General features: G+C 39.4%; 1 protein-coding gene across 1 annotated transcript; it reads right to left on the reverse strand.

Annotated features, from left to right (window-relative positions):
- Positions 1-259: 259 nt before the first annotated feature.
- LOC127429753 (out at first protein homolog) lies at positions 260-29529 on the reverse strand. Its single transcript, XM_051678899.1, has 4 exons — positions 28886-29529; positions 5054-5188; positions 1183-1363; positions 260-770 (listed from the first exon to the last, which is right to left on the reverse strand). Exons 1-4 carry the CDS (start codon positions 29114-29116, stop codon positions 502-504), a joined length of 816 nt encoding a protein of 271 aa, XP_051534859.1. The 5' UTR covers positions 29117-29529; the 3' UTR covers positions 260-501.
- Positions 29530-65421: the final 35892 nt, after the last annotated feature.

Raw genomic sequence — 65421 nt, forward strand, 5'->3', positions numbered from 1 at the left:
ATACTAAACTCACTTGGGTCTGCTTTTCAAGAATTACTTTCTTTTTGTACTTGTTCCACTGTGTTGGTAAGAACAAGAATAGCTTTAAACACTACCGACCAGCTTAGATGCCGAGCCGATCATAAGACGTACTGCCGGACTGACAGTTTCCAATAGTCAAAATACCTGGTCAACTGTTCAATATATATATATATATATATATATATATATATATATATATATATATATATATATATATATATATATATATATATAAAAATAGAGCATTGTGCTGCTCTAATGCTGTAATGACATCTCCACCATTAATCACGGTTCTGTCCATCCTCTTTCCACCCATCCATTTGGAAAAGCCAAACATAATTTCAGTGTCACGCTCCTCTGTGTAGAAACTCCACTAGTCTGAAGGCTTGGAGGTGAACAAACTAAGTAACTAACGTGTAAAGGTCACATTAAATACATGTTTCTAGAAGTGTAGTCTTAAAAAGAACCAGGCATGTTGCTCTAGGTCTCTTCCTCCCATAGGCACAGTTGTTTGTGGGGTACATAGTACGTAAACTGGTAGCCCTTGCTGCAGCTTTTAATGCCACATTTATAGGGGCTTCCCCGACCAGAGACGTCCCTGTTGCGACAGTATTTTAGCAGGCAGGGGTACCACTCCAGTCTGAGGTTGTAGCTACAGGAGCAAGCCTGCCACAGGTCCTTCACAGTCCCACAGCTCTGCAGGCCTGGCACCTCCACTGGTTGGGGCTCAAACATGGAGCTCTCCATGCCTGCACAGAGAAGAATCATAAAAAATATATACTGTAGTTAACGATCATTATGCTTAAAGCTATGTTGGTCAGTCAAGCATTACAAATGCATATGAGTTCCATTTGCAACACTAATGCAACATCTGTACAAGGTTGGACCACATTCAATAAGATTTCCAGATGGAGAGACAGATGGAATGGATATTACTCCCCAAATTTCCACATTCGATGTGTAAAAGGGTTACAGAAGTCGTTTAGATCAAACAATTAGGTTTTATTATAGCCATACCTCTAATGATAGTTAAAGATGATATTTCAGGTAAAGAGATGATCAAGCTAACTATTCTTAAGATGAGAAGTACTATGTCAGTGATATATTTAAGCCTGTCGGGTTTGGTAGGATGTAATTAAGGGACGCAGTAAGCATGCTTGCCTCTGTCCAGCCAGTGTTTGACATCAGCCTCGCGCGTGTAGACGGCCTCGCGGGCGACGTTGCACATGTTATGGATGTGGGCGCTGAGCTGCCACGTCCGTGTCAAGTTGACCGCTACATTCATGCTCAGCATCTCTGTGCTTTTTTTCTCTTCTGCTGTGCGGATGGCTTGGGGATTTTTCTGCAAGGTGAGTAGAATAAAAAAAAGGAAGCTTTTAGTTTTAGTAGCAGCATCGTTCTTTGAAGCAGGATGTTTTCAGTCTTTTGTCACACCTTTCATTCATATTCACACTTTCACCCTACGCAACACTTACCCAGAAACGGCGTTAACCCATGATTTCGACTCCTACCAACATCTACACCCCTCCTCGACACTGTCACACCCAGCAATTGCTAACTTTTCTGCTTGCCGTTCCGTCTCGCGCGCAGTCAAGTGCTCAGACATTCAAATTATACTCTTTTGACTGCAAGCCCAAACGAATGCTTTCAATGCATGTGCACCATGATTGCTTTGTATACTCGTTAATACAGTCAATGGCAGGCCCATGTGTGAACGACGCACAAAGACGCAGACTTTATGCGTGTCTAGAACTAAGCTGCACACAGACGGTCTGTGCGTACTGTGCTGATGGTATGTGCACTTTGTGCATGTGGAAAACCAAAGTATATTTTGGCCTTCACTCACAACCTTTCCACACTTATGAGTAGTACAAGACGGAATCTGCGTGCACAAAAATCCAAAGAAATCTCTGCAGATTTCCACAGAATTGCGAAATGTTATTCATAAAATTTCAACATATACCCAACCCTTTGCATGTTTGTTTATTCAGTATTTTGGCAAATTTGATGATGCCTTTAGCTACCAATAAGAGTATAGTACTCTCAGCTCCATTTAACCAAAGTTCCCTTTCAAGGCAAGTCAGTCCAATCGGTGGCCATCTTGGGAATGCTCCCGGCCAGCTATTTTCTATGGATACAAGCGACATACATGTACAGCTCCTATCAACTTCAGTGGGGAAAGATCCCCAAAATGGTTGGTCATGATTACGATAAAATACAAATTTTCAAATCAGCAGTAAAATCTGACAACAATGGTCTAATTAATTGTGCTTCTTTAGCTCAGAATACTGAAAAAAAAAAAAAATTTCCAGGCTGGTCCAGCAAATGCGCACTCACATTTTTTATTTAACTAACATAGGGTTGAAACGATTAGTCGACGTTATCCACAAATTTCTAACATTTTGTTGTTGTTGAATAGTCGTTTGATCTCATTTAACATAACATGGCATCATATGAGACACTAATGATGGCACGCAAGAGGAGCACTGCAGCTCGCTCCTGATAGAGAAGAGGAAGAAGACTCAGCTCGCAATCCAGATGCACTCCAAACTTTCCAAACAGCTTCAGGTGATGTAGATCACAAAGTATGAGGGAATTATAAATACAAAATAAGTAAATACCAAGGCATTGTCGTCGTGAAATAAAGCAGAGATGGAGCTCGAGTTCCGCTAAAGCAAAACTTGCATGACAGAGCGTCTAAATAGGAAACACCCCGGTGTTATTTCTTTAATGCATCATTTATTAAAGTTCAAATAATAACAAAGTGGGTCATGTAAATAAGCACAAACTCTAAAACTGGCATTTCTCTGTGTGGTCAGTGCCGCTTCTATGAGTTGCATGAAAGAGACTCAGTCTAAGGGGGAGAGATTGAAACTGCACCCACACTCTGGTGTGGGGATGCTCGTCTCACGTGTGAGGGTTTGCTGTACCTAGATTATAACATGATGGCTCGCGACGTATTGAATCATAATGTGTCACAGTGTGTTTCTTATCGTAAAGAAAATCAGCAATACGCAGCTCTATGTTTGCTTGTTTTTTGTGAATTAAAGATGGATCGAAGTGAAATAAAAGATGAGAGGATATTCTTAGCCCATTATACACTGCAACAAAATACATTTTTGATGTGTTTTTTGTCTTGTTTTCCAATATAAATATCTAAAACTCCTTTAAAACAACTTACATTTGCTTTAACAGGTATACTGCAGAGGAAAAAATTGTTCTCTGAGAATGCTGAATATAATATTACAAATTCAAATATTTTAAAATAACTAAAAATCCTTTAAAAAAAGATGCATTCACCTGAGAAGCAACAAATAAGATATTTAGACTTGCTTTCAGTGAACATATCTTGAATAAAAGTATATTTTGTCTTTACTGCACTGGCAGAACAAGTGAAAAAAATATACTTATATACAAAATACTGTTCTATTCAAAATATAGTCTCTGAAAGCAAGTCTAAATATCTTATACATTGTTTCTTAGGTAAATGTATCTTGTTTTAAGGATTTTTAGAACATTTTAAAATGGAAAACAAGACAAAAACACTTGATAACACTTGATTTTTCTTCCTGTTATTCAGTGAATGTCATTTAGAGGTATTTAAAAGATGATTTTGTCCTTGTGACGCAGAGGAGGGCGGGGCCGGGCCATGTCTATGCACTCCCGGCCCCCAATTGGGCTAATCAGCCGAGGAGAGGCATAAGTGCAGCAGAATGCGGCAGTTCAGGAGAGAGAGAGAGCGACATGCAGCTGCCATGTGTGCGTTTATGTTTTTGTGTCTTTGTGTTTAAGTTCCTATTAAAATATTACTTTGATTGTTCAGCCGGTTCCCGCTGCCTCCTTTCCCATTTTAACCTTGTTACACTGGTGCCGAAGCCTGGGAAGGAGGAGGGATGCGCTGTCGTGGAGTCCTCACCACTACCAGCTAACCGAGGAGCAGCCGCGGCCGTCCGCCTGGGGACGGAGACGTCACTGCTGGCCGCCGAGGATCTGAGGCATGCTGCTGTTTCCCCCCATAAAAAAAAAAGAATAGAGAAAAAAAAGAAAAGAGAGAAAAGAGGGGGAGGAGCGTGACTGTCTGCCCAGGGCCAGAGGACCCACTACCGTCCACCAGAAGAGGAGCGAGCTGTCGTCTGCCAGAGGTTGGGGAGTGGCTAAGGGCCGGGCGACAGCGTATCTGGGCACCGGCGAACCAGGTTATTTCTCTCTCTCTCTCTCTCTCGCGCTCGCTCCACTCTCACTTTGCCCTTTCCCTCTCCTCTTTACCCCCCCCCCCCCCCTTCCCCTCTTCCCCCTCCTCAGCCCTAGAGAGGCGGGAAAAAGCCTGCCAGCAGGCAGGGCCAGAAGAGTAAGGGGGATGTTCGTCATGCCGGGGGGTTCCCCGACCTGAGGCAAAGGAGGGAGGAGTGACCACGCACTCCCGGCCCCCAATCAGGCTAATCAGCCGAGGAGAGGGATAAGTGCAGCGGAATGCAGCAGTTCAGGAGAGAGAGAGCCACATGCAGCTGCAGTGTGTGCGTTTGTGTTCTGTGTCCTTTTAAGTTTTCATTAAACCATTATTTTGACAGTTCAGTCGGCTCCCGCCTCCTCCTTTCCCATGAAGCTAGTAACCTTGTTACAGTCCTCTTTATTGTTAGTTAGCATGTTTAATACAACCTTTTAACTCAAGGCACAAGCTGAATAGTCGGTTAAGAGCTAATGATTAATCGTTGCAATAATCACCCCAAAAAGTAGAATAATCATTCTAATAATCATTAGATTAGTCGACTGTCAAAATAATCTTTTACCCATCCGGCTGGACTTCCTTTTCTACACCTGCCACATTGGGCATTCCAATTTCTCTAATTCATTTTCATACAAGTGGTCCATCTCAGCTAAACTGTCTCTGATTTAACTCATTTTACTATGTTTAAATCCCTTTCACAGAATTCCGCAGATCTTCCCACAAACTCTGCAGATTCCGTCTGGGCCTGAATGACTTCTCCCGGTCTTGTCAGTAGCCTCTGAGGGGACCTGAGTGAAACAGACTGACCTGTCGGAGTCTGGCCATGGACTCGCTGGGGATGATCTCATTGTGGTTGAGGCGTGTGATGAAGCAGAGCGCTTGGTACTGGCTCTGCCCTCTCTCCAGCTCTCCCAGGATCAGCGCCCGAAAGATCTTCACATCCTGTGAAAAAAAACATGTACATTTATGCATTTGACAAACACTTTTATCCAAAATAATTTAAAGTACATTAAAGGTATACATTTTATCATTATGCCTTTGTACGTTAACTGGGACTAAAACCCATGACCTTGGGGCTGCTAGCCTCATGCTCAACCAGTTAAGCTACAGAAATGCCATCCTAATTATACCACACCTTCATTATTTAATTTACTTATAACTACAAATACTAATGTCTCCACATTGGCTATGTGTGTGGCTTCAACTACCTCTGCATTTTATTCTTTTTACTACTTAAACTCTTGTTTTTTTTAGCTATTCTAATTTAGCCCCTGACCTCATGCTTACAGTCAGATCCTCATCAGAAGATTTTTATAGCATCTCATCCCAGAACAACAGAAAGACACCGTATATTTCAACACATCATTGGGTTGATGTTAGCAACCAAACCAGAGCTCTGGCAGCACCTCTGTGACTATAAAGACTTCCATGTAAAGGCATTTTGGAAAACCCACAAGAGAAGAGCAAGGCCACAGACATGTCAGCCCATTTATCAGCAACTCCTTGCTCTGGCATCCCTATGGCTCTGCCAGACGAACGAACGAACACACACACTCACACACACTCACACCTCGCCAAAAGAAGGGTACAAGCATTCAGGGTTGCGCTCGCAGAGTAGGAGGTCTTCTCGGACTATCAAAACCAACAATCCCAAGCTGTCTTTGTTTGCTCTGGAGCTCTCATCTCATTCTAGAAACTTCCATCTGATTTAAAAAATTGGTCAACCTCCCAACTCATGGAGTTGTAGTCTCATTGAGCCCATGGCAGATAAGACAGCCAGGAATTGCTCACCTTCTCTGATATTCAATTTGAATGACACTAAAGAGCTTAGGGGTGGGTGATTTAAGTCAAAATCAATATTGCAGTATTCCTAGTTTTTCTTGGATTTGTTTGGTTGAAAAGTTCCTTTTTAATATAAAGATCAAAAGTCACATCAAATGTAATAAAACAACTTTATTAATAGAAAAAAATTATATATATATTTTAATTAGTCATCTATTTTATCTACTCTGCATGTTTTTTTTGTTTAGTTTTTTTAACCCAAGCAAAAATGGAGGTTTGTATAGGCTTTAGCTTTAATTCTGAAGCAAACCTTTAAATATTGTTTTGGATTTTGTCTTATGTACTAGAATCCTTTTAGGTGACCCTTGTGCAAATAACGGTAGATACTATTTGAACCACAATTTAAATACTAACATTAAATGTAGGGCATCACTGCAGCAGATTTGTTGTGTTTTAATGTGTGTGTGTGTTTATTTTATTTGGAATTCCACAAAAGCCCTACACCAACCCCTACACCTAAATCTAACCTACAAAAATAAACCTAGGATACCACAGTCATGGTTACTACAATTTTACTATAGTAAAACTATGATTAATTGTATCAAAACCACAGTTTCCGCAAAAAAAAAAAAAAAAAAAAAAAAAAAAAAAAAAAGCATGCTTGCTACAGTCATGGTTACTACATTACTACTATAGTAAAACCATGGTTAATTTCTGTAAGGGCTTCACCCTAACCCTAATCAAAGGAGCGATGCAATCTAGAAATGACCGATGCAGAGCCGTGGAAAAAGCCATCATCCCTTGGCCTCAAACCAGGAAGGAAACGGGTGCAACTGACAGACCCCGCCACTTACCCGGATTAACCTCTTTTTTTGAACCCGACAACACTGCGAGGAAATCAACCTTTATATTATTTTTTATTTATTCTTAGAAGTAGCATTAAAGGAAATATTAAGAGTTGAAACATGAAACAGGATGGGCATAAGAGTGGGATAATAGGTGGACCACAGGTGGCTCGCACACCAAAATATATTCATACCATCATTACTCTCTGCACCACTGCACCAATACAAATGATGCATTTTGTCGTAAATTTCTATGTGTGATGAGGAGGAGGGCGTGGTCGGGCCATGATGATGCACACCCGGCGCTGAATTGTCGTAATCAGCTGGGAGGAGGATAAAGATGAGTCAGGAGTGCCAGTTCGAGAGAGAGAGAGAGACACACACACACATGGCCGCTGTGTGTTTCTTTAAGTTCTCTTATGTCATTAAAGTTATGTTGACTGTTCTGCTGGTTACCGCCTCCTCCTTGCCCATCCTTTACCCCGTTACATTGGTGTCGAAACCCGGGAAGGAGGAGGGATGCGCTGTCGCGGAGCCAGTTTTCTCGCTCTCTCCTCTCTCTCTGTCGCTCCACCTCACTCTTTCCCTCTCCCCTTTCCCTCCCCTTGTCTCTCCCAGGGCTCCAGAAAGGCGGGGAAGACTTGCCAGCAGGCACGGCCAGAAGGGCAACATCCCCCCAGCCAGACTACAAAGGATGAAACTTTGTTAAAAAAGCTATTCCTCATTTTCTAAAAGGAAGAAAAACATAATAGAAATACCTTACTAGAAACAATACATGAAAATGTCTTCAATTTCACCAGCATATCACCTACCCCTAAAAAAGCTGATCTTGAATTTCTTGAAATCTTGAGTGGGAAGCAGCAGGAACTTATAGAGGCAAAATTATATTGATAAAGGATGCAGACCTGGTGGAATTACCGCTCGGGTGACAGAACAATCAGCAAACACAAGAGGGGGGAGTGAGCAGGCAGCTGTTATTTTAAGCTCCGACACTTTAAGGACCTCCCAGTCGGCAGACAGGTGGCTTGGTTTAAGGAACGGAGAGAGAAGGGAGCGTTGGAGGGGGGAACTGCTCTAGGCACTCAGGTTAATTACAGGGAAGTTTGGCATCACTTCTTTGCAACCACCTTGCTGAAAGCAGGGAGAAACCCAGGAGTGAAGCAAATAGGCTACCATTCTCCCTGTGCAAGCTGACAATACACAGATAATGCATTCATACCTGCTGACGTGCGACAATCGCACCATAGTTTACAAAGGTTGAGCTGATATCAGTAGCTCAATCACCAATTTCCCTTTACAACCGGCCCTTTATCTTCATTGCTTGGCAGTTTCCTCTTTCCTTATCTGGAGTGTGTATCTTTATCATTTTACCACAATGCTGAGTGCCTCTGGGGTCCTGTTACAATTCTCTGGTTGACCCCTTTCCAAGTAGGAACATGTCTAAGACAGATTGGTGTGTAAACACTTCAATCATTCTGGTCCGCAGTTAATCTCTCTGATTCTTCATTCTTTCAAAAATAGTAAACACAGGTTATAACATACCCACTAAGTTCCAAACCTTGAGCAGCTCCACCAAAATAGATAAAAAATGACCAGATTAGAGACTGGTCAAATTTTGGCACCAAGAGACAGTATTGAAGAAATATATGCCATCTCTGAGAGCAATACAAACATTAGCTTCTGTTCCTGGTCTGGCTTCCTGCACCGGGATCATGGTGTGTTTGTTTGGAATATGCTGACGTCTCACTGGGTGCTTCAGCAGCGGCACAAACACAAAGCTTGGCACTGCTCACCCAGTCAGTTCCAAATGCTGCTTATTATCCCATAAAATCTCCCATCATAGATGAAGTAGATGAGAGGTTATCTCTGCTGTACCTCCAAGCTCAACCTGTTTCACAGGTAAGACGAATGCCGATAAGAAAGATGTTTACATGGATAACAGAAAGCTGCTCAGTAGGAGGCAATATGCATGAAGAATGTGAATCGCCAAAAACAAAAGTAAATAATTAAATATTAATGTTTCTCACCCACACTTGTATAGCTTCTGAAGATATGGATTAAACCACTGGAGTCATATAGATTACTTTTATGATGCCTGTGTGTGTTTTTGGAGCTTCAAAATTTTGGTACCCATTCACTTGCATTGTGAGGACCAGCAGAGCTGAGATATTCTTCTAAAAATCTTCACTTGTGTTCAGCAGAAGAAAGTCATACACATCTGGGATGGCATGAGGGTGAGTAAATGATGAGAGAATTTTCATTTTTGGGTGAACTATTCCTTTAACCATGGCAAAATCACTGTAAAACATAGCCTCTCATGGCTAATTGCTTTATTTTGTGCTGCTGAATACCTGGAAAGGTTTGAAACTAAGCCATTGCTCTTTGTATCTGGATTTGTGATTTATATAAGACTAGCTCAATGTCACATTTCTTTGTGCCTCTTAAACATAAAATGTTAATAAATTTGTTAATTGAAAATCCATCTCTTGAGATGAGCGAGAACAATGGACTGCGACAAAAGTTTATTTTTGTTTTGTAAATTTTGTCACGCTTAACACTACCATGGACTGTCCCATTGATGAATGATTGTTTTTAAAAACAATGCCAATTAAATGCTCTGTTGTGCCACATTAAAGATGTTTGTTTTGTGTTTGAAAGTGCTCTTTCTAAAATAATTGGCATGAAATATGCCTTCAGTGGAATTGCTTAAGATGCATGTTTGGAATATAATGCACATGTTGTCATTTGTAAATCTTAGTGCTGTCCCAACTCATCTCAAAGAGGCAGCCAACAGAAAAGTGAGTTACAGAAAAGGAGAAAACACCACACTGAAATACTTTCATTGATAACAATGACAGCAACCTGTCTAAAAACAGATGGAACACTGTAGACCTATTTGCACAGGAACGCATTAGCTGTGTAAATTGTAACATGCTGCATTCATTAAATATAAACACTCTATGCATAACCATATCCAAAATGTGGGTTAACTACTGATTGATCTCTTACAGAGGAAAGTTGTTTGATGAAGGCATACAACTCACTTCATCCTCAACATTTTCCCAAAAGGCCCAAAACTCTACACAAGTAAGTGAACACAAAGGCTTCTAGAATGCAATTCATAATGCAACACACAAGCTGTCTTGGTTCAGGAAGTATCTTTCCCATTAATTCCCATAGGGATTTCATAAAATCCTTAATAAAAGAGTTCTAAGCAATTAACCAAACAGTTAACGTTTGTTTAAACATTTAATCAACATTATAAACTTGGATTTGAAGCAGATAAGTATTTGAAAATTGGGCAAAAAGAGAACGGTACAAGAATGTATATGTTTTTCATAAGGGAATGAACTACAATCCCATGAAGCATGGCGAATGACGTAACTGAACTAAAAACGATACAAAAAAATATATAACTACTGATTTAAATTTGTAGAATAGAAAACAAAATATTTAAATTAAATTGCATATTATTCAGATAATATTTGAGAGTGTAGGGGAGTCTGAGCACTGAGCCATTCGCAGTGCGTCACAAGAGTAGCTGGTCGCTGCACAGCTCTTTTGCCGCAGTTTGTTTGATTCTCTGATTGGAGGATTGTTTCCCTTCAGGATATGGGTAGTTTTGTTCATCACCAGAAATCCAGCTTTTTTAACAGTTAAAATAACATGGACAAAGTGTTTCAACAGAAGCATTAGGGCTGGGTATTATTGATACAGATTTCCCGATTCGATTCCGATTCACAAGCTCTCGATTTGATTCAATCTGATTCAATATCGATTCATATGGGTATATTTTAGTTATAATGTCCCTTTTACTTACATATGAAAGAAATTCTCTCCCAGCTAATGATGTTAATTATACAGGGGACCTTCTAACTAGGTATATTATGAAAATATAAAATGTAGTAATTACATTTTATAAGTATCATTTATTAGTATAATCATAATGTGTCACATTTTGGCTTTTTAAAAATTAACAAATTAATGTATTCAATCAATAAATAAGCTATTAGATGTCATATATTGTTGATACAATAATACATTTTGTTACATGTTTATTGTTTAATTGCATAATTTAAACTATTTACAAGTATTTTTTTTTAATGAACACATGGTAAAACCGGTACAGTCTCTTTAACAAAGCCGGCATTTCTGTAAAGAGCATGATCTGTAAATGAGCACATGTTAATGAGACAGGGCTCAAATGGCTTTATCTTATCTGTGCCATGCATGATTAGAATTAAATGTTTCTTTTTTGTTGTTTTTGATAAACAAATGACTGTAGAGAACAGAAATGGTATTAAAAGAGACATTATTCAATAGCCTAGTTTCCATCCACTTTTCGCGCTATTTTGTTATCGACAAAGTGAAAATGCGTAAAAAAAAAACAAACTGCTAAATTTGCCGTCTTCTGCCTGTTTCCATTCAAATGACCTTTTACCGATAAAAATCGTGTGTGTGATGACGTCATGCCTAAAAAAAACACTTTGTCGCATAAGTTTTGGTTTATCGCAAAATAAATCTGCCCTTAAGCCGTTTTCGTACAGAAATGTGTGTTTATCGCTTATTCGCCTCCCAGATGTCCCTTATTTCTTTCCTCTGAAGTTTTGGGAAAATGGGGAGAGTATTGAGACAATTCATCGAAATTAGCCAGCTTACTGTCATTTTAATTTCACAAATAAATGCAATCAGAAGAGGAGGATTTGCAATCAAAATGGAACAGTTGCCCTTCTGACAGGACTGTAATATTGGTCCTGATGTTGCGCCTATCGCAGGTTGCCACCGGTTCCGACCCGAATGTGAATCGTAACGGCCCTGTTCAAGCTGGCACCTGCACCAAGTAATGGGGGACACTTTCAGTCTTAGTATAAGGACCATCCATCGTCTATATGCTGTGTGCACAGCTATTAAAAATTTTTTATGTAATGTAATATCAGGGTTTACATATGATACATTCCTGATATTTAATTGGCTATTTTGAACAATCATCTAATCTAAAGCATTGCCATCAAAACTGCATTATGTCCTGCATATTCCTCCAGCAACTTTTAACGACCAACTGAACTGACTGATTGTCATCTAAAATTAATTTTAGTGTCATAATGCAATTTACATTTTCTGAAGAAGCTCAGCAAATGCGATCCGAGGTAAAGAGGGTTATATTTAAAATATTTAAACATTTTAAAATGTTCAAAAGCTCATTTTCTGAAAGTGAACTCATTGGACAAATAGTTCTGATAGTTTATAGTCTTGAACATTCTGATTATGTAGCCTAATTCAGCCGACTTTTTTCATCTAAAGAACAGGGTAAGGCTAATTTAAGTTTGTGTAAAGAAAAGGCATTTATAGGTCTAAAAATATTTTAAAAAAATCATTTGGTAATAATTTTTTTTAATTTAATGCTTTATTCGTTTGGTAATTTATTTAATTTAATACAGCGAATTTTGCCGGCATTTTTTAAAAAGTAAGCTAAACAATAATTTTATAGAATTGGGCTATATGTTAGTGTTCCAAAAAAGCACACTGAAGCTTTTCTCCTAGTATTGTGTATTTATTTTTAATTTTAAACATTTTTGTGCACAGAAATGATATGTTTTTTTGTATTGTGGGTTAATTCCGTGACTGCCGTCTATTATTTTGAATGTTGTGGAAAAGCAACTTTAATAAATAAACGGATGTCTACCACGATTAAATGAATTGCAAAGAGTGGCCATTCATTTGTTCTCCATGCACTTGTCGATGTGCATGATACGAAATATTTGTGTTGGCACTCCTGGAAGTGTCATGTTGGCAACATCGGATTTATATTCTGTTAAGATCAATCCATAATCACATACAATAAATTGGCTTTCAAGGATGTTTACCTTGTCGTCATGATTAACACAGGCTAACGATTGGGGCAAATTCTGTCATGTGACACTAGATTTTTGTGTTAATGCCAATTTTCTCGACAAAAAAGTGTTTCCAAACCAGTTTTTCGCGACATCTGAAGTATCGACAGAGTTTATGTGCTAAAGTTAAACGGAAAAAAATATTATGTCGACACTTGTGAAATTTTGATGCTCAAACTTTTTTCGCAAAAAAATCCTTGGATGAAAACGTTGTTAGTGTTGGGGATTTGTTACCCTTCATCCCAGGACCCAGTTTAGCTGCTTCGGAAGGGTAATGACTTTGAATGAGTGTGAATAAATTAGTTTTGTTCCCTCCTAGGGCTGGGCAGTATGCAAGAAATATGTTTACGATATTTTTATATAAATTTTATTTTATCTAATTACATCGTCAACCCCCCAACTGAAGGATCGGTGAATATTCTTGCTTTAGTGATTTTGCATTGAAAATTAAATTCATTTATTTAAAAAACAAAAAACTTAAGACATTTCTAAACTCAAATTGCACTTTAAACAAAACAAAAAAGCAATTAAAATAACGAAGTGGTCAAAAAAAAAAAAAAAAATCATATATAACCACCTTTCCATTTACCGTCATGCAAGTATCCATCTATGACAACAGGTGGAAAATTACTAATACAAATTAAGATCTAAAAACAATTATAAATGTAAACATAATAATTATAATGATGATAATAATCACCGAAATATAAATCATGGTTCGAGGAGAACATGTTTTTGTATTATTTTATTATTTAATCCAGCGATGTATCTAGACCCTGGCTGATAGGGCTGAAGCCCCGGGTCTTTTGTTAATAGCCCCGAATGTTTTTTGTGAGAAAAAAGAAAAAAAAAGAAAAAGAAATAAAAGGCTTAATGTTCATTACATCAGGGTACAAAAGCAACAAGGCAGGCTGCAATTCTGGCTTCAAATGTAAATTAATTCCAATCAGTGTGCCCAACTTGCATTGATTGACAGTTCACACTTTGACTTTAACCTGCTGTTCGTGCTCAAGTTCATTAGATGAATAGTAACGAATGCCTCGTTTGGGAGCTTTCTATTTTCTCTCACAGGGGTGCAACTTTTCTGTACCAGAGGCACTGAGTTTTTATTATGCAAACCTTATTTCTAAATATATAATCTATTAGCCTCATTTATAATCGTCATTTTTTTTTAACAACACACCAAGTTGATTTTAATACATGCACCAGTCAGCATGTTCGGTTATTTGGGTTTAGTCGGGAGTCAGTAGGCTACACGGGAATAAAGAATGTTTATTGCAATGGAATTTACTCAAATGCAACTCAAAATAGCAGAACAGTGAGCTATAAATTGCACAAAAATGATAAATCTCACATTAAAGTCAAACAAAAATGATCAAACCGTCACTGCTTGTATATGTGCTCTGCCTGTTCTGGTTCACATTTCCATGTCATGTGCGTGGAGTTACACTGTTGCGTTTAAATAGCCTCTTTGGGGTGCCTTGATTTTTAAATGGTTTAAAATCAAATGACATTGAACTTGTCTAATTACTGTACTTAAGTCTGAACACCAAAGGGGAAAAAAACACTCTCTTATCTGTTTATCAAGCTTTGAAGCTTTGCTTTGTTAAAAACAACCTGGAATCATGAAACCCAACGCAGGTGTTTCAAGATGCATTTTAAAATATATATATATTTTTAACTTTACTCGGTGATCCCATGATGGCATTTTATTGCCATGTAAAAAAATAAATAAATAAAAAATAATAAAAAAAAAAAATAGATTTAGATAATAAAGTCATAATATTTTGCGAATAAATTAAAAATGAATTGAATTAAGTTGAAGCATTATGAGATTAAAGTCGTAATAGTTTGAGAATAAAATCGTAGCATTATGATATTAAATTTCGTATGAGGATAAAGTAAAAATTATTCGAATAAAGTCGTAACATTTTGAGATTATAGTCCTAATATTTTGAGAATATTAATAAATGCAGAGTGTGGTCCCATGGTGTTTATACTTGCGTACTGTTGTTTGTACAGATGAACGTGATACCTTCAGGCATTTGGAAATTGCTCCCAAGGATGAACAAGACTTATGAGGGTCCACAAATTTTTTTCTGAGATCTTTTCTTTTGATTTTCCCATGATGTGAGGTAAAGAGGCACCGAGTTTGAAGGTAGGCCTTAAAATATATCCACAGGTACACCTCCAATCCAGTACACCTCCTTTCAGAATCTAATTGGCTAATTCTCTAAAGGCTTGACATCCTTTTCTGGAATTTTCCAAGCTGCTTAAAGGCACAGTTAACTAAGTGTATATAAACTTCTGACCCACTGGAATTGTGGTATAGTCAATTAAAAGTGAAACAATCTGTCTGTAAACAATTGTTGGAAAAATTACTCGTGTCATGCACAAAGTAGATGTCCTAAATGACTTGCCAAAACTATAGTTTGCTAATATTAAATCTGTGGAGTGGTTAAAAAATGTGTTTTAATGACTTCAACCTAAGTGTATGTAAACTTCTGACTTAAACTGTATATAATTCACAGCAGTTCCAATTATTTTTTGCTTCACTTGAGTGTGAGCCTATATCTTGCACCTCCCTTGACAGGCATCCACATGTTGAAAACACATGTACTAATGCACACCTCATTCAGGAACAGAGAGCTCACAAAAACTTCCCACAAATTCAGCTCTGTTGCATAGCTAAGCTATCTCCCTGGTTAGTAGTGTTGTATGTAAAGACCCAGACGCTCCACTTTGCTGTTGTCCACCACATCCATTTCCTTTTGATTTATTCTCAAAATATTACGAATTAAAATACTTTGATTTTATTGTTAGCGTTAGTTTCTGCACAATGAACTATGAGCCAACAAGTTGTAATTTTCGCTTTGGTTCGCAACTTAAATTAAAAACGTGTTATATCCATTTATTGTGCACTTGACGTTTGCTCATATAAAGTTATGAACAGGTGTCAGTGTTGTTGTGCTTAACATAGGCCCTAATTGTTATTTGACAGGTAGGGTCATTTTAAGTCATGGTAGGAATGATTCTTCTTATTTATATATTTTAATGTGCCCTGTTGGCTAAGCCCCGGATGTCCCTGAAGTCTAGGAACGCCCCTGATTTAATCACAGATGTATAGGCTATATATAAAGTGACCCTGCAGTTGTGCTCACAATTAACTGCTCTGTGGAAAAAAAGCAAACTGAACTCAGAGCACCACCTGAGGTCATTTGCAGCATTCTCATAGACGATACTATTCTTGCAAAAAAAATTCAGAAGACTGAAACAAAGACAGTGTGAGAACCCTTTACATAAGCGTGTTCCATGAGACTGCACGCCTCCGGACAAACAGCGTGTCAGACATGTGCAAAACGGCTTTTCTGTCATCTGTTCTTAAAAATATCATAAACTGTTTCTTCATGCGTGTCTGTGTCTAACAGTATTTCTTGTGTCATTCCGAATCCAAGACGTCTTACAGTTACCCACCATGCACATTAGTGGTGCACCGATCAGGAAATTTGATGCCAACACCGATCTTATATTGTGCAGTTATATTTTTATGCCCCACTCAGTAAAATTACGGTAACACTTCACAAAAATGTTCCATTTGTTAACATTATTTAACAACATTACTGTAGTTAACATGAACTTATGAACTTAATGTTAGTTACAACATATACTATTACATTTTAAAATCAAAAGTTGTATTAGTTACCATTAGTTAATGCACTATGAACTAACATGAACTAACAATGAACAATTGTAATTTTATTAACTAACATTATAGTTAATAAAGACTGTAAAAATATATTGTTCATTGTTTGTTCATGATACCTTGTGCATTAACTAACGTTAACGAATGGAACCTTTTTATAAAGTTGCCAAAATTACATTATAATTACATTAATTGTGAATTGCTAACATTTATTTGTTTTGAAACAGTTATGAATAGTTCTGTTGTCAATATCAAATGTCATTGTGACATACTGGTAAGCAGTAAAAAACATGAGAGCATCACACACAGCAGAGATACTCTAAAACTGCTCCAGTGAGAGATCATTCATATCTAAGATTTGTTTACTGTCTTTGCCGTTTTGCTGTAACACAAATCACTAATTATTAAACAAATGCATGAAGACGCGGTGCCATTATGATTAAAATGTAATTGCTGTGATTAGTGGTAATGTGACCAACATTAATCTGATTTAAATTGGGATCCTCACAGAATAGCGCTGAGATGAGTGACTGATGAGATACTGTGAGCACCTGTAGAGCGTGCATGTTTGATTGACACCGTGAGTGAGCATAGTGAAGGGAGTGAAGCTGAAAGTGCTCATCATCACTCAACAGTCTCTATTGCTTAACACAACATCTGATTGTCACGACTCACCTTACATCACGTATACTCAGATTTGTATAAGCATGTTTATTTGTTGTTTAATTTGCTTTTATACCCATTCGCAGTCTCTTTATCCTCTCTGTGCTCACAGTGCAGCGAGTCAGAATGACTACCGTAATGACTCTAGAAAATGGGCAACTTAATATTCATACACGTGTAATTCTTACACATTTTTAAAAACAAACCTGCAGATTCATCTGGATAACAGCATGTCTGAAAGTTTACATTCATGAATACTTAAAACTGCCAACAATTCACCCTCCAGAGGCCACACTGTCATGCATCAAGGGCTGAGAAATGCTCATTCATTAGAGTAGCAGTGTATGTGTGATTCCCTGCATGCTGCAAAAAAGAATAGCCCTGGTTCTAGGTACGATCGGCCAATTGCAAATAACAGACTTAAGACGAAGATCGGCCGATTTAGATCGGTGGCCGATCGATCGTTGCACCCCTATTATATTTGCTACACTGGAAAAAAAATTGATTTTGAAAAATTGAGAGAACTGAGAATTAAATGTTGGCTCAATACATAAATATGAATTGTGGTGATAACATTTGAAAGTTTTCAATTAAAATAAAAAAAAAAAAATTATATTCACAGAGCACAATTATTGATTTATGTTTTAAACAAACCCATCGATTCCCTTCAGAAGACATTAATCGATTGACTGGAGTTGTGCGGATTACTTTTACGCTGCCTAAATATGCCTTTTGGACGTCAAACTTTGGTAGTCATTTCCTGGCATTGTATGGACATACTAACCTGAAATGTGCTTATACTAATCCTCATTTCGGTTCTGCTAAAGAAGGAAAGACATACACATCTGGGATGGCTTAAAGGTGAGAAAATCATGAGAATTTTCATTTTTGTGTGAACTAATCCTTTTTAAGTGTACAGTGACAAAATCTGAAACCACTGAAACAAATACACATTAATAGCTAAAATTAGGAACTGAGAGTAAATACAGTTGTACTGCATTACTGAAAACTGCATTCTACATAGTACCGAGGCTTGGGAGAACAACGAAAGCAGCACGCAAATGAGAATTCTAGAAGTGATGGATCTGCATTTCCATATAAAGATCATTCTTCAATGTGTTCAATGATGCAGTTGACCAGAAAGTGCATGTGGTTATGGGTAACTTGGGAGACTTACGAATGCTTTTATTATCCTCTAGAGCAGAGGTGGGCAACTCTGGTCCTGGAAAGCCACTGTCCTTCAAAATTGAGCTCCAAACCTAATCAAACACACCTGCCCTAAATTTTTTCAAGTAATCCTGGAGGTCTTCATTGATTTGTTCAGGTATGTTAGATTCGGGTTGGAGCTCAATTCTTCAGGACAGTGACTCTCCAGGAGTTGGCCACTCCTGACCTAGAGGATAACAAGGACTGTGAAACAGTATATTTCTCTCTTTCTTTCTTGTCACAGTTATTTCAGTTTTATGATTGTGCTGTAATTCTTTGGTAAGCTACACTGGCATCAGTTCTGCAAATATCTGTCAGATAATGTGTTTTCAGATGTTTATTATGTTTCAAATGTATGTACAATTTGATAGACCTACCTCTTTTAAGCTGCTTGTAAGAGCCATCTCAAATGTATGCAACATTGTCAAGTGTTTTTCTCTATAATCTAAGGTGAAGTATTGTCCACACAAATTATTCTGTTGTGCAGGTGATGAATAAAGTGTTAATAAAGTGTATGTTAAAGAGAGATATTATGTTTTATGGACTGCATTTATTTTCCCCAATTATATGTTATTTACACTGGGACAATAAGAAATAAACAATTCAGTCAACTGTAAAACAAAATTAGACCTCTAAAACTCAATTTTATAGTGTCTAACATTGGCTCAATCAGAAATTCTGTTGAGCCAATGCTAAAAGACTGTTGCTGCAACAGAGAATATTCAACTCAAAGAATTTTAATTGTCACTATAAAATTTTTAGGGGTCTAATTTTTTTTACAGTGTACTTGCAATAAAATGTCTTCTGTCAGTGCATGTACTTTGCTGCCTGTGTAATTTGATACGCTGGTAAAGAACATCTGACTTTCAATGCGTATTAATGGTTAATTTATCATGGGTTGCAAACTCTACATTAGGCAAGCCATTCTATTAGTTAGGCTATTGTATTGATATTGGAAGTTCCATTCATAATGTTTCCCCCCTTTATCCAGTATAAAATTTCACCGTACACCATGGCAACCCTAATCTCAGTGTTCATAGAGTTTACAAAAACTTTGAGGCCGAGTCAGAATGCAGGTATGCAGGCTTTGAAATGTTCCTTGTGAAACATGTCCCACAAAGAAATTCCTAATTTTCAAGACTTTAAAAGATCAGCAATTTATGATGTATTACATAAAACCAATCACCCAGTGCAGTTAAAGGTAACCAGGGGTAGAATTCAAAATGAATACAAACAAATAAGGCATTCAAACATGATCTGAGATAGAAGGATCAGGCATTCAGAATGTTTATGGAAAAAGTAGTCTGGGTAGGAACTACGAAAAAGCTATTGTCTAGAATTTCACTTAAATTGGATTATGGCTCCTTCTGTGATGGCAGAGATGTATTAATTGGTTTTCTAAGAAGGCCAGTGAAAAGGCACAGGTGCATGCCAGCATTTAACCTTTCGCTCTAATGAACAGCAACCTCAGACAAAAGAGCAGCAGAAAAACCGAGTCTGGGAGAAATGCCTGGGTTGTGGTTAAATTCTAAGAGGAATGTGAGGTCTTTCACACCTGCCCCACTAGTAAGCCCCTAAATAAGTCAATGTGCATAGAACTGAGGCAATCTGTTTTGGTAACTTCTTGAAGTAGATTTCTTCTGAATATGACATCAAAAACCAAAGAGCATGGCAAAAATAGAGCCATTTGGCCAAATGGTAACAAAAGACCATCTCTTCCATCGGGCTGCGTGCATGTGACCTTTGACTTATGTGGCTAACTTGAGCTGCACTGCAGGACGGCAGAGACATGTTTTCCCTGCTACAGCAGTATTATTGTGATTCAAACTCACTGGAGTTCTGATGATATACACTCTTCAACTGAAGATCAAATGAGATAGGCAGCACTGCGCTACATGCAGGCTGTTAACTCCTTCCACAACCATTTTAAAACTAACAAAACAACTTGATTCGGCACAAAGACTCGGTAACCATGTATTCAACAATAAATCAAGATCTTAACGCTGTTTCTATAGATTCGTTTGCCAATAATTCAACATGGCTTATCAAGCCAAAAGTATTGCACAAGAAACAGCGAGAGACATCAGAGCGTGGAAGAGGAACAGACAAGACCCATACTCACCAGGGAGGATTCATACAATTCCTGTGAATGAAAGAGGGAAGTATATTTCATTTACAGGAACATATGCATCATCAAGAAAAAAAAAAAAGGGGGGTAGGGGACTGAAGTAACCTTAGGTTGTACAATATCTTTCACTGGGAAGTTGGACCCAACAAGAACTGATGTAACCCAAGGCTTGATTCATAAAGTAATGAATCAAACAGATCAAAGGTTATGTATTCTCTTGTGGCTGTTAAAACATGCTGCATTGAAAGAGCTTTATGGAAACAGCAGGCCTAAATACGTTTGCTATCTATCATACAGGATTCACTATGTAAACTAAATCTATATATAGAGGTAATCTATATAGTCCCTTTTTCTTTGAAAAACAGTGACTGAGGAAAAGAATGAAAAGACTGTGATTGAAAGTGAGAAAACTGAGGCATATTTCTTAGTGCTCCACATATTTTATCACTGTCAGTCTGTCACTGTTGGAATGTACGTACTATGGATCAGCTGAGTTGAACAGTTCAAAGAACTTTGCATAACCGTGTCTGCCGCTGTCTCTGTGGGAAACAGAGGCCTCTTACTTCATGGAAGTGTTTAAAGGGTCAACATCTGCCTTATTCTGGGTTGAATACAGACATCAGCCATTAGCCAAAATGACTGCCAGAGATGTCCTGCTTGTACCCAAAACAATGAACGTAAAAATGTGAACTGAACATGGATTCGTTGGAAACTGATTTTCAGAGAGTCCTAGGAGATGTGCACAAAGTTTACTGTATTCTGTAGCAAGTATTTTGCAAATCCAGTATTTACAAGTGATTCTGTCAAGTGTGTTTTTCCACCACTAGAATCACCAAACATAATTACTAAAATAATGACAAACACTCCCCTCATGTGACAAATGGATTGTCCCTCCCCAAACTCACATCATTGGCTGTGCCAGTGTTGCTTTGTTGGGCTGGTTGGGATGCTTATACAAACAAAGCAATGCAACATAGCATTTCAACCTATGAATGGCTTACTTATAGTTCCCTCTGAATATTAAGCTGGGATATATAACCAGGGATGGGAATCAAGAATTGGTTTCTTTTTCAAAACCGGTTTTCAGACTATGAACAAGCCCGAAATACACTAACTTATTTTGGGACTTTTACAATGCTATATATTTAGGTATTTAACAGATAAAGCTTTTTATAGCCTATATATTCACCAGATTAAAAATATTGTATATATTTCACCAGACCAGATTTTTTATTTTTGTATTATTATTATTCTCAAGATATGAAGTTGAATACACGATGAATGTGCTGACAGCCACATTTCCAACTAGTCGCATTTGTCTTTTCATGTCCTCGCTTCAATTTAGAACACTTGATTATCTAATCAAAATAACCAAAATTTGCACTGAAGTGAGGATAAAAATATGGATGAAACATAAATATATTGGCAGTTGTTGCATAGATTTTTGCCGACAACTGATACCCATCTACCTCTGATACATACAGTACATTAAAAAAAAAAAAATGAATAAATCAAAACATTAAATTAAATGGTCTGTGTAAACACCTGTTGCATGATTGATTTATCAAAATAATAAAGGATCTTATCATTTGTTGACTGACTGCAGAGGGCAGTTAATACAATAAGAATTGCATTTTTTATATCCAAATATGTATTTCTCAGAAGTCCTAAAAGAATCGTTAATGGAATCGTGAAGGAACCAGAACTGTTAACATTAATCGTAATCAGAACCGTTAAATTCCTTGGGATTCCCATCCCTATATAAGACAATGAAAAAAATACAGACATCACCTTTAAATCCAGCATGCACTGCAATGCAATATTGCTATTGTACCAATCATGCAATTTCTGTTTTAAAGGATTAGTTCACCCAAAAATGACAATTCTCTCATCATTTACTCACCCTCATGCCATCCCAGATGTGTATAACTTTCTTCTTCAGAACACAAATTAAGATTTTTTAGAAGAACATTCTCTCTAGGTCCATAAAAAGCAAGTGAATGGGTGCCAAAATTTTTAAGCTCCACAAAGCACTTATAGCCAACATAAAAGTAATCCATAAGACTGCAGTGGATTAATTAATTAATGTCTTACGAAGCGAAACTCTAGTTGTGTGTAAGAAATAGATCAATATCAATATCAGGGTCAAGGTCAAGTTCACGTGAAAACTGATGCAAACACAGTGTTGTTTACAACAGAGTAGCATAGAAACTCATACATAGATGCCTCATTCGGCTGGTTTGGATACATCAACTGTGGTGCCATCTTGGAACGTTGAACAAGGAGAGATGTTTGAATCGGTTTGAATGTAAGCGAGTGAGTGGAGGAGATGCCTCAGTCCGAGCTCCTTGCTCAGACTGCTGCATAAACTTCTTTTGTGTGGAAACAGAGATGCGTTCCATAGAAACAGCTGCTAATAAGGGATCTACATATGAATATCTATGCAGAGGAGGCTTTTGTGAAAGAGGCAGTTTGAACTCCCTCAACAAGCTGGCCGGAAGCTAACATTTTTAGTAAAAAAGTTTTAAATATTAATCTATTTCTTACAAACACCTACCGTTTTGCTTCAGAAGACATTAATTAGACCACTAGAATCATATGGATTATTTTTATGATGGCTATATGTAATTTTTGGAGCTTCAAACATTTGGCACCCATTCACATGCATTTTATAAACCTACAGAGTTGAAATATTGTTCTAAAAATCTTCATTTGTGTTCTGCTAAAGAAAGACAGTCATACACATCTGGGATGGCATGAGGGTAAATTATTAGAGAATGTTCATTTTTGCGTGAACTGTTCCTTTAATTCTTGTATAGCAATGTAAAACTAGTCTACACAATGGGTGTGGTCTTTCATTCGCATTGACATTTATGTTTTAAAAGCCTACTATGTCACAATTCTTCACGAGAGTTTGGTCAGATGTTTGTGGTGCGTATTTCAGGTCACATCCAGCTCACATGACTCAGTGGGCCATTTCTCAAACAGGTTGGACTGCTCAGGTACAGGTTCACACACCTGGATGCCATCCAGACACTGAACGCACATTGAGAGGAAATCGTGAAACCAAGACATAAAGGACAGACAAGTTTCCACATGTGATGTAACGACATGCGGTTGAAAGAGAAACATGGCTTCAAAATGCCTCTGCGCTCATATGAGTCACAAAAAAAAAAAAAAAAAAAAAAAAAAACATTTTGCCACAAGACACAATAACCATTTGCCCTAAAGTTGAATTCATTACAACAAAGTTTCCTAACTCAAACTAGCGAGGTGATAACATTTAAAAGTAAAGAGGAGGGCTGGCCCACTGCCAAGCAAGTCACAGATATCCCAATAGGGATATTAATGCCAACCACTTTGCTCTTCAGTTGGCAGCAGACATGAACTGAGATTGATTCATCTTCTCAACTGCATATGTTGCCCATGGGCAGAGTACTGAGCAACACAATACACCTTGAAAACCAAGAGTACGGTTTGAGAAGAGCTTGCGTTAGAGATGAAAGATTCACGCATGGATATGATCACACATCGCACACGTCTTTTTCCCCCCAAACACTTGCCGCTGGTTTTTGATATGTCACCGTGATTCTTGCAGCACAGAAGCTGAGTTAAGCAGGCCAACTGCTTGAAAAACCTCACATAACCCACTGTTGAAGTGCTGCCTATTACTCAGAAAGCCTGGTTTGTACATTATGAAAATGCATGCTGAAAAAAGCCACAACCATGACCAGTGACGTTTTTCCTTGTAGATATTCAGGCACAATATTTCCATCTCAAATGATTTCGATCCAAAATGAAACCCAGCTGTGACAAATCAGAATGCTTCTGTCTCACTTGAGGAGATATGGGTAAACTGTTTCTGATGCTTTCAAAACAATCTACATAAGTCTATAAACATCCGCCGATTTAGAATAATCGGCCTCTTATGATGCCCATTTTCTGCTTAATAACAAGCCAGCTGGACAAAGTTCTGTCCTCTGCAATACTGCTGTGCCATCTTCACCCACTGTTCTGTAGTTAAAGTAAGTGTGCCATGTCATTACAATAAAGGAAAAATGTATTTAATAATAATTAACAATAAACGTTGGTTGAATCAGATCTCAAGTATGCCAAGTAGGGCTGGGTGATATGTCTTAAATTATATCTCCCTATTTTTCAGCCTATTGACAATATTCGATATATATCTCAATAATTATGTATTTGCTCTAAAATGGCTTTGTTTTTTTGTTTTTTTTAATCAGAGGAACCATCATTTTATCCAAACAACCATTGTAGCCAAGTAGATTCAATATTTTAAAGATATTAAATAAAAATCCATTTAAAAATAATTTGTTTTTCATTAAATAAACACAAGGGAGAATTAAATTCAACCATTTTCACTAATATGCACTTTATATTTAAATTTCATTTAAACTGATAGATAGTAGCTTCATAAAAAGTAGAGCCTGACCGATATGGGATTTTTGAGACCGATACCGATTTTAGAGAGGGAAAATTCACTGATTACTGATATGGTGGCCGATATAGTTCATTTTTGAGCTGGAGTGAAAACAGACCTTTTCTATGTGGATTGTTCACCAATTTTGCACCGATATGACCATGTAAAGGTACTCAGAAGGCTGCTTTCTTAAATATTTTTATCAAAGAATATTTGACATTATTATTATACATTGTCAACAAATTCTAGAAATGAACACTGAGAAAATAAATAATTAATAAAAATACCTATAATAGCTAAACAAACATCAGTACTGTATGTTCAGTATCAGTCAGTTGCTGACCATTAAAATAAAGAATAAATTAAAATAAAATAAATAGCTAAATAAACATCAGTAGTACTTAGTATCAGTCAAATGCTGACTATTTTAATACTGCCAGTAAATTAGGGGTGGGTTGTAAAACAAGTAGCATTTACACCTGCCGAGTCAAGAGATAAACAGCGACAGCATTGTTACACCGTATTCTGCTATACAAGTTCAGGGGAATCTTTCAACAGTGGAAAACAGACTTTTAAATATTGCATTTTGTAAATGCAATGACTGGAATTGTTTGGTTGAAAGGGGTAATAAACTGTGAATCCTGAACAAAACAGTTTGGTGAATACATGTTTACACATTAGCTTCCACTCAGCTGACAAGCAATGAAAGTAACTACATGGTTAGCTAGTTAGCTATAAGCTCGTTGTCACTGAGAGTAAAAGATGGACGTTGTTTATTTACTTTCCAGCATTGCGTCTCACCAACTAGGTAACAACATAGCATGAAATCAACACTCAACAAACACAATCCACCACTGCACCGTTGTCTGCTGAGATGCAAAACATGCTCTGATGCTTACCTTTCAATCTGCTACATTACTGACTGCACTGACAAACTATAGCTGGCTAACATAGCAAACAGATGTGATAAACATGAGTGACATGGTTGTCAGGGACAGGGTTAACGTTATATTAATTATATTGAAAAGGGAAAACGATGGGGTCATTGTTTATTAACTTTCCAGTATGTATTCCACAAACTAGTTAGCAACTTACTGTGAAGACACCACTCAACTCTGCACCACTTAACTCTGCACTGTCTGCAGAACAACTGTCACCAGAACCACCATCAGCTCAGCTCTGTAAACAATGGAGTCGGAGCGCACTCTGCTGGACAAACTACATTAGGACACCAATTCTAAATCACCCCAAGCATTGTTTTCTGCATTATATGTTTTGAAAAAAGTTTTCATATCTGTGCTATCTGGAAAACATATACGGCAATGCAATATATCTGATCTAATAAAAAGCATTATTTAAAATATTAATTATTTAAAATATCCTTCAAATGCCGTTACTAATACATTTTTGTGAATGAACAAGGAGTGTAAAGCTACTTCACTGACTTATTTTGAAAACCCAGTTGAACATTGCATAAAACTAAATTATTACTGTGGGACATGTCAGGTTTTATCATAATATAATGCTGAATTATCATTATTATTATGATTATTAGATTTGCGTTAGTCCTGTTTACTTCACCTCCATCTGGGGCTTTTATTTTGACACAGAAAATGCTGTCGTATTTACTTCGACTTCACAAGGAGGTTTTAATTTTACACAGAAAAGGCAATGTGTATTTGACAGTTTACAATGTTCTGCATTTCCTGAAACGCTGTAATCTCCTCCTTTTCTGTTATACAATGCCGCGTTTGTAGATTTGTATAATATCTTGTTGTGGTTACTAATGTTCGGAATTGTGTGAATGCTTGAACCTGTATTACTTTGATTTCACAATGCACGTGAACTGATCTGAGAGCGCCGCCATGCGCGTGCACACAGATCAGCGAGTCACCGGTTTGTTCTGAATCACACACAGACCATGTTTATCTGTCTTTAAATCACAGCCTTTTGTGGAATAATAATCACATACGACCAACTCGCCATTTTGATGTTATTTTAATTGTGCAGCCCTGAAGGATCTTGAAATTAGTCTACTGATGCGCTCTTTATGAAACTTAATGACCAAATAAAGCACATTAAAGTCATTGCAATATTCACGATATTGGTCAATTTTACATCGTCAGAAAAATTATCTCGTTTATATAATTAATATTCGATATATCGTCCAGCCCTAATGCCAAGGTCTTAGATTTAGACCCACAGTAAATTCCAAACAACTGAAAGCTCAGCTTGGCTGGTCTTAGCCAGCCATTGAGGAAATTAAATTATCTAAAACAAATAAATTAAAGGAATAATTCACCAAAAAATTATAATTTTCTCGTCGTTTACTCACCCTTCTGTTGTCTCAAATTTGTATGACTTTCTTCCATGGAACACAAACTAAGATATTTTAGAGATGTTGATGATGTTGTCTGTTTGTCCATACAATGCAAGTGAATGGTGACCACATTTTCAAGCTCCAATAATGACAAAGTTAGTATAGAGGTAATCCATAAAAGTGGTTTCATTCTTGTCTACTGAAGTGATCTAATCGGTTTTGGGCAAGAACAGACCTAAATGTAACTCCTTTTTGACATTGCAGTCTCTAAGAATGATCATGATTTCAAGCTCGATTACACTTCCTAGTGCTTGACACATGCACAGAGCAATAGATGGCGCTAGTTAGTGTAATTGAGCTTTAATCATGATCGTCATGGGTGGAGACTGCTGAAAAGGAGTTATATTTTGGCCTGTTCTCACCCAAAATCGATTGAATTGCTTCAGAAGACTACCTTTATGTTTTACTTTTTGAAGTTTGAAAATTTGGTCACCATTCACTTGCATTGCATGGACAAACAGACATCACATCTCCATTAAAAAATATGTGTTTGTGTTCCATGGAAGACAGAAAGTCATACAAGTTTGAGACGATACAAGAGAGTAAATAATGAGATAATTATAATTTTTTGGGTGAACTATTCCTTTTAAGTTATGTTCTGCCAAATCAGACATTATGTCTGTTTAAAGGAGGCGCAAAAGACTGAAAAAAGCAAGGAAAAGAAAAGATTAGCTCTTCACACTCAGTTGGTTCCTTTAGCACCTGGTTAGACTGATGCCGGCATAACCATCCTTCATTCACTAATATTCCTAAAGTATGTCTAAAGTCTGTCTAATTCCATCCCTGTTAAAGCCATTGCAGAGCAGCGTGCAGTAAATCCAAGAAGGCAGCTGGAAGTCATTGTTAATTCAACTTTCCATAAATCCCTGAAATATGGGGAAACTTAGATGAGAAACACATGTGAGAGGAATGGATACAGGCCAGCCAGTGGTACTGATTAAAAAATAAAGGAAAAGTTCAAGCCTTCCCATACGAAATCTGAACCCTCTACACTGACCACGTTTGTCCAGGATCAGGGGACACGAGGGCAGAGGGGTGCTGACATGACTGAACCAAAGCTGATGTGAACTCAGGGATAAGGGCAGTGACAGTGGCACTGCTAATCCTGATGGTATGATCACTAGTGAGAGAATCTGACCTAAGGTCAAAAGTTCATCACTGATAGTGGCAGTTAGCAGGGGCTGGTTTTAATAGTATTAATGAGGAAAATTCACCACTTCTCAAATGAAGAGCCAACTTCTAAAATCTGATCACCAATATGTCAAATATGATCTGGATAAGTGATAGAAAGATAGCAAAATTACCTAGAAATGTGGGTTATGTCATTAAAATTACATGGGAACACACATTCTGATCAAATGTTTACTTTGAATTGCTCTGGATAAAAGTAGATGTGAGTTAATGTGTCCAAATGTAATTGTCATATAAATGTATCCACAATTAATTCACCTAGTATAAATGAAATAATTGACTTGGACTGTATGGAGATAAAAAAACAAAACAATATATTGCACTTCTATGGAATTATGTTGCAATAAGATTAAGTGACTACGTAAATAACTAAATGAATCAAGCATAGCCACAGTTGCCTTTAACTTACCTGTCTGAAATCAGCCACAAAAGTTATGAGAGTCCCATCTCCTTGTTTAAACTCCACAGTGATGGAGTCTTTCTCACTGTCCGCTTCCAGAACTTCATCAGTGATCTGCCCATCGGACAAACGAACCTTCACCTTCAGCTCTGATCCAGACCCAAGAGTTATTGACAACGTGAGCACCCAAACCAAAAAAGTTAACCGAACTGAACCCGATGAAATCCGCCTCGCCAACATTCCAGATTATCCTAACACTCTGAGCTCAGAAGGAGAACGCACTGGAATAACAGTCCAGCGGTTATAAAGTAGCGTTGATGCGGTCCGACTCATTCCACAACACTCAGATAGACTCAGCTATCTCCCCCTCTAATATCACTGCGGGTCCGCATTTTAAACTTCATCCGTATTTTTTGGAAGCTGGAAACACAAATGAATTCATAAAGTGTTTCAAAAAGGTCTAGAAACTATTCACGTTTTGTAAATAAACATAAGAAAAGCCGCGTCGCGCACGCGATCAATCTGTTGTTTTCACTCGTCTCGCGCCTCTCATTGAGCGAACTTTGATTTGTGAGCTCGCGCAGATTCGTGCTCATGCCACTGACGCTCGTGCTCATTCAGGACACTGCGCTTCACGCTGACTTCAATTTTAGTTTCTGTTTTTCTTCTCAGGAGTTCCCCCTCCCCCCCCCCCAGTATTGCGGATTCGTCACTTCCTTCATTATCCAAATTGCAGCAGTCCTACGGCCTCCCAGTCCCAAAGTTTAGATGGCAGCGCTCGAAAACTCTTAAAGGCACAGCGCCCTCTCAAACAACCGTCCAATAAGAGCCTGCGTAGTGCGTAAAAGGGCGGTCACAAGACACTTCGCGCTCCATTCACTCTTATTATTGATGGGAAGATCGGATCATTTTACTGACTTGAATAAAGATTTGCTCATTTTGCTGAACAAGACTCAAAGATCCAAGTCATTTCGTTCATTTGAGCACAATTAAATTAAAATGTTAAAATTTCAATAGCCAAATCACCCCCAACATGTCTACTTACGCAAACTTTGATTATAGTCCCAATAAGGTTAAAATGATAATGCAGCCAAGGACAAATTATGAGACACAGAAAGATTAGTTCACCTCTGGAATCTTCTTGTCCTTCTTGTATGCTATCGTATACGGCTGTCACGTGACAAAAGAACAAATGACTTGGACAAGAAGACTCCAGAAGTGAACTAATCATTTCTGTTTCCTGTGTGTATGCATAGCGTGTACGGCTGTCACGTGACAAAAGAATGAACGACTCAGACCAAAAGAGCTGAAAGGTGAACTAATAATTTCTGTTTCCTGTACAGCGCCTATGCGGTTTTCTCATAACAGAGGTTGCGCAAAGCGCATGCACGAGCAAAACAAAATGAACGAATCACTCTCTGAGACTACTCATTCTTCTGAGTCATATAAAAGATTAGTTCAAAATGAACGAATCGTTCATGAACGACCCATCACTATCTCTCATTCAAATGCATCGTGTGACAAGAGGAAGCGCGACCAATAGGAAACCGAAACGTCACACGCTAACCTCTTGGCTCAATTCAAAGGATACATATTTTAAAGCTGCGAGATTTATTGAGGCAGGAAAGTGAGTAGATAATATATTTTAACATTTTTTTATGTTAGATTATTTGTTATTTGAGAGTCATTATTTACTTTCACCAGAAGCTCTCCCGCGTGACATCATATCCTGGTTCGTTGCATTGTCCGAAAAAAAACTGTGAGCTCAAAGCCTAGTGTGACCGGTGAACCTTAAGACAACTGATACATTTCTAGCATTTACATAGCATTTACATAGCATTATAGCATCTTGATTAACAAAGCAGAAAATATGCTTGTATATTTCTATATATTGTTATATTGCAATAAAAAAATAAATTACAAAAAATCTGAAAAACTCCAAAATAACACATTCTATTTAAGTATTGATCTGTTATACTTCATTTGTTTTTAATATAAGAGAAGCAAGACAAAAAGATAATGTGGGGAGCTTTGTGTTTAATTTTAGCATATGAGGAATAAATAGTTGTTTGCCAAGTTTTTCTAAAAAGTAATAGAGCTGTTCAGCCATGATGTCAATTTGCAGGCAAACCAAGAAGGCTATTGGTGTGACCCACTGGTGTGCGTTTTTAGCACCAATGCAACACAATGAAGAGCAAAACCATGCATTAGGTGTGAAATTAATGCTTTTTCTATCTATTTTATCAAACTAATGCAGCCACAAATAATGATGGGAAATGTAGTTTTGTTGCAAAAGCTTGTTGCTGCATAATCCAGTTTTCATCATTATTTTCTTCATTAACAGTACAAAAAAAATTCATTTAAACTAAACTGCTCAGTCAAAATCCTCATGTAAAACTAAATTATTACCAATAGCAATTTGATTCCGCCATGATTCATAAATCGACACGCCCCCATCTTGAAAAGTCAGAGCTCAAAGATTATCCAGAGTTTTCCACTGGTATTTATGACTTTGTGATGTGCACTTAACTCGTAAATATGATCATTCTGATGTGACTTGAACAAAACATAATTCACCATGAGTTCCCTCAAAAAGTTCCTATGATTTTTTTTTTTAGAATAAGGATTTTTAAATCACTAGTAAAATAAGATCTGTGGTAAAAAAAAAAAAAAAAAAATTATTTGAGGAGACTTTCCCATTTTGTTTTAGAACATAAATTACATAAATTACAAAGAACATAAATTGTGCCTTTTAAAAATGCATGTTGCTAACCCATCGCTAAACAAGGACGGCAACAGTCATTCATTTCATAAAGCATGTGGCTCCCATGCTTATGGTAGTTGTAGTGCTTTATAAGCATTGTGATAGCAACATGCATTTTAAATAACACAGTTGCTTCAGAATTAATGTTTGAGATATGACTGTTTGTCGTTTATCTTCTAGAACAAAATGTGAAGGTCTCCTCAAGTAATTTGAACCACAGGTCTAATATCCAAAACTACCATTATAAAAGCCCATAGGAAATTCCAGAGGGAAACCATGGCTTGAAAATGCTAATTATCTTCCGGGTTTTTTGGACTATGACCTGAACAATAGACTCAAAAGCCCTGATGAAAATAAATAAATAAATAAATAAAACCAGACTAAGGTGGTTGGCAGGTCTTAGCTGGTTCAGGCTGGTTTTAGCTGATCTTAGCAGGATGAAGTTGGTCACCAAGCTGGTCCAGTTGGTTTAAGCTGCATGACCAGCCAAAATGTGCCAAAAACCACCAGCATTGTTGACCAGGCTCAGTGACTATCTAAGACCAGCCAACTAGTTTAGACTGGTTTTCACTGTGTTTTTTATTTTATTTATTTTTTTAGTAGGGGCTTTTTATGACACTTAGGCCTATGAGTTACTAAAATACTCATAAAATACTAAAGGATTTATGATGTAATAAATTTCAAATGGTTAGAGTGAAGCTGTAAACAAGTTATTTTGAGGGCTTCATGAACTTGCGTAGTCTTCATGATTTTTTCTTTAAAGCCTTTTAATGCATCCCAAGAAATCCCCCAAAATCAATAATTCATCTGCTTTGATCGCCACCAAGACACCAAAATAAGGATTGGGGACAGGGTTCTTTTCAATCCATGAAAGATTTATTAACTTTCATTAGGACCTTAAGGAGAGCTCTAACTAAACTAAAGTAATGAGTTCCACACACTGGACTTTGAAATGTTTAAGGAGATAGAAGTGGCACATTACAAAGTGAATTGCCTCTTGAGGAGAAGATACTCCATCTGGGCCTCATCAGAGCTCTTATCTCCAGGTGATGTGTTTCTTGCTTGGTGGCCCAAGTAAGTGACCTCAGTTAAGTAGAAAGATTTTTTTTCTTGCTTTTCAGACTAGTGTTTACTTTTTTAGCAAGAAAATTATGGATGTCTATGATCTTTCCATGTTTTGTACAAAGTGCCATTTGGCATCCTGCGGAAAGGTTAGTTAAAGTGTGTAAACATAGTTAATCATTAACTATACATTTAATAATTTCGCCATCAGACACACACCACACATACATATTGTACACAAAGACACACACCATACTGTCTACTTTAACCACTAAAAGGCATCTAGAGCTATAAAAGTGCTGAGTTATTGGTCTGTGGTTAGACAAAGAGTGGACATTTTTTTTTTTAAATAAAATAAAAAACCTGAACTCATTTATTTTATTATGGTATCTGCTACTCATATTGGTGGACGATTCTTTTACAGTATTACATGACTGATCATATAAAGACTCACTAAAGAAAAGTTCCAACATATTGTACCATATATGGTAGGTGTGACATTATAAACAAAGACTGATTCATACATATCCATGTTGACATCGCTGAGCTATTTGATCCTTTAAGGAAATAGCAGTTCTAAAACACTGCCAACTTTTGCAGTTTATGACCTCGATGAGTTATATGGAGTCACAGTCTTGTAATGTATATTTCAAGGGTTCTCACGTGGCTTTTAAATATTGAATGACTTTCATTCTTGTTTAAACTGTTTTACAAGTCATGCATGCCATTTTGTACCTACTCCTCTATCCTGATGGTGTTGCGTGCTAGGCGTTTGGTGTGTATGATCGTGAGAGTGTGGTTTGTTGTCTCAATATGTAGTCCAATGACAGAAATACGGTGAATGGGACATGCTCCAATGAGTCCTGGAACTGTTTTTGTTCCATTGTAGTTGGTATCTATGCCACCTTAGGATCATCATTCCCCACTGTGGGCTTTCCTCCCTATTCAAAGATTTAGAGCTCACACTTACCACATACAGTATGTAATAAGAGCTTATGGAGGCACAGCTCACAAAATGAGGTGGCAAACAGGTAACTCTTTACATAAAGACATCTTGTGTGCTTTCACCCAGACTGTCTCTTAACAAATACACTCTGTCTAATGAGACTGTAAAGATGCCTGCAGGTGCATCCGTTTAAACTGAATTCCTCTAAACACTCTCCCTGAGGTGTTTAAATGAAATAATAACTTAGAAAAAAATATCAAAATAAAGCATTCTGCTTCTTATTTCCTCTTCTTTCTATGGGGCAACAAAGCAATGTTTGTCTTACTTAAGAAAATGTCCTGAGAAAGTTTTTCTTATGTGATGCTAGGCAACTCTGTGTATTTGTGTGGCATTTGGGTTAAACCAGTGCTTGAGTCTAAAGATCCCTAATGCAGAATTTCCTCTGTTTAGAGAATGTGTTAAAATGGCCATTGACACAGAGGATTTATGCCACAATGAGATTTGTTGTGCCAGTTCAGGAAGGTTTAAGATTAGCCAGGGCCATACAGGGAGCTAATGTAATTAGCTTTCATCAAATTTCTTTCAATTGATAAGAATTTACATGAATACTCAGTATTCATTATGATGTGTGCTATGTTTGCTAAATGTTACAGTACTTGACCTTTATGAATTTTATAAGTAACTCAAACTTTATTTAGTCTATAGCTGCTATTTTTGTAAAGGTGCAATATCATAACTACAGTTGAAGTCAGAAGTTTACATACACCTTTGCCAAATACATTTAAACTCAGTTTTTCACAATTCCTGACATTTAATCGTAGAAAACATTCCCTGGCTTAGATCAGTTAGGATCACTACTTTATTTGAAGAATGTGAAATGTCAGAATAATAGTAGAGAGAATTATATATTTCAGCTTTTATTTCTTTTATCACATTCCTAGTGGGTCAGAATTTTACATACACTTTGTTAGTATTTGGTAGCATTGCCTTTAAATTATTTAGCTTGGGTCAAACGTTTTGGATAGCCTTCCACAAGCTTCTCACAATAAGTTGCTGGAATTTTGGCCCATTCCTCCAGACAGAACTGGTGTAAATGAGTCAGGTTTGTAGGCGTCTTTGCTCGCACATGCTTTTTCAGTTCTGCCAACAAATTTTCTATCAGACTGATGTCAGGGCTTTTTGATGGCCACTCCAATACCTTGACTTTGTTGTCCTTAAGCCATTTTGCCACAACTTTGGAGATATGCTTGGGGTCATTGTCCATTTGGAAGACCCATTTGCGACCGAGCTTTACCTTCCTGGCTGATGTCTTGAGATGTTGCTTCAATATATCCACATAATATTCCTTCCTCATGATGCCATCTATTTTGTGAAGTGCACCAGTTCCTCCTGCAACAAAGCACCCCCCAACATGATGCTGCCACCCCCATGCTTCACAGTTGGGATGGTGTTCTTCGGCTTGCAAGCCTCACCCTTTTTCCTCCAAACATGGCCAAACAGTTCAATTTTTGTTTCATCAGACCAGAGGACATTTCTCCAGAAAGTAAGATCTTTGTCCCCATGTGCACTTACAAACTGTAGTCTGGCTTTTTTATGGCAGTTTTGGAGCAGTGGTTTCTTCCTTGCTGAGCAGCCTTTCAGGTTATGTCGATATAGGACTCGTTTTACTGTGGATATAGATACTTGTCTACCTGTTTCCTCCAGCATCTTTATAAGGTCCTTTGCTGTTGTTCTGGGATTGAATTTTTTTTACTTTTCGCACCAAACTATGTTCATCTCTAGGATACAGAATGCATCTCCTTCCACAGGTACATCTCCAATTGACTCCAATTAGCCTATCAGAAGCTAATTGCCTAAAGGCTTGACATCATTTTCTGGAATTTTCCAAGCTTCTTAAAGGCACAGTTAACTTAGGGTATGTTTACACAACAACAGTGTACTAAAAACGGAAAAGTTTTTCCTTTGCGTTTTTGAAAAGTTTCGTGTACAGACGACAACGTTGTCAAAATGATCCCCGTTCATACGGATCCGTGACAATGACTAAAAACACTGTATTATGCATGCCAGGCCAGTATTTGGCAATGTCACTTTGTAAAGAAACACTACGTACCTGCGCACATAAGCATTCCTCCACAGAGCGGTGAATACAAACAATGAAGTTGGCGAAAGCATCGAGTAATTTTGTCTGGACGGACGATGAGGTTGCTTTATTACTACAAGTGACCCTGGACTATAAAGCACACCACCTTTTTAAGGACTCCAACTGGTGATCTCATATTGGTCTGTTTGCCCTGGAGGTAAGGACGAAGTTCTCAAAGTTCATGCCTATAGACTGAACACGTAATACGCGTGCGCATGACATCATCGTTTTTGTATGTTTACACGGAGATGATAACGGCATCATTTTCAAAAACATGCACTTTGAAACCAGTTTTCAAAAGTTTGCGTTTTCAGGCCCCAAAATACCGTTGTCGTGTAAACGAACAACCAAAACACATAAAAAGTTTTCCGTATTTAGTTGAAAACGTTGTCGTGTAAATGGCCCCTTTGTGTATGTAAACTTCTGACCCACTGGAATTGTGATATAGTCATTTAAAAGTGAAACAATCTGTCTGTAAACAATTGTTGGAAGAATTACTGGTGTCATGCACAAAGTAGATGTCCTAAACGACTTGTCAAAACTATAGTTTGCTAATATGAAATCTGTGGAGTGGATAAAAAATTTGTTTTAATGAATTCAACCTAAGTGTATGTAAACTTCTGACTTCAACTGTATTATTATAACAGCGTTTGCAAAGCCGTTTTCTGAAGACATATAAATGCTCACACACATACAAATGGAAATAAAAAGAATAAGAACATAAAATGTGAGAGACAATATCTACATTGTTTGAGGAAAAAGCAACATGATCACACTGGAAATCGACATGCTGCTTCCAAATATTCATGTACCCTGAAATTGCCCCATTCTGCCGAATTACTGACCAGAGGCATCACCAATTCAAAAGTGAATTTTCCATCTTTTCCTGTGGTGCTACTGAAAGTGTGTTACGTGAGCAATCTCTGAGACATGGGTTCTGGTCCTAAGGAGACCAAGAAGTAATCGTGTTCACTCTTAGCCCTTTTCCACTGAAATTGCGATGGTTCTTGTGCCAAGCCTGTGTTCCGCTGGGCAATGTGGAGCCTATCTGACCTGAGAGCCGGATGGGTTACTGTCTACTACATGGTAGTTTCAAGTGACTACCTCAAACATAAACAAACATGGCGCATCACAGTTTGTTTGTGTACAGCTTTTACTCTTGTTTTTGAGGACACATTTAAACATACGGATTAATGCAATTCATCGTTATTACATTGCTCGACAAGATTGTCAGAGACAACATCCACGCTAAAGATGACAGGTAATGTAATAACATATTGTATGAACTATGGCTTAACTTGCTAAGTTCTGTAAACTGTTACAGTGGAATCATTATTAAAATTGGTGTAGCAGATGGTTGTATCTGGATTTTTGTCATAGCATATATTACTGACAGAGAATCCCACCATTTTACATAACAGATAGTCGCAACCTTCCAAAGCTAGTGAGTAGCTGGTCAAAAATATCTTTACAGAATAAAACAATGCACAAAATAAGATGACAACAGTGTAAGAAAAGCTAACAAAGTTGGCAAATATAACAACTTACTGAGATCAGCAGCAGAGGACACCATCGATTCATTGATTATCATGAACGTTACTGGCTGAATTCAATGCCCCGGTTAGTTTGCAGGCTGGTCGGTGTCCAGTCCAAAACATTATTGCTCCGTCCACTGTCGCTTTTGCTGATGTCCTTCTTATGTTCCCTGTACTCCCTTAAGTGTTTTTCAATTTGATAATGATTTTGTCAATTTCCTTTGCGATCTCTACAGTGTATCTTGGATCTTCATAAATACCATATCACAGGTAGAGCACTCGTTTCGTCGCGTTACCTGAACGCATTTGATATCTGATAATTTTGAGTTTTTTTTATTTTTTTATTGTTGTTATGGAGCGAAGAAGTACTCCTTGCTGCAGACGGTAACTACTGTTGTTTGGGAAATCTTTACCATGGTGATGAAACATTATCCCGCCCTAATCGTAATCGGTTCCTGCATAGAGACCAGCAAGCTTTTAGGGCCGGTGCGGAACCAGATTTTCGGCCCCGGAATGGCCTTTTCTGCGGTAGAAATGCGGCAAACAGTTATGAAGGTTGCATTTTCATTCTAAAATTTTATATTTACTCTACTGATGGTTAGATTTAGGGTTGGGGTTTGAGAGTAGGGTTAATGTTCATATAAAAGTAAATAAAACGCGTTTACCTTTTACATTTAACCAAGGTGCAACATGTATGTATAATTACCAGTGCTCATGAAAATGTCTAACAATGTTTATTTTATAAACTAGGGTGTTCTAGGTTGTTGTTAAAGTGTTCTCTTTACTTTTTAGCACATTGATTCTACAGTATGTGGTTACTAGGGTGTTCTGTGTGGTTGCTGGGTTATGCTATGCATTTGTCATGGTGATGTGCTGTGTGTTTTAGCGCGTTGCTAGAATATGTGGTTGCCAGGTTGTTCCTATGCTGTTGCTAAGTTGTTTTCCATTTTCATATTCATTTATGTATATCAGCAACTATCCTATGCATTTTGTACATTTTTACACTGTGAAAATAGCTTGTATTTGACCAAAATTCCATTATTGTCAGCAAGCTAACTAAGTGAAATGTATTATGGTGTCAAAATAAAAGTTCCTAAAGAAATATGAATGAATCAACCTGCCGTCACCCATGCTTCCTGTTCTTTCTGACAACAAAGCACGTGAACACAACATACACGTAATTACCACTTCAGAAGTGAGAAGAAGGAAAATTCCGACAACACATGAAGGCAGCATATATTACATGGCAAGAAACTTAGCCTGAGCAGCAAAGCCTACTATGTGCTGTTTATTTTGACCAGCAGAGGGGACTGCTCGCTATAGCAGCTTCGATTCTTTCGTCTTCCTTCACTGATTATTTGGTCGGGCCAGTTTTGCCATTAAGAACTGAACCAGGCAATTGAAGAGAATTATCATCATTGTTATAAACTTCAAGGTAAGGCACATAATAGCTATTTATGTTATAAAGTTATATTGTTATGTATTTTATAACAGGTTCTGAATTCGGCGCAGGATTGTATTGAAAGTTTGGCCTTCATAATGTGGGAATTCCTTCACAGACTGCACAAACTATAACATGCTGGTGAAAAGTAGTCAAATTAATCCCTGCATATGAACAAATAACATTAACATTTTATCTTTGTATTGGACTGTAAAACTAATCAGTGTGATAATCTCTGTATGATTCACGCAATATTCACACACTAAAGGAAGCACCTTCTCACATATTTGCTCATTTGTTGTTTTAACATATAAATTTCAAAGAAGAAATTGACATTAATTACATGTAAAAATAAATAACAATGTATAATAAAATATCTGCAAAGAAATGTACAGTTAGTCAGTACATAACAGAATAGATTACATCACGCCTTGCAGGGAAACAAGTGGCTGAAATGAAGCGCCATAATGCATAAGACTTGATCAAAATAAAAGGTAGTAATTAAGAAAAACAGGTCCATATGAGATACACAGATAGTTAGGTAAAATAGTAATATGATAATAATTATTATTAGACCACTAAAAATGATCAACTTTACCTCGGTGTTTGTATTTTATTGAGACAAAGGCTATAGTATTCAATAAAGCATGATACACCACAATATAAAAATTATTTCCATGATTTGTTAACTTAATTTTTATTTTTTTTCAAATCAACTTAGATTCATTAATGTAAGAATTAAAATAATAATTTGTGTTTTTATTGAGTAAATTAATGGCACAATGGCAACACACTGATATAATGTAAAAAAAAAAAAAAAAAAAAAAAAAAAAAAAAATCTACTAATTGTTTTTATTCAAATTATTAATTGTTATTTTATTATCAAATTTTATTTTAAATGAACTCAATTTTAAGGCAACCAGGTTACTTACTTTTTTAAGTTAAACCAAAATAATTTCTTGCAGTGCATAGTTCAGCACATTATCACATTCACCATGGTCAAAATTCATAAAATCCGATTTGTCCCCTTTTTAATAGGACATTTCAATGACCTATTGACCACTGAACTTGAAATTTCAGAAATCTGGTCACCTTATGCTATGCTGTTGTTATGTTGTTTCAACTGTGTTTTTAGCACATTGCTATGCAGTTGCCAGGGTGTTCTGGGTGGTTGCTTACTGGCCCAAATGAAAAGAGCCCACTCCACAAGTCTCTGTTCTGGTCACTAAATATGACTCAGCTCCTCCTTCAGTGTTACAGATTGTTATGGACTGTGTTTTTTTTTTTCAATCATATTATGTCTAATCCACATATGTTTAACACACAGCCAGTATAAAGACTATTTCAGTTATGTTATGGTTTAAACTGATTTGAAGTCCTTCTGGGAAGTTCGTACTTACAAGTTCAGAAGTTGTAATTTCGATATAATGACCATTCAAGTGATTTTAGTTGGGTCCGTTTCACAATTTTTCATTTTTTCCCTTTCTGAAAAAGCAGGAAGCTTTTTCCATGCAACAACATGTATATTCATATACACACTGCATATTAGGTGTGTCTTATTTGATCATTCTTGTGTGGCCACTGTGTACTGATGGGAAATATTATTTTGTTGCACAAGACTGTCTGCCACCTTATATAAACTAGCTAAATGTGTCTTATTTTCTGGCAAGCTTTATTCTTCATCAATAGGACAAAAAATACATTCAATCTAAACTGTACAGTCACCAGTTTGCTTGATTCTTGCCATTCTTCTTAAATTGAAATGCCTCCATCTCAGAAAATCGGCACTCCAAGACAATCTCACTGGATTTACGACATTGTGGTGGTGTTCATGTACACTAATCTCATAAATAAGATAATTCTGAAGTGACTTGAACACTTCATTAAAGGGATAGTTCACTCAAAAATGAAAATACTCTCATCATTTTTACACCCTCATCCCATCCCAGATATGTATGACTTATTTTGTTCTGCAGATAAGACACACACAAAAAATAATATTTTTTTAGAAGAATATCTCTGTTCTGTAGGTCCTTTCAGTGTAAGGGAGTAGTAGCCAGACATTTGAAGTTCTTATGCATTTAAGGGTGCATAAAAGTAATTCATAAGACTCCAGTAGTTTAATCAATGCCTTCTGAAGCAATCAAGTTGGTTTTGGGTGAGAACAGACCAAAATATATAACTCCTTATTCACTGTACATCTTGACAGCAGTCTCCTTGGCGATCATGATTTCAAGCTTAATTACACTTCCTATAGTGGTATCTAGCACTCTGCACATGCCTCAAGCAATGTAATCGAGCTTGAAATCATGATCGTGCCTTAAGACTGCAATGGCAACATGTACAGTGAAAAAAAAGTTATATTTTGGTCTGTTCTCACCCTATGTCACAGTGTGTCACTGTTATGTTTACAAGGACTCTTATTTTGATATAGTTTGCCATAAACATCGTTTCCCATGTTGCACTGCCCTCATCACTGCCATCTGTTCCCCATCTTCATCCCTGTTCTCCATTCCCTCATCAGCACCTGTTTGTATAAATACCCTCTAGTTTTGTTCCCTCTTTGTCAGTTCTTGTTAGTTGTTACATGTGTTCATGTTATTACAGATGACTGTTATGTTTTGTTACCTTCTTCTTCATCGGATTCTATATATTCTCTTCTTCGATTCAGGATTGAACTAAAAGCTGCACTTAGATCCTGCTCTCTCACCTCATCTCTACAAAACGTGACTCCCTAAACCAAATGGATCTCTTCAGGAGACATTGATTAAACTACTGGAGTTAAATGGATTACTTTAATGTTGCCTTTATCTTCTTTTTGGAGCTTCAAAGTTCTGGTCACCATTCACTTGCATTATAAGGACCTACAGAGCTGAAATATTCTTCTAAAAATCACATCACAAAAATCAACAATCACACACAAATCATACACATCTGGGATGAGAGTGAGTAGATGATGAGCACCACCAATCAAATAATTTGCCATGGGTTTAATTAGCTGTTCTGTAATTTATGCAATTTACTTGTACTTTTGATACTTAAGTCAATTTAAAATCAGTTACTTTAATACTTTTACTTACTGTAAAGTACTTCACAGCAGAAGGGAAGGAGAACGCAGGGAAGAGGGTTTTCCAGGCTCAGGTAAGACTTGTAATCAGCCACTTCAGTGCTTTACAACTTCACAAACTCATCAGCTTCACAGGCATGTAGTCACTTAAACACATCAGCTTCACAGGCACGTAGTTACTTAAACACATCAGTTTCACAAACACAACAGATTAAATGCAACAGCTTCAGAAGCACCGTGGCCTTCCTTGTGCCAGACTCTCTCTTTTCTCTGCTGGTGGCGTGGCTGCTTATATGCCGCTTTCCCCATGCTCACTGGAATTAGAAACAGGTGTTAAACATAATCTAGCTCAGGTGCAAGCGCCCTTACCACTTTCTCTCTCTCCGGACGGACGCTTGACCACACCCCCGCTGCCACATATCCCCACTGCCCGACTCAGGCCGGGGAGACATCCGGCCTGTCTATCACTCCCCCCCCATTTCTGGAAAGGAACTCGGCGAAAGCCATCTGCGCTCCCGGTCTGTGGACCACCTTGAACTTAAACGGCTGAAGATCCAGATACCAACGGGTGATCTGCGTGTTGGTATCCTTCATGCGGTGGAGCCATTGGTTGGGGCATGATCCGAGCAGAGGGTGAAGGCCCGCCCCAACAGGTAGTACCGGAGAGTGAGGACTGCCCACTTGATGGCGAGACACTCCTTTTCCAAGGTGCTGTACTTAGTCTCCCTCCCTAATGTACAGCACCGGGCGCTCTTCCCCCTCCACCACCTGCAAGAGTACGGCCCCCAGCGCTCTGTCTGAAGCGTCCGTCTGCAAGACAAAAGGGAGAGAGAAATTGGGTGAATGTATAAGCGGCCCCCCGCAAAGTGTGGCTTTAACCTGCGTGAATGCCTGTTGACACTGCTCCGTCCACTGGACCGGGTCTGGAGCTCCCTTTTTAGTGAGATCAGTCAGCGGGCTGGTGACATCTGAATAATTAGGCACGAATCTCCTATAATAGCCAGACAGCCCCAGGAACTGTCTGACTCCCTTTTTGGTCTTGGGCCTCGGGCAGGTCGCAATTGCCACAGTATTGTCAATTTGAGGATGTACCTGCCCGTGGCCCAAGTGTGGAACCCCAGATACAGTACCTCCACCCGCCCAATCGCGCACTTCTTGGGGTCTGCTGTGAGTCCCGCTCATCTCAGCGATCTCAGAACCACCCTCAGATGCTGCATGTGCCGCTGCCAATCATTGCTGTAAATGATGATGTCATCTAAGTAGGTTGCGGTGTAAGCCGAATGCGGTCTGAGGATTCAGTCCATGAGACGCAGAAACATAGCCGGGGCTCCAAACAAACCGAATGGAAGCGTCACAAATTGGGGTAATCCAAACAGTGTGGAGAAGGCTGTTTTTTTTCACAGGAAATTGGTGTCAAGGGGATCTGCCATTAACCCTTTGTCAAATCCAGTGTTGAATAAAATCCAGCAGTGCCCAACCGATCGAGCAACTCATCAACGCGAGGCATTGGGTATGCGTCAAATTTAGACATTGCGTTGACTTTTCTATAATTCACACAGAACCGTACAGACTCGTCGCTCTTAGGAACTAGAACAACCGGGCTGGACCAATCACTCTGGGATTCCTCTATTACCTCCATATCGAGCATTGCATCCAATTCTTTCCGGACAATTTTCTTTCTGTGCTCGGGCAATCGGTAGGGATGGCCACTTACCACCACCCCCGGCTCGGTCTCAATGTGGTGCTGGATGAGGTTCGTTTGTCCCGGTAGAGGGGAAAACACATCTGCAAACTCCTTTTGCAACTCTGCGAGTTGATACAGAGAGAGGTGGTCTCTGCAAGTGACCGGGGTGAAATGATTGTGTTTTGTATTCACCTCCGGCCCGAGCTCCGCCCTCTCCGGAAATACCATAGCCAATGTCACAGGGACCGCCTCCCTCCACAATTTCAGGAGGTTGAGGTGATATATTTGACGTTCACCCCCTCTATTGGTTCGCTTTACCTCATAATCAAGATCCCCCTCTGCCGTGTGACCTCAAAGGGTCCTTGCCACTTGGCGAGTAATTTGGAGCTCTATGTGGGGAGTAATATGAGTACCTTTTCTCCCGGTGCAAATTCCCGCAGCCGAGTTCCCCTGTCATACAGTTGGCTCTGTCATTCTTAAGCTTGGAGCAAATTCTCCAATTTGTTAGTTGCCCCAAGTTGTGGAGTTTGCTCTAAGATCAAGAACGTACTGAATTTCATTCTTACTGTTTGAAGGTTCCTCCTCCCAAGCTTCGCGTATGACATCAAGCATGCCGCGCGGCCGTTGCTCATACAACAGCTTGAATGGGGAAAACCCAGTGGAGGCTTGCGGGACCTCTCGTACTGTGAATAGCAGGGGATCGAGCCATTTATCCCAATTTCTAGCATCCTCGTGCACAAACGTATGAATCATGTTCTTAAGGGTTTTATTAAATCACTCCACCAGGCCATCTGTTAGTGGATGGTAAATTCTGGTGCAGATAGATTTAATGCTCAATAATTCGTAAAGCTCGTGTAGTGTTCGTGACATAACGGTTGTGCCCTGATCGGTGAGGATTTCTTTCAGAATCCCCACCCGGGATATTATTTTGAAGAGTGCCTCCGCAACATTACGTGCTGAGATGCTGCGTAGAGGTACTGCTTACGGATATCGCGTTGCATAGTCCACTAGGACTAATACAAAGTGATGTCCGCTTGCTGACCACTCTAATGGCCCGACAAGGTCCATTCCAATTCTTTCGAAAATTCCTCAATCAGCGGAAAGGGGGCGCAATGGCACTTTTGGTGTGGCCGGTGGATTCACCAGCTGACATTTGGGGCATGCCGCACACCACCTGTGGACATCGCTGCCAATGCCCGGCCAATAAAAATGGGCTATTAGGCGGTTCAGTGTTTTTCTTTCCACCTGGAACACCATTTCCCAACAGGTCTGCGGTATTAAGAGCTGGGTTGTATCTTCCTTTGTTTGAGCATCCTGCGTCACTCTACACAACCGCTCGTTTATAATTGTGAAATAAGGATATGAAAGTGTTACATTCGGCTGGAGTTGCTGACGACACTGGGCACTGGACCCATTCTGCTGTTCCATGCGGAAGCCGATGGACGAGCTGCTCTAGTACCACCTGATCGATTACTCCCTCGATGTCGCGATCCCCCGCCAGCAGCCATCTCCGGCAGGCATCTCAGAGCCGTTGGGTGAAGGCAAATGGGCGGCCAGTCATCTCCAACTTCATCGACCGGAAAAGCTGGCGATGCTGCTCCGGAGTGCTGCCAGCCTGCTGCAGGATGGTCTTCTTCAGGTCCTCATAAGCCAGGAGGTTTGCCACCGGCAGTTGTTGTGCTGCGAGCTGGGCTTCCCCGGACAACAATGGGAGGAGCCTGGCCGCCCATTGATCATGCGGCCAGCCCCAGATCTCAGCGGTTCGCTCAAAGAGATTGAGGAATGCTTCTGGGTTGTCTTCCACCTCCATCTTTGAGAGCACGGGTGGGGGCATGGGGCTGTGGTTGTCCGGGGTCGCGGCCAGGGCGAGGGATTTGAGGATCTCTGCCAACTGGGGGGACTCCATGGGCGTACTTCCTCCTACTTCGATCCCAGGTTTCGGCACCAGTGTAAAGAACTTCACAGCAGAAGGGAAGAGAATGCAGGGAAGTGGATTTTCCAGGCTGAGGTAAGACATTTAATCAGCCACTTCAATGCTTTACAACTTCACAAACTCATCAGCTTCACAGGCATGTAGTCACTTAAACACATCAGCTTCACAGGCACGTAGTTACTTAAACACATCATTTTCACAAACACAATAGATTAAACGCAACAGCTTCAGAAGCACCTTGGCCTTCCTTGTGCCAGACTCTCTCTCTTCTCTGCTGGTGGTGTGCCTGCTTATATGCCGCTCTCCCCATGCTCACTGGAATTAGAAACAGGTATTAAACATAATCTAGCTCAGGTGCAAGCACCCTTACCACTTTCTCTCTCTCCGGACAGACGCTTGACTACACCCCCGCTGCCACACTTATGTATTTTTTTCTTGAGCTACTTTAACTTTTACCTGAGTCAGTTTTCATTAACATATCTTTTACTTTTACAGAAGTATGATGAATGGATGCTTTATACAACAACACTGTTAAAAAGCCAGCAAAAAATCAGAAAAGTCAGTTCATAATAAACAAACAGATTGACTACTCTTGAGATTTGAAAGGTACGCACATTTTTCAAATCATCTATATTATCTATATTAATAGTCAGATAATGTTATAAACTATATATATATATATATATATATATATATATATATATATATATATATATATATATAGTAAGACTACAACAAACCTGACGGATTGACAACAAAGGGAGAAAAGGGCTGCACATGGGACAATGTTAAAAGCACAGCTCTTATAAGCACATCTTACTGCTTCAAACATTCACAAATCTGTTTCAGATAAACAAAAAAGTGTCTTCTGGTGATCAAGTCATCATGTTCTTTGAATAACTTTCAGTGAATTATATGTGAACTCATTGAATCAACATTACTCAAGAACTCCCTTGACAAAACTTCAAATATTGAATTGATGGAATGGTTTGGGATCAGCCATATGACCCTTTTCTCCCAGAAACTGTGCGCTGTATGGAATAGATCTGAATTCTGGAGCTTGATCATTATTCCAGAATGACATAAGGGTTCATGTAAATATAACTGTTTGTTATATTTATATGAAAAAGTCCTTTTGGCTCTGAACATGAGCCGCTTCCACATGGTGGTCTGTGCAGCTATAGGGCTCAGGTCTGTGGATCCATTGTGGAAGGAGGGGTATCCCCTTACATGTGGGCTTCTGTAAGAGCACTTCACCCCTAGGAGTACAGGCACAAACCGAGAACAGGACTCAATACACACGCAAAGCAATGTTTGTTCTAAAGTTCTAAAGCTCTTGTGGGTTCATGAGTAAACAGCACAGGGAGGTCTAAGGGGGTACCAAATGTCCAGTGCCACCTCAGTCATCTCCACCATGAGCCCAACATCTGCACAGCATATGCATGTCATATTCCCTACTTCAGGAAACCGTGACAACTGTGTTAGGCCTTGCATGCTTCCAAAACACAGAGATAAAACTATATTCCAAGGATATTCTTGGCCATCGAAGCTGAGAAAGACCAAAGGAGGATCATTGAGGGAGTAAGCAATGACTAAGAGCCATTTTTGCGTCCGTCTTCACTGTTTTCAATTGTTTTCCTATGTAAACATGCGCTAGACATACATCTTTGACTGTTGCGCCCTGACTCTCATGGGAGTGCAATGTTTTTTAGACATGTCAAGGTGAAGAGAACACCTGAATTCTCTATTCATGGTGGTGCATCTAGCTTTTTTTAGTGCAAGGATATGTTTTGTGTAAACGGCCCTTCAACCAAAAATGAAAATTCTCTCATCATTTACTCACCCTCATGCCATCCCAGATGTGTATGACTTTCTGTCTTCTGCTGAACACAAATGAAGATTTAAAAAAAAAATATTTCAGCTCTGTAGGTTCATTTTGGAGTTTCAAAATTTTCACTTTGTGAGGACCTACAGAGCTGAAATATTCTTCTAAATATCTTAATTTGTGTTCTGCAGAAGAAAGTCATAAGCATCTGGGATGGCATGAGGGTGAGTTAATCATGAGAGATTTTTCATTTTTGGGTGAGCTTTCCCTTTAAGTCTTCTAGCTTGTGGTGGACAAATAGCGGTGAATTGGTCTGTTTGGACAACTCAAAAGTTCACCTAAGTGACAGTCCCTTACCCCCGCACTTATTTGTCTCATTACCCAAATAAGTGGCTTCCAGATGGGATTGTTCCAGCAAAACCCAATTTACAGTCCAAAGTGTGTTTGGGGATAGAGCATTCAAGTGGCTAGTGGGATTATTTAACTTCTTTTTACTGCTCGGGGGTGATCTGTCTTTCCATGCAAACCTGAATTCTTTCTTTGAGGAAATTCCCAATGTCTGGGAAGCGGGTAGAGGGTCTTTAGATTATGAAAACAAACAAACATGTTTGGAGAAAGTATTAGGAACCTCCAGAGTAGCTCTCGTGTCAAACCAAAATGAAAAATAAAAGAAAATCCACATTCAAACATTGTCGTAGGAATATAATTTATTCATTATCATTCAAGGCCCAAGCACTTATAATGGAATGGCTGGAGCTTTTCTCCAAGCCTGTCTGTACAATACAGACTTTGCCTTGTGGTAATTACAGTACTGGATCCTGGCTGTCGCAGGCCTGTGTGCACACATCTGGCTGGTACTCCATCACATCGATCTGCAAATTATTACATCCACTGACACTTTGGCTATAAATAAGAGCTCCCTGCCGAGTTTGAGGGAACAGTCATCTATGGCAGGATTGCATGTGAAGTCATTGCTGCACCCATCAATTTACCATGTTCTATACCTTGGAAAATTCTCTCAGCAATGCGGTTTTGATGATTCAGGCTCACTGAGAAATTTCCTACATATGATCAGGTGCTTTTTATTATCTTCGAGTCCTCAGAACACACATGACCCCCTGCCATCTGCTGCAAGATAGCAGTGAAGATGCATTTAATTTATCTCATGGAAAAAGTTACAAAAGATGGCATTACCACAATATTCCTGGCAAATTCCTCTTTTGGTAACAAAAAACACTTGAAAATGACTTGGCAATTTCACAAACAACCTGAATCATTCTTTTCATTCCTATATTATTTAACTGCGTCTGTGATTATACCCTGCAAGCCTCTTTGTTTCCGCACTTCTCTTCATTTTTATTTCCAGGCAATAAAGAACAAATTCAAAACAAGGTGATGACTATGTGCAGATAAAAACCCTAATAAATCACCTGTACAGTATGTGTTTTTCTATGCAGTGGATCTCGGGAAAACTTGTTTAGCACATTAGCAGTATCAGAGTATTAGCTTTAATATCACCACTAATGTTTGGTGAAGGCGTAGGCAATTGCAGCCCTGTGTGCTGACTTATGGCACAGCTAACATACAGCTGTTGATCTGCTGCCAAATTGCAGTCAAGATGCTTGCTGGAGATAAATGTAGAAGAGGGAGATATAAACACATATGGAATGATCTCTATCTGACAACCGGATTTCTGCTACCTGGTCTCATAGAATTACATTACTATACCTACACTATACCTACAAAATTATTTTTACGTGGCTCATTGAACATATCACAGCAGTTTCCTGGTTAAATGAACACTAGAGGAGCTACAGCAACATCGACTTTTATTAATTTTCACACAAATCACAAGGAAAGCAGCAGATTATCCATTCACAGCCACTTACTTTTTGTCTTGTTCCTCACACAATACTATCTTATGACATTTACTTAGGCCTACATGCATTTGGCAGATGCTTTTATACAAAGTGACTTACAGTGCATTCAATGTATACGTCTTTCAACATCTAAACACATCTAAACACTTTTACTATAGTGCATGATATTTTAACATTTGCATTACAAAACCAACTACATTACAAGCATGTTCGAATGCGATCAAATTGCACCGTAGCTCAACTAATACCATTTTACACTTGATATGCAAAGGACCGACGTACGATTCTCGCAGAGCATGCAAGTCGACATGTGTGCCGAATGTGTCAGAAGCATTACTAAATGACATGGTTCCTTCAACAATTACTTTTTTCATATCACATTAGCTTTTTAAGACATTATTGGTTAGACTTAGGTGTATGGTTTAGAGTAGGGAGGTCTGTATTTTGTATTAAAAATCTCATCTGTTTTTCATCTCACATTTGCCTTTTATGTCACTATTGGTTAGGTGTAGGTTTAAGGTTTAGGGTAGGGAGGTAGGTTTCATATATTCAAAACTCGATAAAGCATTAACCTTAAAAAAAATAACATCTGTTTGTGAGACAATTTTACTCGCTTTTAAGGGTGTTTTCACACTTGAGTCCTCTTTAAGGGGGCTTTCACACTGGTCATGTTTGCTACGTTCCGATTCCAAGTGCGATTGTTCCCGTTGCCCCCTGCAGTGTTGGTCTGGTTTCACACTCACTTGATTCTATCGAACCCCAGTCCATTTGTGTTCATCTTACGTCATCACAAACACACATGGAGAACACAATGCGACTCATCATATTTTTTGTTTTTTTGTTATTTTGGTGCCACTATGCACAGCAGAGTGAACGACAACTGCGTATATGTGCGCTTCATGACGGAACTCATCAGATGTCCAGGGGAAGACGGCTTGCTGCTGCTTGCAAACAGCGTTTTTTGAGGAGACAGCTGATTGAAGGAATTCATTTGCATCTTTGTTTACACTGCATGCTTACGCTCGTGTCCAAGGTGAAGTTATCGCCACTGTCATCTCTTATTATACCCTATATTTATAACCTATAATAGTATTTATATATAGTATTTATAAGATAGATAGACAGACAGACAGACAGACAGACAGACAGATAGTATTTATAGTGTTGATTGTACTGGTATGTCATTGTGGTGTCATTACTTTTTTGGGACTTTCAGGAATGAAAAAGCATGTGCAGGTTACTTTACTTCCACCTGAGTGCACACCCGAGTCCGAGTTGCTTTCACATTCACCCGAATCGTGCTACAGTTCCATTGCAACCGAACTCAGATCACCTCCCACAGGTAGTCTCGGGTTCGGTACCGCGGTGCACTCCCCAGTCCGCATAACATCTTTCACGTTACCAATTTTTCATGCGAACCGTGCTCTGTTTCGAACTAAACTGCCAGTGTGAAAGCACGCTTTGGGGGCTTTCACACTGGGCACGTTTGCTACGGTCCGATTCCAAGTGCGATTGTTCCCGGTGACCCCCGCAGCGTTGGTCTGGTTTCACACTCATTTGATTCTTTCGAACCCTGGTCCATTTGCGTTCATCTTACGTCATCACAAACACGCATGAAGAACACAACGCGACTCATCATACTTTAAAAAAAAATAACAATATTTTATTTTTGGTGCCATTATGCACCGCAAAGTGAACGACAACTGCGTATATGTGTGCTTTATGGTGTAACTCATCAGATGTCCAGGGGAAGGCGGCTTGTTGCTGCTCGCAAACTGCGTTTTTTGAGGAGACAGCTGATTGCAAGGAATTCATTTGCATCTTTGTTTACACTGCACGCTTACTCACACTCGTGTCCAAGGTGAAGTTATCGCCACTGTCATCTCCTATTATACCCTATATTTATAACCTATAATAGTATTTATATATAGTATTTATAAGGTGTATAGATAGATAGACAGACAGTATTTATAGTGTTGATTGTACTTGTATGTCATTGTGGTGTCATTTTTTTGGGGGACTTTCAGGAATGTGTGGATCCTTGTGTGTTGTCGAAACTAATGAGTCGTCATCAGCTAAAACGCATGTGCAGGTTACTTTATTTCCTGAAAGAGGGCGCACCCGAGTCCGAGTTGCGCTACAGTTCCATTGCAACCGAACTCAGACCACCTCCTACAGGTAGTCTCATGTTTGGTACCGCGGTGCGCTCCCTGGTCCGCATGACAGCTTTCACATTACCAATTTTTCATGCAAACCGTGCTCTGTTTCGAACTAAACTGCCAGTGTGAAAGCACCCTTAAAGAACCAAACTCAGACCTCTTTAAGTGGACAAAAAAGTGAACCAACTGAAAAAGGACCTAGTTCTCTTTGCATTCACACTGTCTGAGACCTTGTAAGTGGGCTCAGATCTCTTTGTGGTCCACTTTAACAAATATGGGGTCTCAGTCCTTTTTGCATTCACACTCTGTCATTTGTGTGTCACACTCTGTCCCACTTTAAAAAATATAATATTGATTATAATAATTATTATAAAGGTTATATTTAATGTTAAGAGTACTCTACATATTAACTTATAAAATAATATAAACATGTTTAATGCTCTCAAAATGAATAAGCAGCATGAGACAGATGTCTGTGTTCAATAAAACTTATTTTATTGATCTTTGGCATCAATATAATGTAATTGTGTATTATTACATATTGTTTTATACATTAAAGAGAAAATTAATACAACAGAACTGAATGCATTGTATTTTTATATAAATAAATACTGGATTTTAAAGGCAAAATTCAACATTCAGTCATGGTAGATTAGTATTTTTAACGACAAAGAACAAGATTAATCACATTTCATGTTTAATCTACTGACAGCCTCGGGTGACTTCCATTCATAGAATATAATACTAGTATATTCCTGTCATAATTTCTTAACTTTCACGTGGCTTTCAATGCGACCGGTTAAACCTTCGAATCTTTATTTGCACAGAACACTAAATAAAGACCTTTGAGTTAGGTGCTTTTCACACTGTCATCTCCATAGAAACAGAACAAGTGGTGCGTTGCGTCTCTCCTCAGCGCGTCATCACTACTGGTGTATGGTAAGTTGTCAGTGTCAAATATGTTTGGCGTTATGCAACAGGGAAAATCAAGTGAGCCCGGAGTGCTTTGTGTTCACAATGCATGTTAAAAAAGTAGAAAGCCTGCACAAAGGCAATGCTATCTAGAGAAATGCACCAATCACGTGCAATTGTTTTATGGTACTGAGATCTCTTGAAACAATGATACTGAGATTTTAAAAATGCTACAAAAGTTTACTTCACCCAGTTGTTTTGAATATGCTGATGAATTGTCTACTGAAGTCACCTCAAACAGTAACAACAGTGGTTCATAGGGGTGAAAAAAAAACATAGCAGTCGAACGGCTGAGATAAGCCAATTCTCCAAGGACATTATTGCCAAAACATAAACTTTGCTCTCCTAAATCAGGGTTGAGGCATGTCTGGCCGCTGTGCTGGAATAGTCAAACATAAATTATGGACACAGGGTGAATGCATGATATGTTGTGTGCAGGATGATCTCATGAGGAAGAGAGAGCCTTTGTGGTCAGATTATGTGAGTCTTAACAGTCTTTTTGAGGAAACTAGCTTGTCTGTTCCATCTCCTCAGAGGCAGTTTTTCTCTTTTAAAAACAAAATGTTTATCGCCTCATTGTCTGGACTCAGCCGTTGGTTTGTTGAGAAATGTTTTGAGATGTTCCAGATAACTGCAGACAGTTGGCTTTTATAGTAACATGAATGCTTTAAAGGGATAGTTCACCCAAATATGACATTTCTGTCTTGATTTACTCACCCTGATATTGTTCCAAACCTGAATGACTTTCTTTCTTTCCGTGGAACACACAAGGAGATGTTAGGCAGAATGTTAGCCTCAGGCACCATTTGCTATCATTGTATGAAAAAAAAGATGCAATTAAAGTGAATGGTGACTGAGGCTAACATTCTGTGCAACTTTTCATCTGTGTTCCACAGAAACCATGTGAGTTTGGAAGAACATGAGTTTTTTTTTTTTCTTTACCTATCCCTTTTAAACTGCAAATGACCTGATAAGCACTACAGATGTTCCGTTGTTAGATCCTGTCTGGAAAGTGTGAGGTGTCCTGTAAAACTCTGTCTGTTGAAGAGATTGCAGTTGGACTGTATCTGAGGAATCCCCCTGCAGCCAGCTGTGTGTACCTCACATGACGATGATTCTCAACTTCTCAGTCTTATTTGATTTCTCACCGTCTTACTGAGAAGAACTGGACATTCTTGCCTGTGAGCAAGAGGAGAGCTCAGTGTGTGGGGGTTAAAAAGTATACAGACAGTGGTTTTAGATTCTAATAATGTGAAGAATTTATCTTAAATGAGATGTAAATATTGATCTAGACAGCTGTATCATAATAAAAAAAAAAAATAGCGAGTAAAGACGCTGACTACCACCCCTTGAGTCACGAGTTCGAATCCATAGCGTGCTGAGTGACTCCAGCCAGGTCTCCTAAGCAACCAAATTGGCCCGGTTGCTAGGGAGGGTAGAGTCATATGGGGTAACCTCCTTGTGGTCACTATAATGTGGTTCTCGCTCTCGGTGGGTGCGTGGTGAGTTGTGTGTGGATGCCGTGGACAGGGTGGGGAGTAACGGAATACATGTAACAGGATTACGTATTTAAAATACAAAATATAAGTAACTGTATTCCACTACAGTTACAATTTTAATCATTGGTAATTAGAATACAGTTACATTCAAAAAGTATTTTAATTACTGAAGAGATTACTTTGCATTTTATTGTCATTTGTTTCATTTAATATTTGGTTTTTTCAGATAGAAAACATTTATACATATAAATGATGCGATCCAACGTGCATTTGAACAGCGGTGAAACACTTTCTTATGATGTGTTACATTCATACGAGCAGACAGAGAAGTAAGTTTGAAGTAAGTTTGGAGCAGAAGAAATAGAAATAAACCTTGTGTAAATTGTCAGCTTTACGCTAAGCTAAAATGCTATTTCTAACCATTTTACATGCACGTTACCAGGTACAATCATATTTTTTTACAAGAAAATTCACATTGAATCATAATTTCTTTTTTTTTTCTAGTAAGACCTTTGATATTAGGGCAAAAATCTTATTCTTCATAATCATTTTTTGATCAGTTTGATTTATCTTGTTTTTGAAACAACATTGCATAAGATATTTAGGTTTTTCAGAGAATGTATTTTTAACATGTGTATTTTGTCTTACTGTACTGGCAGAGTTTTTATAGTCAAAACAAGTGAAAAAACCTACCAGTGCTAAAGAAGTAATCCAAAGTATTTAGAATACGTTACTAACCTTGAGTAATCGAACGGAATAAGTTACAAATGACATTTTACAGCATGTATTCTTTAATCTGTAGTGGAATACATTTCAAAAGTAACCCTCCCAACCCTGGCCGCGGAGAATAGCGTGAAGCCTCCACACGCGCAATGTCTCTGCGGTAACGCGCTCAACAAGCCACGTGATAAGATGCGCGGATTGACTGTCTCAGACGCGGAGGCAACTGAGATTCGTCCTCCGCCACCCGGATTGAGGCAAGTCACTACGCCACCACGAGGACTTAGAACGCATTGGGAACTGGACATTCCAAATTGTCGCTCATTTTTTTTTGCAATTCTGCAAGTGGTGAAGAAATTACATAATTTATCTTTAACGTAACAAATTCCTGTATTCAATTTTTACAGTATATTAACAAAGACTAGAGCCCTTGAATTTCAAGAGACAGGCATATGGTTTATGGCATAACTAATTCTTTAATGTGAAAAAGAATACTTCATAATACCACATATCATTAGAAGTTTAGGGGAAGAAAGGAACAACTGTGCTCAAAACTCAACTCAAACTCACTTTTATTGTCACTACGCCATTACACAAGTGAAATGATGTGTGAAAAGCTTATGTGCGTGGTCCAGACATTGCAGCCAAACATGTAAATACAAAAAGTATAAGTACACTCAACAGAATAACAATGTACAGAATAACAATATGACACATGCGAGAGACAGGAGTATGAATTATCGACATGTTGAAGTCCTTCGCAGCTGCATGCCAAACCTTAGTGTGACTAAACTGCGGTAGTCAGCAGAAGCGCGCAGCCCGGACAAACCCTTAATGCTCCCACTGCTCATCACGAGCTGCGACACACATCAGGTTCAGCATTGGAGGATCGCGTGAGTAAACAGATGTGTAAGTAAACACATCTGCTTTGTGTTGGTTGTGCTGTGCGGTTGAGCAGATGACAGCCTGCTTTCAGAACAATAGCTTACTTGCCTGGTGTAAATAAATAGTTACAGCTGAGTTTATCAAGATGGCATACAGGGTCCTTGACGTTCCACACACAAGACGGTGACTCTCAAATCAACATAATTAAAGGTGCACTCAGTCATTGTTTTCCTCATTACAAATGTTTACTCAATGAAATCAACAGTAATTTTAAAATATATGTATAAAATCGATCACTCACATGAGATGAAGACTCCATTTTAGTAACCTTATAAAAGTTGTTTTATTCTGCATGGACAGGGTCTGTCTGTTTTTCTGTCTGTCTTTCTATCTGTCTGTCTTTTTCTTTCTTTTAGAGGAGGTGGTTTTGGCACAGGGATTTACAGGGACATTTAAAAATGTCACTTCATGTCAAAAATGTTGCAGACCCCTACATCCCTGCTGAAAAGAACAACTAAAACCAGCTTAAGCTGGTTGGCTGGTTTTAGCTGGTTGCCCAGCCAGAGGGGGTTTGAACACTTTTTAGCTGGTCAGGCTGGGAGACCAGCTAAGACCACCCTGAGCAGCTAAGACCAGCCTGACCAGCTAAAACCAGCCTGACCAACTAAGACCAGCCTGACCAGCTAAGATCAGCATGACCAGCCTGACGAGCTAAGGCCAGATAAAACCAGCCAACCAGCTTATGCTGGTTTTAGCTGGTCTTTTCAGCAGGGCAGCATTTAATGATTATTTAAATGGCTTTGCAATGTAAACATCATGAAGTATGTACATACAATAATATGGTAGCCTAACATCCATGTTTTTATAGGCATAAAACGCAACACTCAATTTTATAAAATATGTAACGGGGGTCCTGGCACCATCTCTCTACCCACTAAGGGGTCCTTGGCCTGAAAATGGTTGAAGACCCCTGTCCTAGGGTATGGAGTTGTTAGCACTTAGCAGTTCAGCAGTCTGATGGCCAGAGGGAAAAAGCTGTCCCGCAACCTGCGGGTGCAGGCTCTGATGCTGCGGTACTGTCTGCCAGATGGTAGCAGTGAGAGCAGTCCATGGCTTAGATGGATGGAATCTCTGATGATCCTCCGTGCTTTCTTTACACATCACCTGGCATAGATGTCCTGGAAGGAAGCTCACCTCCAATGATGTTCTGGGATGTTCGTACTACCCTCTGTAGCACTTTGCGGTTGAGAGCAGTACTGTTCCAGTTCCAGATGTTGATGCAGCCATTCAGAATGCTCTCCACAGTGCACGTGTAGAACGATCTGAGGATGTTGTGACTCATCCCAAACTTCCTCAGTCATCTCAGGAAGAAGAGCCACTGGAGTGCCTTCTTCACTACGGCCTCTGTGTGGACGGACTGCGTGTGAAGTCGTCAGAGATGTGAACTCCGAGGAATTTGAAGCTGCTGACCCTCTCTACCAGTGTTCCATTGATAGTGATGGGGCTGCGTTCTTTGTCCAGTCTCCTGAAGTCCACCACAAGCTCAATGGTCCTGTTGACGTTGAGAGAGATGTTGTTCTCCTGGCACCAGCATGTTAGGGAATGCACCTTTTCTCTGTAGGCTGTCTCGTCATCTTCTGTGATCAGGCCTAACATCATCGTGTCATCTGCAAACTTGATGATGATGTTGGAGCTCTGTGTGGCCACGCAGTCGTGGATGTAAAGAGAATACAGGAGTGAGCTGAGAACGCAGCCTTGTGGAGCTCCAGTTTTGAGGGTCAGTGGAGTAGAGATGTTGCTGCCCATTCTGACCACCTGGCTTCTGCCTGACAGGAAGTCCAGGATCCAGCTGCCCAGCAAGCTGTTCAAGCCCAGAGCCCGGAGCTTAACATCAAGCTTGGGGGGCACTATGGTGTTGAATGCTAAACTGTAGTCCACAAAGAGCATTCTCACATATGTGTTCCTTTTGTCCAGGTGGGAGTGAGCAGTGTGTAGAGAGAAAGCGATGGCATCATCAGAGGAGCGGTTGCCATGGTAAGCAAACTGTATTGGATCGAGAGAGGCAGGTAGCAAAGAGCAAATGTGATCTCTGATTAGTCTCTCAAAGCATTTGAGAGTAAGAGCAACAGGATGCCAGTCATTTAAGCAGGTGATTTTAGTTTGCTTTGGTACAGGCACAATGGTGGACATTTTGAAGCATGTGGGAACTGTAGACAGGGATAGGGAGAGGTTGAAAATGTCAGTGAAAACACCCGCTAGTTGGCCTGCGCATGCCATCTGGATCCGCAGCCTTGCAAATGTGCACCCGTTTGAGAGATCAGATTACATCTGCTACAGAGACGGTAAGTTAACTAACCTAACTAACTAACTAACTAACTAACCTCTACTGTCGGCCATGGTAGCTCTATCCGCGAGGGTGTTGTTCACCTCAAAGTGAGCGTAGAAGGTGTTAAGCTCGTCTGGAAGAGAGGCGGCTGTGTTTTTTGGAGTGTCTATACTTTTTGAAGTCCAAGATTTTATTGATTCCTTGCCACAAGCTTCTAGTGTCACTGGTGTTAAATTGTAACTCCACTTTCTCCCTGTACTGAGGTTTTGCTGCTCTGATGATTTAATGGAGGGAATAACTGGCTAGTTTTTGCTCCTCCCATTCAGCATTTAGTGCTGCAAGGACATCGCCGTTAATCCACGGTTTTCTGTTGGGGTAGATCCGTATTGTTTTGGTTAGCACCACGTCTTATATGCACTTCCTGGTGAAACACATTACAGAATCTGCGTAGATCTCAATGTCGTCATCAGAGGTGGACCAGAACATCTCCCAGTCCACATGATCAAAACAGTCCTGCAACAGAATCCGACTGGTCCGACCAGCACTGGATCATTCTGAGGGCGGGTGCTTCCTATTTCAGTTTCTGCCTGTAAGCTGGCAGAAGCAGAACAGAAGAGTGGTCTGATTTGCTGAATGGTGGGTGGGGGAGGGATTTGTAACCATTCCGGAAGGGAGAGTAACAGTGGTCCAAAACCCATTCTCCTCGCGTGTTGCCTGTAACATGCCAAAAGTATCTTGGTGTTATTGTCCTGAAATTGGATTTGTTGAAATCCCCTGCAACAATAAACATGGCCTCAGGGTGCGCGGTTTCCTGTCTGCTTATGTTCCCGTACAGTTCCTTGAGTGCCTGGTCTGTGTTGGCTTGTGGGGGAATGTACACAGCTGTAATAATAACAGACGTGTATTCCCTCGGTAGCCACAGTAGTCGACACTAGTCGACACAGTAGCGTGAGGTATTCCAGATCAGGGGAGCAAAAGGACTTGATAGAGTGCACATTCCTTTGGTCGCACCAAGTGTTGTTGATCATGAAACATACACCTCTTCCTCTGTTTTCCCTGAAAGGTCTTTAGCTCTGTCTGCATGGTGCACGGAGAACCCTGTGGCTTGAACCTCCGCCAACATCCAGGTCTCTGTGAGGCAGATAATGCAGCAGTCCCGCGTCTCTTGTTGGAAGGAGATTCGCGCCCTTAGCTCACAAAGTTTGTTGTCCAGTGACTGAACATTCGGCAGTAAAATGCTGGGGAGTGGAGGCCGGATAATGCGGCGTCTCAGTCTGACAAGGACGCCAGCTCTCCTTCCCCTTTTCTGCTTTCGAGATCGCGGTCGGGTGGTCCAGACAAAGGGCTCCGATGCCATGTTTGTAAACGCAGTGTCGGAATTGAGGAACTCAAAGTCTGGTTTGCGATGAGCGACCAGTACTGTCAGTACTGACCAGTACAGAACAACACTGTTCCTTCTTCTAAAGGAAAATGAGTCATTCATCCGTGAAGAACTGAAATCTAGACAACCCCCATGAAGGAGAGGCCCACGACAACCCACACAGTGACCCTTAGCTCAGGCCCCCTCTAAGAAAACACAGAGAGGAGACAGTGACCGGAGGAGACCTGTGTTTAAAGAAAGACAGTATCTGGAGAGGAAATACAGTAAGAAAGGAGAGTTCTGGAGCTTTGATGTTAATAGAGATAGTATGAAGAATGTTGTTTAAGCTACACTGCCTTTCACATCAGTCACATCACTGTAAATTTAAAATGTTAAATAAAGCCCCACTTTTTTAAAAACAAGACACAGATTCATTGTCACGTAACCTAGAAATACACACAACTTCAAATGGGATTCATTGATGGAAAGGCCTCTAATTAGCTAGAGGGATTTTAAAACTAATGACAATAAAGGAAAGAAAACAGCATGACCCTTTTAAGAAAATCCAGATCACTTTTAATTTAATGTTACTGTTTATACCACATCAACCGCAGTGGCACAAAGCAGATTTAATCTCTTTTGGAAAAACGTTCCAGGCATCTTATCTCTATCTCACTTTCACCGACAAATGTGGTTTCAAGTGAGACTGATAAATGGTGATAAGAGGCATAGAGAGAATTTTAGCCTAGTCGAATTACCAAGAGGCCGGTTCCTCACACAGATAGTGTTCTTGTTTCCAGAACACTCACTCACTCACTCACACTAATTGTGTTTTTCTCAAAAACAAAACTGATGAGTGTCAGCCACTGAACTTAATCTCTTTGATATTTGAAAAAGCTACTAGAGTTCCAGTTTTGTACTAAACTGTAACATGAATAGGCATGTTAATCAATATATGGGTGAATGACGTGACATGGATCTATTAAGTATAATTCAAAAATAAATTAAATAGGCTATTAATAAAAACATATTACTTGAAAACTCCTCTACCATGATGAACATCATTTCAATTGAAAAGTAACTGAAAGTAGTTCAAAGTAATTTTTATATTTTTTCTGGGGCTTAAAAATGTCTAAATGTTTAGACATCAGGTAACAGTAAAAAAAAGTATTAAAAGCTGAAATCTTTTATTATCATTACATAAAAAAATAAGCAGTGAAAATTTTGTTGTTTAATATTCATATTTGAAAACTTTTGCCTGCCGAATCAAAGTAATTTTGGCTGAGTTCAGAATGTCATATACTACTCTTACTACTTCTGCCATATGTGTCTATTGCAGAAATACTGTAGTATGAGTAGTATGGTAGTATGCGATTCTGAACTCAGCCTTTGTGTAACCAACATGTTGGTTGCTATTTTGTTGTCATGTGAAAAACAAACAAACATTAAACCAAGAGGACCCCTTTAGACCCCCATGACTGTATGAAGTTGTTTAAAAAATACCAGATATTTTGAAATTTTTATGAAAAGGCACATTTTGTTCAGGTCAAATGGAGTAACCCGTAGAAAACATCTTGGTTACGAACGTAACCTTGGTTCCCTGAAAGAGAACGAGACGTTGCATAATGACACAATTGGGACTACCTCAGTGAGTCACATGGTCTGAAGCCTGTATAAAATCACATCAATTTATTGGCTGATGGCGCTTAAGCGACGCCCATAGGAAGCCACATCACGGAACCCATATATCCCATTTCGCCAGATTTTCTGCAACGAGCCTAATGAAGACCATCCTGCTGCCATAAAAATGTCTTTCAAGGATGCACCTCTAGCCAATGCCCATGAGGATGCCATGCTCCTCGTAGAATGGGCTCGAATACCCAGAGGAGAAGGAAAACCATGCACCTCGTAAGCACTCGAGATTGCATTCACAATCCAAAGAGACAGTCTCTGCTTGGACTCCGAAACAACCCTGTTGCGGCCACCAAAGCACACAAACAACTGCTCTGACTTATGCCATTGGCTAGTACGATCAGCATAAACCTGCAGAACCCTCACTGGGCATAACATATGTAGCCTTTTATGCTCTTCCAACTCAAACGGCGGAGGAGAAAAGGACTGCAAATTAACAATCTGCGAGCGAAAGAACCTAGAGATGACTTTAGGCAAATAGCCCAAATGAGGTCTCAGTACGACCTTAGATAACCCTGGCACAAATTCCATACACTAAGGATTGATCGACAGGGCATGCAAATCACCAACCCTCTTAAACGATGCCAATGCTAATAATAGGGCCATTTTAAGAGTCAGAAAACTTAGCCACTAACAGAGTTAGCCACTAACAAAAGCTGAACACGATCCTCCTGAACGCTCTGCAAAACCGAGTGCAGCAGGTTGATCAGTGGAAACCCATAAACATGCACAGTCGACCACTGATGTGCCAGTGCATCGATGCCCAGCGGTGTTGGGGGTGAGAGAGAAAACCAGAGGGGACAGTGTGATGTCTTGCTTGACGCAAACAGGTCCACTTCCACTCGTCCAGAACCTCATCCAGATTTGTTCCACAATCTGCGGGTGTAATGTCCATTCTCCAGGTATCAGAACCTGTCTGAACAGGAAATCCACCCCCAAATTCAACTGGCCTTGAACAGGTACTGCTCGTAGAGACAGCACATTGTCCTGTGCCCACAGATGAATGTGACGTGCCAGCCTGAGCATGGCACGTGAGCGCACCCCTTCCTGACGGTTGATGTAAGTCACCACTGTCCTGATGTCCGACCAGATGAGGACATGACTGCCCCGAATTTCCATAAGGAAAACCTCAAAGCCAACAGCACCGCTTTCGTCTCCAGACAGTTTATGTGCCAATTCAGCCGCTGACCCATCCATACTCATTGAGCAGGACTGTTCTCGTACACAGCGCCCCAACCCACAGAGGAAGCATCTGTCATTATCACTTTGTGACGACACCCCTGTCCCAACGGAATGACCATTCGCAGAAAGCGGTTCAGTTTCTATGGTAACAGAGCTTGGTAGCATGATGGGACAAAACATCAGTGGTTGAAGTCCCTTTACGGAGCTCATCCAACACAGAAAAGGTCTCACATGCAACATGCCCAGGGGAATGACAGCGGATGCCGCGATCATAAGCCCCAAAAGCCTATGAAACTTTCTCACATGGAGAATGTGCCCCACTTTGAAAATCTCTAGACACTTGCGTAATGACAGAACGCGAGCCGGAGACAGGTGCGCCTGCATTGTCCGTGAGTCTAGCTCCACGTCTATAAACAGAGTCTGTTGCCTCGGCAACAAGATGCTCTGGTCTAGGTTAACTTGCAGCCCTAGTCTGCTTAAGTGACTGAGAACGACATCTCGATGTTGGGCAGTCAAACTCTCTGAGTGAGCTAACACCATCCAATCATCAAGATAATTCAAAATGTGGATGACATGATGCCTCAAGGGCATCAGTACTGCATTCATGCATTTTGTGAAAGTATAAGGTGCTAACGCAAGTCCGTAAAGAAGGACGCAAATTGGTATGCTTTGCCCCCAAAAGCGAACCTGGAAAAACGCCTGCCTTGGTGTAATATGAATGTGGAAATAAGCATCCTTAAAATCTATTGTCACAGATCAATCCCCCATCTACACTTGTGACATTATGCTGTAAGAAAAAAAATTGCATTCTCTCTCGTTGGGGTTTAACAATGTTTGCCTAAACTGTATTTAGGCATAATGACTGTCGTCCTGAAGTGTGCTTACAGCAGGAACGTTTACAGGAAAAAAAAATCTCTTTCCTGGTGTTTTGCACAGGAAAGAGTGTATGAACGTTGGGGTAGAGCACTTGTGCTTATTGTACATCGAATTCTGTTATGCCGGGGCCCGTGCCTCATTACATTTCTGTGAACTCTCTAGGGCAACAAAATATAAGAAATTAGGTATTTTAAACAAGTGCCTACCTTTTCCATCGTTCCCACTATGAAACACCTCCAAACCAGCACTTCCTAGATGGAAAATGGCCTGTGTGACACGAAACGGCACCGAACTAGTCTGCGCGCCAGATAAATAAGCATGTCTCGACAATGAGAATGGTGCCTCCATCCAGAGGGAGAGAGAAACACGAGGAAAAGTCCAGTGCCCGTCCTCAGTCCTTCTTATGACAAGAGCCGGAGCTTCAAGGCTCATATGGCTCCTTTCAAAGACTGCATGGTTTGACAGAGCCTCAATGAAGTGCTATCAGGCCTGTTTAACAATGTGGTTAAATCTGCATATGAACTGCTCATTTCCAGTGACATCCTCACGTGTTGTAACTCAAAAGGGAGAACATAGTCCTTGCTACAGTGTGAGCTGCTAGTAACCAACACGGGCTTAGACAGATTTGTGCACTGAAGTAAGAAAATCTGGCAAAATGGCGCCAAAGCAGCTGCCTATATGGGTTCCATGATGTGGCTCTCTATGGGCATCGCTTAAGTGCCATCAGCCAATAAATTAGTATGACTGTATACAGGCTTCAGGCCATGTGACTCACTGACGTAGTCCCAATTGCGTCATTACGCAAGGTTGATGTTTCCTTGAAAGGGAACTTTTTGATATTTGTGACTCAATTTTGTTTGAAATCCTTATTTGAAAATAACGATTGACTTGTGTACACTCACGTATTCAAGGAGAAGCATGTATTTTCTGGACAGTTACACCACTTAACGTCATTTTTTAAAGAATTTTCTATTTAGGAAACTAACATGGGCACAAACATTAAATCTATACAAACTTGATACATGTGTTTTAACTAGATTTTTTATAGACTTTTTATCATCACAGGCTAACCTTATTGTCAATGACCTATATGTAAATAGAGGTTGTTTACATGTGTTGTAGTTAATGTAATCCATTTTAATGTGTTAATGGGTAGTTGTCAAAAAAATTGTCAGTCCATTTCTAGTGAAAGAGCTCAAAGCTGAAATTCAGTAATTGTGGACCCAAATAAGAGGGGAAGGTCCAAATTCTGTGTCTGCTTCGACCATGATGCTAGAGACCAAGACAAAACCAAGTAAGAAAAACATAACAGACAAACAAGAGACAAACAATGATTCAGAAGTACAAGCATTGAAGAAACAAGTACAGCAGTTACAGCAGCAGCTGGCCGTCATGAGTGTTGGTCACAGTCGTCCTGTGAGTCATGTCCCACCGCCGTATCATACCCAGCCACCATCCCAGCTTGCTCATTTTTAATTGAGGTACAAGTCAGTCAAGAACAAAAATTATTACTTCTGCTATCAATGTGGAGAAGACAGCCACATTGCTACAAAATGCCAAGCACCCAAAAACCTGATTCAAGTGATTCAGAAACTAGTCCACTCTATACAGAAGGCAAAAGGGGTGAAGAATGATGAAAATCCCAACACTATTAATGTTGGAGTTCAAACATGTTTTTCAAAAAAAGAGTCAAACCAACACCCAAGAGTCAGGCAGTCTTCCAAAGGGATTGGTAGGTCCCGTCCAGACTCTGGCTGTAAAGATTAATAGGTAGTCATGCCAAGCTCTGCTAGACAGTGGGTCCGAAGTCACCATCGTGTTTGATACCTGGTATTCCAAATGTCTACCTGATGTGCCTATCCATCCTCTCAATGGGTTATCCATTTGGGGCCTCAGCTCGTCTAGTTATCCCTACTAAGGATATGTTGTGGTAGATGTCTCATTCCCTGCTTCCCTTACTGGGGTAGAAGAGTCCATCTCAATTCTTGCTCTGGTCTGTCCTGAGCCCCAAGGCCCTCAACAGATTCCATTAATAATCAGAACCAAAGGCAGTTTCTTCCAATGTCTGACAGCTCTTAGCGGAGACACAAGTGCTACAAACATTGCCCTAAGAATTCAGTCCCACCCTGAACTCTGCCCACCTCGGAGTTGCAAAAGAACGTCACTGACCAACCTGAAGGAAAAGTCAAGTGAATGGGCCCAGGTCCTTTCACCGTCCCTTCAAGAGGTGAGTGGTATGCTGTCTGTAAAGTGGAGTCTGAGAAACCACTAAAGAATGAGATCTTTGTTGTTGAAACCCCATCTGCTTATATAGTCCCAGCTGGACTGTTTATTCCCCCTGTAGTACTGCATAACTTCAGATTTCTGATCCACAATGAAACGTTGAAAGACATTACCATTCCTGCTGGGACCGTAATTGCCCATGTGTTCCCCACTGACACTGTCACCATGGCACAAGAAGTCCAGACCCCTAAAAAACAGATCAATCCAAAGTTGTTTGACTTTGGTGAGTCACCTGTTCCAGAGACCTGGAAAAGAGGTTACAGCAGATTGTCAGAATGAAGCAAAGTGTTCTCTCTTGATGAATGGGATGTGGG

This window comes from Myxocyprinus asiaticus, chromosome 39, assembly GCF_019703515.2.
Source record: "Myxocyprinus asiaticus isolate MX2 ecotype Aquarium Trade chromosome 39, UBuf_Myxa_2, whole genome shotgun sequence".
Taxonomy (NCBI): domain Eukaryota; kingdom Metazoa; phylum Chordata; class Actinopteri; order Cypriniformes; family Catostomidae; genus Myxocyprinus; species Myxocyprinus asiaticus.

Bases quoted from the DNA above. Each gene is read 5' to 3' on its own strand.
- LOC127429753 (XM_051678899.1), bottom strand. From the start codon at position 29,116: ATGTTGGCGAGGCGGATTTCATCGGGTTCAGTTCGGTTAACTTTTTTG. The intron at 1,364-5,053 runs GTCAGTCTGTTT...CTCACCTTGCAG, and splicing joins CCATGGCCAGACTCCGACAG to AAAAATCCCCAAGCCATCCG. The intron at 771-1,182 runs GCAAGCATGCTT...TTCTCTGTGCAG, and splicing joins CAAACACTGGCTGGACAGAG to GCATGGAGAGCTCCATGTTT.